This window comes from Trifolium pratense, linkage group LG7 (genome assembly GCF_020283565.1).
Source record: "Trifolium pratense cultivar HEN17-A07 linkage group LG7, ARS_RC_1.1, whole genome shotgun sequence".
NCBI classification, from domain to species: domain Eukaryota; kingdom Viridiplantae; phylum Streptophyta; class Magnoliopsida; order Fabales; family Fabaceae; genus Trifolium; species Trifolium pratense.
The window spans coordinates 37,696,381-37,768,469 of NC_060065.1; the positions used below are offsets into that span (position 1 = coordinate 37,696,381).

Here is a 72,089-nt window from a genome sequence, read left to right on the forward strand (position 1 = left end):
GTATATTATTTACAAATTTAATGCACAAACAAGTTTTCTTAATTTTTTGATAAAAATAATAATAATTTCTTAAAAAATTTTGTGCTTTCGTGAAAGGTCTTCTAAGTTTTAATTTTTTTAATTGATAAATCACACTCTTAAAATATCAAAACGAAAGTTAAATACTGCAGTTAAAAGACACTTAATTAAGAACGAAGAGAGTAATATTTTAAACCCAAAAATATTCCTATTAATTGAAATTAATCAATTCACAAAAATTAAAAACGAAAATCAGTGAGAATAATATTCTTACTACAATATTCTTATCATATTCACTTTTGTGATAAATTCAATTTTTTTTGGTACATTGTAATAAATTCAAGTTATATTTTTTTTGGATTAAGTTAAAATATAGGTTAAATTGCATTTTTGTCCCCTTAAGTTTTACACAGTTGTGATTTTGACCCCCTATGTTTCAAAATAGCAATTTTGGCCTCTTATGTTTGCCTCTTTTGCAAAAGGCCAATTTTGATCAAGTCAACGCTGATATGACAAATCACTTAAATGACTCAGTTGCCACCAATTTTTTTTGCCACCTAATACTTAACAGAAAAATAAAAAGAATGGAAAGAAGTCACCAAACTTCATCTTCTTCTACCTCTCAGCTCATTATAGTTGACAAGGTACGTAATAGATTTGATTAAGTTCTTCACCTCATTATAGTTGACAAAGTAATACTGCAAGAGTTGAGAAATTTAAGCAGTTCCTATATTGTTCCAAACGACTCAAAGACAGACATAATTCCACGCAACCAGAAACTAAAACCAATATACTCACAAGAAGATGCAAATAGTAATACCATGTTGACTCTTCCAAATTTACAAAAGTACATTTGTCTTCGCTTTGTTTGTTTTAAGAAGGTATATTTGCGGGTATTTTAGTAAATGACAGGAAATAAATGCATAAATTAAATAACTGAAAAGTAAAGGGTGTGTGTGACCACACGAAGGTGGTTAAGTGTGGTCGGATATCTCTCTTACTCCTGCTTGGTGGCTTAATTATTCCCCTCTTTAAGGATTTAGACTCTTGAAAATAGGTATGAAGTACGTTATGTCCTATTTCTATTACAAACTTTTACAGGGCCTAGTTTAAGGTTGACATATCTTTATTTAGACACCATGATCCAGAACTCCACTTTTTCGTTTAAACTTTGGTCTCATCGCCCTAGGGACCCATAAATTATAAGCTGTCACGTTTGCCCTAAACTAGTCACAAACCCTGCAAGGTAGAAATTAACGTTCTTTCCAATCTTATACTAAGACGACAAATACTGAATTTAATGATCTCATGTAGGCCTTAATATGTCATCCTTCGGTCGGGATTATTAGCTTCGTTTCCTATGTGATATCCACTAGGTCCTTAGATTTTATTCTAATGTGATCAATATTAAAATAACTAAAACTAGACAACAAAAGAGTTTGAAATATAAATAACTGAAATTTATAAATATTATAAATAATACAACCAAGCATTCGTAAGGGAGTTTCTCGACTCCACCTAACCTAGGAAAAATAAATTACAAGGACAGAAAGAAAAGAACCTTATTGGCCTTAGAGTTCCTTGGCCTCCTCCTTAGAGTTCTCCTACTCTAGAGTGAATATTGAACAAGTCTCAATATTTCTGAATGAATAATTGTGAAGGAGGAAGACTCTATTTATAGATTTACAACTGGGTTTGGGCTTTTTCTGCGCATCCATCGCACCCATCGTGCTCACGATGGCGTGTAATTTCGCCTCATCGTGGCCACGATGGAAGATTTGATCAGGATTTTCTGCTTATTTTTCAAGTCATCATCATGCCACGATGACAAGCCATCGTGCCATGATGGTAAAGATTTTTAGCAGATTTTCTTCAATTTTAACCGTCTTCTCATCGTGTCACGCCGAGGTTCATCGTGGGTACGATGGTGCACTGCTTTATTACATTTTTGCCCTTTTTTTACTACTTTTTAACTTTTCTTGCTTCTGGTCCTCGTGTCTTCACTTTTCCCGATATTTGCTTGTTTTTGGTCTTCAATTACTATACTATACTAATCTATAACTAAAAACATCATATAATTGACTATCATTAGTGCACAATAAAATAAAATTGAGAAGAAGAAATGGCTTATTGGATTGTTGACTGAGGCGTGCAAATGCACTGTACTTAAGAGTATTTCTCCACCACAGATAAGTTACCTGATACAGTTGGTCTCATAGCTAATATCCTCCAGGATACAACAGTCACTTCTTATTAGCACTGCAATAAATTAACAAGACCTCATAGAACTATTTTTGGATGCTCAAAGAAACTTCGTTTGTATTACTTATCATATATGTTTGTAAGTATATTATATCATTCTTGTATATATTTTCATATACGATCTTCCTTCTATGTTTGTAAGTATATAGCCCTCTGCTTCCTTAAAACATTCACACCTCAATATATTATTACCTAGGATCCCAAAAATATGAAGCATAACCGAAACCTTTATTAATTAAAATTATAGCCCAATAAATACGAACAATATATTGGCCGAGCATCAAATGGTTAATAATAATTATAATACTTTAAAGTAAACTATTATAATAAAAATTATAACATAGTTCACGTGGATTGTCCGTTAATTACCTCAATTTTTGTAAAATCAAACCAAATCAACTCTCAACAAAATCTATAATTTTTCTAACTAAACATAAAATATAGAAAAATCTATAATTTATGTGTTCGCAAGTCATCATGAGATTGATATTTTTGAATTACGATGATAGAAATTTTGCACATGTTAATTAAGTCGGTCAGTCTTTGGGAAAGAGTTCAGAGGCATGGTTGGTTCTCTACTATTATTTCTCTTTTTATATTTTTGTGTTGTCTATCATGAAAAGTTAAAAGAGAAATATAAAACAATATATATTGAAATTTTAATTAAAAAAGAAAAAAAAAACTGTGAAGATTGAACGAAAAAGATAAACATGACACATTGATATACCTTAGAGACATTTACTAATAATTCAAATTTTGTGAATGGCTCTTGAAACTCCTAAGGGTGAAAAATATTTCATTGAAGTTAACCAAGCACGAAATTGTTGCTTATAAATTCATCTAAAAACTTTCTATTTATTACACAAAAAGGAGAAAAATATGGGTCGAGTCCAAGGTGTTTATTTTACTCTAATCATCTTTCTTTCGCTATTTCTTGTCGCAACCAGTCAGAGTAAGTAATTTCTCGTATCATTTTAAAATTTCTAATTTATCATATATACACAATATTCTATCACCTTTAGTAACATTTTTTTTGTTCTTATTAGCCGAAGAAGTGTATCTTCCCTGCATGTTTACCATGGATTGTCCAAGTACTTTCACTTGTCCCCCGAAGTTCATTCCTAAGTGCATTAATCTAAAATGTCTATGTCATTTAGACAAAGAGCCAAAGGAAGATTTTTAATATGTTATACCTATAATAATCATAGAATGCTATTTGTAAGAATAATAATATTGCGAAGCTTTTATAATTGCCCGCACAATTTTATTTATGTTTCCTTGGGTTTTCAATTTTATTGACAATCTATCCTTGTACAGTATGTTATATCTTCATGCGCTCATGGAAGTAATTGGCTACTTCAATAAATAAAGAATTTTATAATTTTGTAGATGAAATTATTTATTTTAGATCTATATTTTATTTTTGGCCTACTATATATGGTCGTAGTACAACACTATATATGGGACGTAATTTGCTTGTCCGCGAGTAATTTTATACCTATTAATTAAATAAAAAACACGAAAACAAGTAAAATATTTGCTTGTCTCAAGTAATTCGAGTAATTGATACAAGGTGTATTCAGGGACGAAACTAGGTAGAAAGGAAAAGGGGCGGTCGCCACCCCTATAACCAAGAAATCATGGTATATATATCTAATATACAAGCTCGCCCCTGTTAAATAAACTGCCAACCCACATGATTTATCATAAACAAGCAGGACACCCGTGCGTCCGCACGGGAGTCGCGGCGTTGCCGCTCCTCACTTGGTAAGATAAAAGAATATAATATTTGATAAAAAAAAATAGAAAAAGAACAATGGTAAAACCATCACAAAAAAACTTTAGGTCTCTGTATTAATTTAGGAATATAAATATAGATAATGTAGAAATTATGAAGAAAAAAAATAGGCTACCTTATTAATATATTAGTAAAAACATAGGTGTTGAAAAATCACAAAAAAAACTTATGTCCATGTATTAATATATGAGTATAAATATAGTCCCGTAAAAATTATTAAAAAATAGGCAATCATATTAAAATGTTAGTGAAAATATAGGATAGGTCTCGCAACAGTCATCAAAATAATTAGGTCATCGTATTAAATATGAGTATAACCAGAAAAATTGTAAAAAAAAAAAGTAGTCAACTTAATTTTTATTTTATTTTTGTTTGAAACAACTTAATTAATATATAATTAAAAGTATAAGTCCCATAGAAACCACACAAACAAAAAAGTTTCCATATTAATATATGAGTTTAAATATAGGTCCCGCAGATGTTATAAAAGAATAGACAAACTTATTAATATGAGTAAAACACATAGGTCCCCATGTACCAAAAAAAAAACACATAGGTCCCCAGAAATCACACAAAAGATTAGGATATCGTATTAATATATAATTATAAATATAGGTCTAAAAAAATAGTAAAAAATTGAAAACTTCACTTGATAACATAAAATAGTAATTTATTGGGAAGTAGATTAAAAGATTAAAAAAATAGAAAGATATAATATTTGGTAAAAAAATAGAAAAAGAACAATGGTAAAACTATCACAAAAAAACCTTATGTCTCCGTATTAATATTTGAATATAAATGATAATGTAGAAATTATGGAAAAATAGGTTACCTTATTAATATATTAGTACAAATATAGGCCTTGTAAAAACCACCAAAAAATTAGGTTCCTGTATTAAATATATGAGTATAAATATATCCTTTTAAAATTATTAAAAAATAGGTAACCTTGTTAATATGTTAATGAAAATATAGGTCTCACAAAAATTATCAAAATAATTAGGTCACCGTATTAAATATGAGTATAACCCGTAAAATTGTAAAACAAAATAGGCAACTTGATTAATATATAAATAAAAGTATAAGCCCCGTAGAAATCACAAAAAAAAAAAAAGTTTCCATATTAATATATGAGTATTTTATAGGTTCCGTACTTGTTATAAAAGAACGGACAAACGTATTAATCGTATTAATATGAGTAAAAAACATAGGTCCCGTATAAACCACACAGAAGATCAGGTTATCGTATATTAATATATGAGTATAAATATAAGTTCACAAAAAATAGTTAAAAATTGTAAATTTTATTAATAAGAGTAAAAACATAGGCCCTGCGTATGTGTATGATATAAACTGTTGTTGTTTTGTTTGGCACACCTTGTGCCAATCAGGACTCATTATTAAATAATAAAATTCATTTTAGTTTGTTAAAAAAAAAACACAGGCACCGCAGAAATCACACAAAAGATTATATCCTTCTGTTAATGCGTGAGTATAAATATATGTCAAGAATGAGCAACCTTATTGATATATTAATAAAAAAAATATATGGCTCGTAAAAATGTACAAAATAATTAGGTCCTTGTATTAATATTTGATCTAGTATAACCCGTAAAATTATAAAAAAATAAACAACTTTATTAATATATGATTAAAATTATAAGTCTCGTACAAATAAAAAAAAAAGTTATCATATTAATTGATGAGTATAAATATATATAGTCCTACATAAATTATTAAAGAACATGAAATCTTATTAATAAGAGGAAAAACATATACCACTTTTTGCTTTTTCATAGCCGCCCCACAACAACAACATAGTAACCTCTACTTTTTGTTTTTTATTCCTGTTCATCTTTCAAAGAGGGGTGATTTTGGATCAATTTTGATCTAAAATCACCCCTTTTTGATTGTTTTATATTTTTTTTTATTTAAATAAGTGATTTTTCACACATTCTTATGTTTCATTTGAGTTTTCTTTTGTTGTTCTTGTCTGATGTTGTTTTAATCCCGTCTTAGTGCAGAGTTTTTTTGTCTTGAGTTTGCGTCTTGGTACGGTGTCCGGTTTAATTCCGTTGTAGTACAATGTTTGTTTTGTTCAGATTTGCAGATTTGCTCCGATTCAGATTCAGTGCAGATTCACACGTACTCTACTTACTTGAATAAATGAATATTGTTTGTTGTTAGTCTAAAAAAAAAGAAAAACATAGGTCCCGTAGAATTCACACGAAAGATTATGTCCCCATATTAATATATGACTATAACTCGTAAAATTATAAAAAAAAAAAACAACTTTACTAATATATGAGTAAAAATATAAGAACTGTAGATATATCCAAAAAAATAGGTTCCCGTATTAATTTGAATATAACCCGTAAAATTATTAAAAAAAAATATGCAACATAATATTTTAGTCCTTTTTTTTCTCCAATAATTTTCTTCCGCATAGAAAAATCTCATAAGAACGAAAGTCATATCTTTCTTATTATATCTTTCTTGTGTGATTTGTTTATAGTTTTGTTTCTCTGACTCTTTGTAAACTTTTGTAGTCTACCTCGGTACGTCTTGTGTTGGGGAGGTTTTCTATGTTAATATATCTCATTTTGGTTTGTTAAAAAAAATATTAGTCCTTATATCAAAATCAAAAAATCTTTAAAAAAAAAACTTCTAAAAAATGTCATTTATTTTTCAACTATTTTAAACTTTGTATTTAATTTTTACTGTTTTTTTTTTAAAACTAAATGTATCATTCACGCGCAACTGTAGAGAATAATCTTCTTGAGGTAACTAACAATTTTTATTGTTTTTGTCTCGCCATTTTTTTACGGGAGTTTTTCAGTTTTTCTCCCACCATATTCTTGTATTAAATTAATTAAATTTATTGAGTTGAACTACAAATTGAAAATTAACTTAATTAAATATTGGATTGAAGTCCATAAATCAAGTTGAGTGAATCTAAAATAACGAAACATAAACAATAAATGATAAAATTACACTAAAGAAAGGGTTGGACTCAAATAAAATATCATAAATAAATGGAAACAACACCATGTACCTCTATATTGTAAAAAAAAAACCATATATTTGTTGTCTTATTTGGTATAATGCATTTATGACGTTGAAATAAAGAATTTCATTGAATCTCTCCTTTTATTTGTACATGAATTTTACTCTCTTATTATAAAAAAGAAAAAATAAATTAACACTTATCCTTTCTTCTTTTAACTTAACTCATGTTGATTATATGTTGGTTCCAAAAATATAACAAATTAATTCATATGGCTTAGTGGTAAATCTAATAAGAAGTGTAATTAAAAGGTTAAGGGTTCGATTTCTACTAAGAAATTTTTTAGCATTTTTCTACTAACTTTTTTTAATAAAGACACAAAATAACCCTGAATTGCTTATGTGTCAAAAAATGAAAAAGGGGCAAATTAGGAATTTCATATGTACGTTCTTTTCTTATATAGTAGATAGATTTACATGGACATAGAGTATTAAAGTATTTCGTTAGCGCATGTTATAAGTGAATGGATTTTCATTCCTAATTTTAATGAATAATCAATGGTAGTTCTTAATAATTAGAGTAATTAGTCAATTTAGTCCCTAAACTATCACTCTCTCACCAACTTAGTCCCTAAACTATTAAAACTAATTAAAAGGTCCCTAAACTATATTCACATCATTCAATTTAGTCCCTAAACTATTAAAACCAACTAAAAGGTCCCTAAACTATATTCGCATCCTTCAATTTAGTCCCTCGGTTAACTTTTCCCTTAAGTGACTGTTAGTAGTCCCTAAACTATAAAAAATACTTCAATTTAGTCCCTAAACTATCTTAAAAAACAACAAAATAGTAACAACACTGCTAAATTATTACTGCTAAATCATACTGCTAAATCAAATTACTGCTAAAACAAATAGTCTCTAAACCATACTGTTAAATCAAATTCATTTTTAACATAATTCATTACTGCTAAATCATCCTTTGTCTCGTTCACTACCTAGTAACAACACAAATTCGTTCACTACCTAGTAACAACACAAATTCATTACTGCTAAACCAAATGAAACATTACTGCTAAATCAACAAAAACCAAAAAACAAACTTAACCATAATTTAAACCATAAACCATAATCTTCATTACATAAATCAACTAAACCATAATCCATCAAATTCATTACATAAGTCAACAAAATTGATGGATGGAAAATAGTTTAGGATTTTAAAGTAGCTTTTGAATTTTAGGGTTTTAAAGAACAGTTAACGGAAAAGATAACGGAGGACTAAATTGATGGATGAAAAATAGTTTAGGGACCCTAATTGATGGATGAAAAATAGTTTAGGGACCTTTTAGTTGGTTTTAATAGTTTAGGGACTGAGTTGGTGAGAGAGTGATAGTTTAGGGACTAAATTGACTGATTACTCTAATAATTACTATGTTTTTTTAGTAGTCTAATGAGTAGAAATTTTACCTTAAAGATGGATAAGTGAGATGTCAAGAAGTCGAACCCTGACTCCTGCATATATAATGTAATATCTCTACTAATGGAGCTAAGCTTACGGGGACAACCATTATGATTATTTTACTTGTGTTCGAAAGAAAAGAAAAATTGCTCCGAGAAGTTTAATATATTTGTTACTAATAAATGCTAGTCATTCTTTATTTACTTTAGGATTAAATTTGTATATAAGTCTCTGTTAGCATAACTCACTTAATAAGAGTATTATAATATGTAAAGGTCAAAATTCGAACTAGAAATTCTCCATTTATTTATTTAAAGAGTAAAATTTTGTCCACTTGACTCTTAGACAAAAATATTGTATATACAAATCACACCAAATAAATATTCGTAAAGATATAATAAAAACTAACGTATAAAAGTGGCGTGATGATGTGATTTATTTTATTGAAATATGTAAATTAGAAAAAATTTACATCGTTAATACTCTCATTTTAACATCGTATACATTTTCGCCACCCTTAATATTTTTTCCTGGTTCCGTCCCTGGGTGTATTATATAGATACAAACAGCCAAATCACCAATTAGTGTGATGGTAAGGAAATAAGCAAAACTTCCTAATATGTTACATTAATACAATGAATATATAGCAAATATTTTGACAGCAAGAGACACGACAAAAACAAGATTTTTTGTCTTTCACTGAACTACGGGACAACTTTTTGTCCACAATACAACTATAAAAAAATACGAAATTATCCATTTTATTTTCGAATATAAAAATATTATCGTCTTATATCTCTCCGGTACAGTTTTGTCTTGTCCTGTATTATCTAGTTATGTATTGTACTGTATTGTTCTAAAGTAATTTAAATCATCGCATAAGTGATAATAAAAGCAGCAAAATATTTTTTAGCCAAGAAAATCAACATAATTTAACTTTGAGGCAATATGCTTTTCTCACACATATTATATTTTAGTAAAAAAAGAAGTTATAAATGGAAACATATTATGTTTTAGTAAACATATATATATATATATATATATATATATATATATATATATATATATATATATATATATATATATAGTCAGTTATTTAGTAAACAATTATATGTTTAAGTCAAAAAAAAAAAATCTCATACAATTATGACTAATTTATTACTTTTTATTTCATAACGTTTTTGTCAAAAAACTAATAATAACAATTTATTTCATAGCGACTATAAATAGCCTATTGTAAGGTGTTACTTTAACAATCTGTAGAAAAAAATGGCAACTCGTACCAATCTTCTCGTTTTCACTATTGCAATTATGTGCTTTGCTTCGGTTATGTTTGGTGGTAATAAACTAATTTCTTAACTATATTAATCTTGTTATTTTGTTATTTTTTCCATGAAATGGCATGTAATTGTAGAATTTCCTATTGATTTTTTAATTGTCTATATTTATTTTTTTTGTTGTGTTTTAGAAACTAATACTAATATATATATTATGATTTTTTTTAATGTCACGAATGCACATAGATGGATCTCTAATGGTGTTTAATTGATTGCAGCTGTAGCTGATGTGAGAGATGTAGGAAATTGCCATCTTATGAATACATGTAACGTACCTGGATGCAAACAGTATTGTGCATCGTTAAGAGGAGGCTCCCCTAATGGTGGCAGTTGTCTTCCAGGCACGACTGTTTGTTGTTGTAACTCATAAGTTTTGAAAAATTTATATTTGAAATATCAATATTGTAATATCAATATTTTAATGAAAAATTATGAGTACCAACACTATGAAAGCAATTTTCATGACTAGTATTACAACACTTTGACATTGTTAGCTTTTTATATTTTTATATTCTTTTGGTGCATGTAATAGACACTTATACATTTTCATTACGTGTTTATTTTTGACTATGAATTTTTTGAAATTTGTATTGGTGTATATGTCGATTTATGAAAGTCTATCTCTTCATTTTGAATGAAAATCTTTATATATTTTATATATTATTTGAGATATTTTTTCGAAGACTTTTGTATTCGTGACATTATGAAAAATTTTCTCTTCTCATATGCTTTTAACATTTATTTCATATACGTTTAATTAACAAAAGAATCAGAAAATTTAAATTTTCATTACTATTATTAATGTACAATTAATACATTTATTTTTGGTCAAAGCTGTATAACATAACCATAAAAGAATTATCGGCATAAAAACTACTTTTGGCTTATCAATTCACTTCTATACTCTTGGTTTATCTGATCCAATTTGGTCTTTTACATTAAGTTTTAAATTCCGGTCACGGATCCGGTAACAGTTCGGTTGTTGCGATTGTGATCATTGCGGTTGTTGCGATTGTGGTCATTAGCGGTTGCTGCAACGCATAATGCGGTTGTTGTGGCGTGAAATCATCATTTTGAAATTTCACAACTCTATATAATGACACCACTATGTCACTACACTATTTATCTACCATCGTAGAGTTTTAGTTTATTCTTTAAACACTTATTCGAATGTGCTTAAAATACACCGTTGAAAGTTGTTAAAAGTAAGTTTTTTCATTATATTTGATGCAAATTAGCATTTGAGGTTCATAAATGTTATTTGGTTACGATCCAGCCATACATGTGAATTAAAATCACATCGCAATTGCGGTGCGATGCGGTGGCTACCGCATCAACAATACTACGACTGTAATTATGAATGCGAACTGCAATTTAAAACCTTTCGCCGCTTGCATATATGGAATCAAATAATTACCGCTGACAATGCTTTGTTATGTTATATTGCTATTTGTAAAGCACACAAGCTGAAGGAAAGAAATACTTGTAAAATTGCCTCACTAATAGTAGCACAATGCTGGTGATTAATATGGAATGGAATCGGTGTGCGTGATTCTCTTATAATTAGATGTGGATACTCTGATATGTATTAATAATATATGGAATGGAACAATATGTATTAATATGAAATTAGTGTGCGTGATTTATTCAAGGGCCAGAATGATACAGCAGGAACTGCAGCAGAAAGCACTGCAACTAAGGATCCAAGTCGATACCCCCTACCAAATTTATCATGATCATTAAACACTATTATTGCTCTTTTGATTTATGTAGCACCTCTTATATAACATGAAAGGCTAAAATAGAAATTGAAATAAAAAATAAAATAAAAAAACCAAAGTTAATAAGTTTAGTTTAGTGTTGAGATAGAAATCCTATGTTAGATCTTCAACTCCACTGTAAACCAAACAAAATAAAAATAAAAATGTAAATTAAAAAATCAACAATAAAGTGGGTCAAGTTATAAGAGTTTTTTTTAGGTCTGTTAAGTATATGGTTAGTAATTTAATTCCTAGCTCAACCTTGTGTGCTCTACTAAAAACTTTGTACTAATATCATAATAACAAAAAAAAAAATAGAAATAAAAAAATAATAAAAAGGTTTTCTTTCAATGGTGATCAATTGAGTAATAATAAAGAGATAACACAATATCAATATATTTAAGAATCATTTTATGACAATATTTCAAGTTTTGGAAAAGGTTTCTTGCAACTAAATTATTGCTAAAAACTTTTCATTAGTGTGTAAAGATCGTGGGATTGTTTTTTTTTTTTTTTGTGTCAAGTAGTAGTTTGTTGGTTAAAATTTTTCGATAAAGTAAATAGCTATATGCTAAGATAAACTTATATGAACAAATCATGTCATTTTTTTTTTGGTTTACAAATGCTGCCAATGAAGATTAAATTTTTATTACATTATAAAGTAGTTAAATTTTTTAGTTTTGTTTCTTACATACAAAATAGGAAACAATGTCTAAAACGCTTGTGTTTATTTCTGCTATTACTCTCGTCCTTTCTCTGTTTCTTGTATCCTACAACGGTAAATCATTCTCCTAATTCTTTACAAATTTTGTTTCTTCTTACCTTATAGTATTCAATATTTCACGCTCACAACAAACATTCATTTATTTGTTTGTCACAGATTCTGAGTCAAAAAACAATATGATAGACTCAACTCATATCTGCAATTTTGACTCTGATTGTCACAGTTTACCATGTGGCCCCGTTGCAACTGGGAGATGTATTGAGTATGGGTGTGAATGTGTGTTCTAATTTTCCAAAAAATAATTTTATGTTGATTTTAGATCTATAATTTGATCTTCAAAGTAGCCGTAATATTGTTACTTTATATTATGAGTCAGGATCCGTTAACACCTGGTATCAACAATTATTTTAACACCAAATCTAAACCGTATATTATTTTTAATTGGACGGTCCACAAATATTTATTAAACTTAATTTGTGTGATCTTTTCTCCCTCGATACACCCGATTAGCGCACTTATTTTCTGCTCCATGGAATCATCGAAACACAACAAAAAGGGAAAAGGCTAACGATGAAATCATTGTTTCTTTACGCCTATCTCAAATTATCAAGTACGTACATAACCACCTCCTTAACAATAAACTGCTCTTGATTTTTGTATACATCAGTGAATCACCAGTGAATTGGCTTACAAACTCAATTTAATTTATAGGATTTTCTATTTTTTTTAAAAGAAAGGATAAAATATAAACCTGATTTTTATACACGCCTATATAGAATTATATATATATATATATATATATATATATATATATATATATATATATATATATATATATATATATATATATATATATATATATATATATATATATATATATATATACTTGATTGAAGCAATTGTTCAATGATAACTGAAATACCAAAAATTAATTCTAACACTAAATAAAATCTCACCGATCTAGACAAACCTATCTAAATTCTAAATTCACCAATTGTTAATGAAGATGTAGAAAGAAAATTGGCGGTGGAAGTGCAGTATTAAAGGTTTAGAAAAATAATTTTTTTGGAAACAAAGAATGTGTAGTATTGTTCTTGACGTTAAGTTTTATGATCTCAAAACAATAAAGGTATAAGATTAGGGTGTTCACTACACTAAGTTAGTTACTTTAAAGAATTATTATTAACCTTTGATTAAAAATAGGGTCTTGCTAACGAGTGCCCCCGGGGCACTCTTTAAGCATTCCATTTAAAGAAACTTTTTATTCAAAAAGTTAAACACTACAATTTCCAATGCGTTGACTTTACGCATTCCGATAAAAATTCTATAAAAAACTTACTATTTAAGGGCTTAAAGAGTGTCCCGGGGGCACTATTTAGCATTTGCCTTTATATAATATTCTTATTTATATCTTGTAAGAAAAATATTATTTATATAAATACAAAACATTATATATATATATATATATATATATATATATATATGAGTTAGTCAACGATTACTTTGACACCAAATCTGAACCTTATATTATTTTTAAGGCAAATGCTAAATAGTGCCCCCGGGACACTCGTTAGCAAGACCCTTATATAAATAATAATTATTAAATATAAACAGGTCGGCCTATCAGGTTTTGTAGGCTTTTTTATAAGCTTGAGTCTGGCCTATTTATGTAAATAGGCTCTTTTCAAAGCCTGAGTCTGACATTTTTAATAAACAGACCAGACCAGGCTTCAACAGGTCAGGCCGAAGGCCCCTGTAGGTCGCTTGGCCTATTCCCAACCCTAGTGTCGGCCAACACAAATATGAAAACTGTTGATCTTAATAAAAATCTCACTGAGTTGGGACTTCGCATGATCAATGTATACAAAAAGTTTCAAAACCCTTTGTAATACCTTTATATGCGTTCAAAACCAAAGGACTGAAAAATGTTGGATGAATAATTGAAACCTTACTACTTCTTTGGATTTCTACAAGTATTTTCTTCTAAAGCTTTTGTTGGCATCTCGAAATAAATAAAAAATGTGATGAATTACTAAACATCGAGAAGAAAGTGGTAAAATAAAATACTACAAATCTCATATGAAAAAATATTAAAAAATTAATAAGAAAAAGTGGGTCATATAAAATTATTGTTCATGAATTTAGCCTAAGCTCTATATTATAATTTTCATGATTATTATTTATTATCTCCTGAATAAAATTTGGCTCGTTGTCATAGAATTTAAATTACCACTAAAATTTAATAGAGACTAAAACATATTTAACGATACTTTCAAACGTAAAAGATTATGACTAATAACTATTTTTCATCGTACACTCTTCAAAAAAATTCTCCTAAAAACCAAAAGTAAATTATCTATAAAAAGACAAATAAAATTTGTGCAACAAATAAATAGTAGACTAATATTAAGATGAAAAGTCCATTGAAAAAATCAGTATGAGCCTAGTAAACTGCTAATATCATTTATCTAGATGTTGAAGGTTAAGCATAAGTTCTACGACAATACTACTATGAGTTATCTAGATGTTAAATTAGAAACAGAAGTTGCAGAATTGGTTAGAGCAACATTTTGAGTATGATGTCCTCATTGATTTGTAGCAGCAATGCCGAAAGCCGAAAATCTCTATCAACAGAATTAGGATTTATTTGTATGATGCTTCCTACGGATAAGTTACTGTCCACATATGTTGTGTAGAATCCATTGAAAAATTAACTTCTGCAAAAAGAATTAAAATGAAGTGCTGCCTACACTAGGGAGATAGAGAAGCTAAAACATGATTCAATCATTAGAAATAATCGGGAGTTGCAACGGATCAGGCTCTTCCAATCCGCCAAAGTTACCAAACAAAGACAAATCATGGTTTGTAGAAGTAACAGCGCGTCTTCTGCGACGCTGCCTAGTACTCTCAACTCTAGGTGCCTGCGGTCGACCAGGAAATCTTAAACCAGATTCTTTCAATTCAAACTGACCACTATCATCGACCCTTCCGTTGCCATATACTGGTATGACATCGGTGTCAACGACTTCTCCTGCACACACAGGACACTCTTTGGCATTTGAATAAGCATATGGCAACTGATAGAAGCATTCCCAACAAAACAAGTGACCACAGCAAGTCAATACAGCATCATTCGCCGTGTCCAAACATATATTACAATCAAAGAAGTTTCTAGTGCGGCCTGCAACGCCGTCTGTGGATGTTTCCATCCCCAATGCCTTCGCAACTAAACAGGAAGCCTTCCTTTTACGTGTTTTCTCACATTCCGATTTCCCTCCTTCAACCTCTTCCTTGGTCACCTTGCTTTCATCATCTTGAACATTATCAGCTCTTGTTAACAATTCTCCTGCAAAATTAGTTATCTGAATTGGAGTGTAACATTTTTGCCGCTTCTGAGTCTGGTTTGCCTTGAAAATGGCTTCAAGCCGTTTCATTTGCTCTTTAATTTCAGGCTTCTCATTTAAATCAAGCTCCATTACAACTTCAGTTCTCTAATCAAACCTATCACATCAACAACATTTTCTAATGTTTCCATGTCCTAACATTAATTAAAACAAAGCAAAGAAAAGCTTCATTCATACACTTAAAATAAAATAAAATGAATGATGCAAAACACCAACAAGAACAACATCAGAATCACATTCTCAATCTTGCAAAGTTGCAATTGCATAATACGCGGCTAAATTTGAGATTCCACTTTCCCTACCTTGCTTGGAACAAACCAAATATCATACACATAATTTATATTTTCAACAAGACATTCTAAATGTGCTTTTGCCTCAAACTTCTAACTAACACTCCTCGGATTAGGAGTCGGTTTCTGACACTGACACATAATTATATTAAACTATGTTATTTTTTCAAATTATTATCGGTGTTGACGCCGATGAAAGAAAGTGCAAAACCCAACAAAATGAAAGAAAGTGCAATAAAATGCAAATCAATCTCATCCAAAACCCAACAAATTAATAAAAAAACAGAAACAAAACAAACAAAAAATTAAACCGAAAAGAAAATTTTCAAAAAATGCAAAAAAGGAATTAAATTACCAGGTTACAGTTGATAAATGAATTTGGGAGGCGATGATGAAAAGAGGTGAGGTTTATGAGTTGAACAGAGTTTTGATCTTTGAAAGCGATTTCAGAATCGAAATGTTTTTCAATCGAAAATCTGAATGCAATTTCAGAAACCGCTTCCATATTTCATGGTGACATGACAATGATCATCCTCTCAACACAAAACTCAGTGTGTTGTCATTTTTCGTGAAAACCTGCGTTTCATTCGTAACAAACAAAAGTAAAATAGAAACTAATAATTTATGTAAAATAGAAACTAATAATTTATGAAAGATAGTAGAGGACAATACAAAATCCTTAAAAAAAATAGAGTCACTTAAAATTATCACACAAAAAAGTTCCCTTATTTCTTAAAAAATATAAACAAATATTTATTCGAAAAAGAAATAAACAAATATATTCTCTCGTTTCCTTCATTTTAATGTGAAGTGAAGATTACTTGACAAAATATATATATAAAAACAAAAAATAAAGTGACACGCATTCCTCCTTCCGTCCCAAAATATAGGAACACATTGATAATCGCACGTACGCCAATATTTTTAACTAGAACTTCCGACCCGTGCACACGGGTCTGATTAAAATAAGGTATATGAAAAATTGGAGTAATATTAACCATAAATTTGGACAAATTTTCCTACAACGGAAATTATGATATATTACGAAATACTTCCTTGTAAACTACGATAGAAATTTTATTTGCATCTTCACCGTATTTGTTGATAATCAAAATTTTTAATCATTCTCTTGAAGTAACTCTTGAAGATGCACCATACAACTGACCATGTGAAAACACCGACGACGAAAGATATATCTTAACATGTTTAACAGATTGTCTTTACTCTTTATTTTAAATTTTGATTAAATATTAAAAGTTCACATTGTCATCTTAAATTGAATTATGATTTTTTTGGCATAAAAGAATAGTGGCAACGAAGAAAAAAAAATGAGACATGTTTTGTAAAAAAAAATATTTAAAAATTGAGTAAATATTTTTTTGTAATCAGACGTATAAAAATTATATACACATTTCGTCATATCCCAAACTTTTTTTATAATTGGTTTACAGTTAGCTTATGTTAGCAAGCTTATAATATAAGAGATAAGGGATGGTGCCGTTCAAATTTATTGAAAAACAGGGTTAACATATTAGAATTCCTAACTTTTATCACGATTGAAGCACATACTCCAGTGGTTGAAAGACTTTATTGTAAGCAAATGCAGATTCGATTTTTATTGTAGACAAATTTGTATTTTTTTTAAAATATAAAGCCACAATAAAAAAATAGGGAAAATGAGACGGAAAAAAAATTAGGTTTAGGGTTAGCTTGTGTTAGCAAGCTTATAATATATAACAGATATAACTCAAATCCAAATCTATAACGTATCTTGTTTAAATTAATTTGGAACTGAATATTGCAAAAATCAAATGGAAAACTAATTAATGTAAAAATCGGGAGAAAAAATGAGAGGAAAGAAATTAATTGAATTCTATTTAAACAAAAAAAAAGATTTGTATAAAAAGAAATTGAATGTGTATTACATAAAAAAAAAATTAGAGTTGTATAAAAAAAAACGGGGTTGATTTCTATTTAAACAAAATTAAGCATGAATTTCATATTTATCACACGTGGATTACCAAATTATATCAGATTGATTCATGTAGCATAGTGGCAAATTCACCAAGTAAATCTTAAAGGTCATGGGCTCGATTTTTGTAGAGGTATTTTTTAACATTTTATTTGAATTAAATTAGGGTTAAAATGAGAGGGAAAATGAGCGGGAAAAGAATTAGGTTTAGGATTAGCGTATTTAAACTGTGCAATGATAATTGATGGTGCTTAATTGTCGTATGAAATGTTTCCTATGAAAATTGATGGTGCTTAACACTTTGTGAACATAATTTTAATTACAATTGTCATAGTGGTTGAAGTGTTGTATTGTAATGAATGATTGCGGGTTCGAATCCTAGTCAAGACAAAATTGTATTTTTTTTAATAAAAAACTACAATATAAAAGTGGAGGGAAAACAAATTAGGTTTAGGATTTGCTTGTGTATACAAGCTTATAATATAAGAGATTGTTTATTAGTAAAAATTATTAAAAAATTGATATTTAAAAATATTAATCGAAACAAATCAAACAAGATCTTATATGATAATATTTACATTTTTATACTTATAGAAAAATACAGTCAAAACAAGACATATAAATAGTGTATTTATTCAAATTAAATCTTATAAAATGGAAGGAAAAAGAAGTACTTCAAAAAAAAAATGACACATTATTGAAACTTACACACATATGTGAAGTCCAGATTTGAATTTAGGTTAAAATGTTTAGGATGGTAATAATGAGATTGTTAGTTGAGTTAAAGATTTATGAATTTATTATTTTATGTGTTTGAGTATAGAAGTAGTTAAGTTAAAAGTCAATTTTTTTTTGCATGATATTAGTACTAAGTTTTTACTATTGTTAGAAATGATTATCTTCGTCGGAGAATTTATGGGGCACACAAGGTGAATTCTCTCATCCCAACCGAATTTTCTCCATACTACGCATGAGCTAGGAATCGAACGCCGATCACATGCTTAAGGTAGACCTGTCAAAATGGCCTTCATTTAAAAGGTATTATATATCTCCCTGTAAATCCGAATTGAGTGATTTTTGTTTCTATGGAAAGCTAACGAAATTCCCTTCGATTGGGTACCAAATTTATAATTTTTAGATAAATATTGAAGTCTCAGAAGGCTTCTGAAGTTGAGGGTCTGATATGGATTTTATGCAAAAAATTCTCTATATGGATTTGAAGTACCTTATATGCAAAACCTGCATTTTGGTGAGCTCCGAAGATGTTGATAGTGCGGTTCAACTTCAATTTCAGGTGGGTTTCTTTAAGTAGAGACATGGCAACCATAAGTCCAAAGCATAGGGTTTTGATTTCATTATGTATGTTTATAACATGATTAGTAATTTAGACAACTCATAAATGGATTAATAATGAAATTGAACTAAATTCCCCATTGTATGTTACTGTGTTGGTTGTATCTATGATGATTAGGGTGTTAGAAATGGTTAGAGACAACTAGGGTCTGTTTGGAGTATGATTCTACAGGTTTTCCACACTTTTTCACGATCTTGCATCAGTGCAAGATCTGGTTGAACGTGTTCAACCAGAAATGAGTACAATGGGCAGTCTGGGCATGTTGAGCCGGTGCATTATTATGATGAACCGGTGCAAGAGGTCACAGAGTGCAGATTGGAAAATTCTGGGTAAGTTGAACCGGTGCAAGCATGGCTTGAGTCGGTACAAGGTCTCCGGGAAAATCAAGATATTTTTAGTACTTTTGAATCGATGCATGAAAAACTCGGAATAGTCCCTAACTGCCCAGAAACACTAAAACAGTTTTAAAATACGAAGTACCTAATCATCTTGGATGGAACCGAAACGTACATGCTCTAAAATATGAGTATAAGTAGAAATCAAAACTAGAACTATGCATGTAAGCTCCCCCGGGAATGGGTTATTATGTTAAGTTAGTTAATTAGAATAGTTGATCAATAGTGGTTAATTCCCAAACCACTTATTAGTATAGCTTTATGCTATGACAGGTTTTTCGTACATCAGTGAAAATCCGTTAAGTAAATTAATGTGAGTAAGATCAACGTGACATAGCTATGTCACAACGGGTAGAGGAGAACATCCTAAGTGGAGGACATCCTGAGTGGAGAACATCCTAATAGGAGAACATCCTTAGTGGATCTTTCGAGACATACTCACATCGAAAGCTTCCTGTAAAATGAATAAGATTATAATTGTGTGATACACCTTTATTTATGTTATGTTATTCATTAATGAATATATGTTTATCAGTGATCAGCTATTTTCAGGACACCGGTGTTAGCACACCAAGTAGTGGGTAGTAAGAAATTCACTGAGGCTTAGTAGTCTCACCCCACGATTATTGATTATAGGTATCAGGTTGTTCGTTCAAGAAGCTGAGGACTGGACGAATCAGCGAGATTATAGAAGTCTGTTCATGATTACCTATTTTCAGTTTAAGAAACTATTATATAGGAATATGCCACATGTACATGTATTTATCAGTTACCATGGTTCTAATGTAAAGTTGTTAATAGTTACATTATCACAGTCTATTCAGTTTAGTTAAACCATGTAATGTTGGTATTTTCCTCAGACTATCTTGTGGAGAACCCAATTTATTCCGCAAATTTTAATGTATCCTAATTCAGTTATGTATGTTCCTATTGATATTCTAGATAAATCAATATGGGGTGTTATACCCAACACCTCTTAAAAAGTTCTAAAGGGGTCTCATCAATAACACATCTCACCAATAATTATACATCTTTATAAACGGGTCCCGCCAAAATAGGATAGGTATCAATGCTTATTTGAGAACTAGTACCTATTAGGTACTCATTTGCATTTTACTCCAATGTAAGTACCTATTAGGTACCAATTCTTAAAAAATAGTTACTCATCATTGGAGATGTTCTAACACCCTCAAATCTTTTCCTTTCACTTTATCTCTTGTCAATGATTCCACTTTTCCATTGCCAACCAACATACTTCTTCCTTCAACATACCATCTTATTTATGTAGTGTTGGCTCACCGCTGTTGCGAAAGCACATCGTCCGCCACGAGTCGCCCTCACTGTTTTTTATTCGTTAATTTTGTTTTGGTGTTATTTCAATCAAGATTTCAAAACAATGTACTGTGTTTCTTCGATTATTAATAGATCATAGATTCAAATCATGAAAACCCGTTTGATTCCTAGTGATAACATACTCATCAAAATCTCAGCAATAACGTTGCATAAAAGCTCAATTGCCAAACACTATTGAGAAAATGAAAGAAAAGATCTGTTATATGAGAAAAGAGAAGAGTAGATGGGAGGAGTGGAGGCACGGCGGTGATGCAACTAACAACAAGCGTTTGGGTTGTTCCTATGTGGTTTTGTTTTCTTTTTTTGTACATTAATCTGAACCATTGATTATTGTTTTTTCGGCGTGTCACTGATCTATCAAAAGAACCGGAAAACTGGAGCATAAGAGTACTGGAGCAGATCCGAACTCCATCCTCTAGGCAAGCAAAGACGGTGAAGAATGAAGTCGAAGTCAATGTTTATCCATCACCTGACAATCTTCCTTAGTAGACTCAAATATCTGTGTTCAGCCTTTTTATCTAAGAACTTGTTGCTGAGATATCTAAAATTCAAGAGATTATGCTATATATACATGCTAAGTAAATGAGCTAAGAAGTTAACTAACTAGTAACTTATCAACAAACCAATCAGTAAAATATTGACTTAAAGACATAATATCAACCTGTTAAATACTAATATAGTAACTAACATATAAACGATAAATATTAGAAAAGCTTGTTCAATTCATAGATTAGTGCCTTGCTATGCTAAAACAACTTGTAATACCACATGGGAACAAGTTGTACAACATTTACAAAATGGACTAGTTTGATGAATGTAAATATAATTATATACAAACACTCTAATGTCTTCCACTATCATCCAAACTATGTTTGTCACATTTAAATAAAATAAAGAATTTGATCAAGGTAACAACAACCTTTGGAATCAAACCCTTGTAATAATGTGACTGAATTTTAATAATGATAATAGATCAAAATGAAAAATCATGTACAACAGGCCATAAGTTATTGGTTTATAATCATTCTTTGTTGTTGGCGCGATCCCTTTTCTGTCCACCAAGAATACGAGAAATCTGTAAACCTCTACTGAAAGCTTGGTTGAAGAGCATTCTTGTTTGAAACTCTGAAACAAATGGGAACCATGCTAAGAAAGCTACTGGTGTGAAGAGAAGCAAGCCCATTATTACTTCATATCCACGTGCAAGTGCTCGAACCGAGCCCCATAATCCAGTTTTTGCAATGAGTGGCTTACAAGCTTGTGCAATCTTTATGAAATTAAGAGAAGAGGAAATGTAATCAGCACAAGCTAGAAATTTCTTAGTGACACTTATATAAAAAATAAAAAAGTAATAGAACTTTGCTTTTTATTAACACTTTTTTGTGTAGGTTGAAGCTCTGCATATCAAATTATTTTTTTATATGAAAAGTTTAGGCGAGTTGGATCCCGGAGGAGCACCAAAGCTAGGAAAAGCGTCAAGACTGAGAGCCCTAGTTAAGGTACATATATTTTACTACCAACAAGGTCCTCTCATCGGCAGCAGGATTCGAGCTCAGGTATTTGTGAGATCTGAGCTAAATCCTTACCAACTGGACCAACCTACGTTGGTTGTGTCACTTGTAAGTTATGGCGCAAATGGTTCATGCCAGACTATATCATAACGGCCATCTATCATAACTTACTCTGTGAACATCTATAAACTTATAAGGACATTTTTAGTTAGCGACGAACACTAAACTTATTTGACTGTAGTTATGAAGTTCTCATAAGTTAGAAGCTAATCTAAATTGGGCAAAAATGCTTAAGGTTTGAGACTAGAAATATTATGTTATCACTTTAATAGCTGCAGTGTGACTAAAATGTCACAAGTTCAAGTCGTGAAATCGCAATCTTGTAAATTCAAGGTAAGGTTGCCAACAATAGATCCGAAATGGATCCGAACTTTCCTTGTACCCTGAAGTTGCGTAAAACCAGGTTTCGCTTTTTAGAGGATTTGGTAGAAGACAGACACCACATAAAGAGAATGCAAGAAAAGAAGAAGAAAATTACTGACCTGCAGCATTCCCCAGCCTGTTGGCATGACTGCCAGAATACAGATTATTATGTCCTTAATTGTCATCTTAGCCACTACTATTAATATTATGAGGATGGCAAGGAATGTTATGAAAATAGAGCCCTCAATCAATCTAAATACAAGCTGGAAATCTGCACTGAGGCGGCGCCTGCCAACAGATATACCCTGCAAAAATGCAGCAGATAGCATAGAAATGGTTAATTTATTTCTAAACAATACAACTCAATTATAAAGTGATGTGTGAGTGGTGTAAGAAAAACAGAGAGCGAGGCTGTGTCACTTTACTTTTCATCTCTAGAAAGTAGCTAGGATAAATATGTCTAAACTATTATGATGCTCAATAGAACAGAGAATGATGCTGACATTAGATTAGAAGTTGTTGAATTGAAAAGATAGCTTTGTGAGTGGATATGAGCTTTCAGTACTCCCATTTAAAATTAAAAAACAGTTCAATAGAAACAACGGTTTAAAAATATTAAACCGGCTTGTAACTATGAACCGATTTCAAACTGGTTCTAAACTCGAACTGATTTAGAAAAGTTAACCAATTTTTATGAAAGTGGACTTTAAGAACTGAATCAAACTGTTAATGTTGTTCAATTCAGTTTATGAACCATGAACACCCCACTGCCAGTAAGTAGTAGTCCGCAGAACTCCCTGAATGAAGGATTATGCCAAATTTTAAAGATCCAAAATATAATAATTTGAATTCTCACCTTCATTAAACCCAATATTAGAAAGATTATCATCCAAGAAATACCATAAACCTGCAATCGAATAGCAACTTCAGTTAAATCATATCCTAATTGCTAGGGTTATGAATAGACAAAGGAGTATTCCTAATGAGAGCTATATGCGAAAAGCACTTACTAGAACACTTTTATGCGCATCAGTGATTGAGAGGTGATATACAAGTCCATATTGATATATGAAAAACCGGAGGGATAGTATTATCTCAGTAGCAATGCCACGCATTCCGGAATGCTCGAGATGCTCATGTTCATTTTCCCACCAGGATTCCCAACTTTTTTCAGGAGGTACACCGATACCTCCACGGTTGCTTATCCATTTATGCCAATCTGTCCAATCATCAAGTATCTTCTGCCACTCAAATCCCGATGGATTGAAAAGGAAAGGAGCAAAGAGCCATGTCCCTGCCATGAACCATATGGTTATGGTAATTAAAATATATGCGACCACTCCTCGGTATGCATGGCCAAATATATGGTAGACCACAAGAAGAATAACCAATTCAATTCCTTTAACAAAATGACTCCGAGAATAGAGCCTATAATTATCGGCAAACTTGGCATGGAACACCACGAAACCACGACCAGTGCCTCTGTACTGTGCACCTCCATGAAGCAACGTCCTTCCGTAATAGTGTGTTTTTGTTCCTAGAGAAAATGTGAAAAATACAGGAGCCAACTGTATTTGCATTAGTACAAATTCACTAAACGCCTCACGGAAACCCTTCTCCAAACCAATTTCCATCAACATAGGCAAGGCCAACAAAAATCCGATTTGCACAACAGATTGTGAAGCAAGAGCTACTTGAAGAGCTTTGTTGTCTCGAATAGCTCTTTGTTTGTTCAGCCCTTCTTCAAGTCCACTAAGGGAAAGATAGAGGCGGCCATAAAGGAATACATAAACTGTGAGGACTGTTAACTGTTAAAAGAAAAGTCAGTACTTTAAACAGATCATAATCATAAATATGACTAATAAGTAAGGAAGGTTCTGAGTATACCAGGGTACTGAAATAGAAGCCAATGGTGGTGAAATAAACAGACAACATTCGGAAGAAATCAAATCGGTGTCCAAGCCTGTATATGTCCCTACTCATTGTCTGCTCACCATTCCCATTAGCTATCTTTGCCTCAAACATCGATATCTGGTTAAGACCGACATCCCTTCCTTTACCAACTTGTATATACTCATGATGAGTAACATTTCCTTCACGTAAAGTAGAATTGAAACCTGCAACAAACTTATGCTATTGATACTTCTATAAAAGAAACAGAAACAAGTTATTCACACATACAGAAAGAGAACCTAAAGCACATGCCTGCAAATATATCTTCACTCAAGTTGATGACTTTAGAAGCCTTGCTAACACCGCCTCTTGTCAGGTGGAAAAGTCTATCAAACACATCTGGGTGGCCATAATGGAACCTCACTCTGAATGAAAACCAAGAAAAACATTACTGAGAACTTCAAATAATAATGAACTTATAAACACCTCTTATTATATACTCAGGAAGGCTTATAAACATAACTTTCAGTTTTATACTTATAAACATATTCATATACTTATAAACATAACTCGTTGAGAAATATAAAAAGCTTTCAGTTTTACATATTCATGTTAAAGAAAAATACCTAAAAAAGACGACTATGGGTTATGACTTATGACTATAGCCCTATTTGATTTTATAAATAATTAAATACTCATTCTTATTGTTTAAGAAGTCTTATTGTCCTTCTACTATTACTGTATTGAGTTGACTATTTGTTCTATAACATAGATATCAGTATGAATAGGAGTGTCTGGTTAAAAATTTGCATCACACATCAAACCAGTGTATTTCATACGAGTTTACCGAGTCATAACAGGATTTTGCCCGAGTCACTACAGAAATGTTTCTACATGCGTTTCAATTCAACTCATTTTGGCCACCTAGAATTGTGGAATCATATGTTTCCACGAGTTACCACATTAACAATATTGATTATGAGCATCCAAGTATGAAAAAACTGAGACTTACTTCAGCGGATTAGCCAACAATCTTTGTCCAATTGTCACAAAACTGGTTTCCTGATTGGACATAAACCATGCAAGCGATGAAACACTGCAAGAAACATAAGGTAGATTAAAATTAACAGTCTATCAGTATATTTTAGCTTATATCAGAAGTGACACCGCAAAACACAGAAATTGATACAACAGATCATACCTGCCAGTAAAAATATGCTCTCGGAGTCCAAGTATAGTTGGATATCTAGGATCACCATGTTTCTTAAGAAACTCTTGCAGCAAATTCCTCATTTTGAAAGCTTCTTCCATATAGTTATCCTGTTACACAAATGCTTAGCTATCATAATTTGTTCATATGCTAGATTTCTCTTCTTTCTTCAATATATAAATAATAATGTAAGACCTGATTCATATCTATTGTTTGCAAGCCTTCCCCTCGTGTGAAAATGATGGCATGGTTTTGATTTTCTGGCTTCCCCTCACCCAATATTGCAGACCCAGGAAGCTTTATTCTGTAAATTACCTACACCAAAATAAAAAAGACAAATTGGAAATCATCGCTTAAAGAATATAGGAAATACTACTTTCATTATCTTCTTCTTAAAAGAAAAGAAGCTCATAATGTTTATGATGCCAGATGATCGTGTTGATGAAATTGCGGATGCTTTTGTGTGTGCCTCAATGAATTAGCAATTTTTCTTTGGTATTGAGATTTAAAAAAGTGGGTTTTAAGTAAACCATCAATTTAGTTTCTAAAGCATCGCTCTCTTTCCAATTTAGTCCCAAAAGTATACAAATATAATACATAATCCCTAAAGTATATAAATCTGACATTTTAGCCCCTGCGGGACTAACATGATGAATTTTCATATACTTTAAGGACTAAATTGATGGATTTCATATACTTTAGGGACTAATTATTTTTATATACTTTATAGACTAAATTGTAGATAGATTGATACTTTAAGGATTAAATTGATGGTTTATTCGGTTTTAATTTATAATTATATGCATAATTTTCATCAAATTGAATTTACTGACTTCAGTTATCATAATTTCAGGAATGGTCGTTGGATAATACCTGGTCTAAATTTTGAACTGCTTCAGATGAATCAATTGATTTGGTTGGTAAAGCAGCTTTGGCTAGTGCTGAGTAATAAACCTTTTCAATTTTTCGGGAAGAATCTTTGCTAGCCTCTTCAACCTCATCAATATAAGCAACTCGAAGAGATGGATACCTGCAATTGTCACATTAGTACCAAATGTAACAGGACAGTGTTTTTGTAAGCAATAACAGGTAACAAGGTTGACTTGATTGAGACCGAGAGTTTTACTTAGTCATGAGCTTTAAAATTTCTTTGGCCCTAGGATCACCAGATCGCTTGTGAATACTATATTGTTGACATGACACAACATATGTGAACTTCATGTCGGCTAATGATTGACATTGTGTCCACAGCGACCGCTCACTTGTTGGATTTTCCTTACTCTCTAGTTCCGCAGCCTTGTACCCTTTCATTAATTCTGTTTATGAAATGAAATTACAACATTGTAAGGTAATGACCCCCCTTCACTCTCTCTTCAATGAATATTTCTGTACGTACCTTCATCCTTCGCCATATCAAGAAAAGCCTGTAGTTCCAATGCTTGTCGGAAATACATCATTCCTCGAACTTCACATGGTGAGAATCAAGTGAACATGCACAAACAACATATATAATTATACAATGCAAAATATAACATCAAATTACATATCTACCGTATAGAAATATTGTCAAAGGGCAGGAGGCGATTTGTACCAGTTTTAGTCAATGTCTGGCCTCTGTATGATGCCCATAAACGGAGTTCTTCTTCTAACTCTCCTTTGAGTTTCTCATCACTCTCTTCACTTTTACAATTGTGCCGTTGAAGAAAGTTTGTCCATTCATCTGAAGTAAATCATGATCAGAAGCAAGAATATATTAATAGCATTGTGCATATAGTAAGAGAGGAATACAGTACATTTGTGGGGAGGGACACAAGTTGTTGACAATGTAAGTATTATTGATCCCACCAAATATTAGAATTTTTCTATTTCCATATTAATATACAAAATCCTGTTTAGGGTTTACAGTTTTGTATACTCATAATTTCCTACTGTTCCAATAATATTTCAAATTTAGGCTCCAAAATGGGGATAGATGAGTAAATTTGAAAGAAAAACATGAATCCCGCTAATTTCTACAGTGGTTGTACTTTTAGGATTCAGTCTGTGCTTACAATAGTCTTCTAATTAAAATTTCAGTTAAAGCAGTATTTGATTTTAGTACAAGGTAATCTTTTACTGTCTCCTGACTGGAGGAACTTCCCACGAGGATAAATGCTACAGTTATATGTAGAGGAAACGCACATACCTGGATATATCTTTTGCAAGTAAAAAAGGATAGAGACCCCATCTTCATTTTGTTCTTGCAGATGTTCTTGGGAGAAAAGAACCGGTTCATCGAAGTATGGCGTCAAGACACTACAAAATAAATATATATAATTTCAAACTATTGACTTAACACCGTCAAGTATCTTAAAAATAAAAGAAAGTTAATACAATTATTATGACAACCACAGATTTTGTGGACATAATTTACAAGAAGTTAATGGTAGTCAGATTTTAAAATAAAATAAAAAATATTTAAAGTGAATTTAGTAGATTTGTTTTTAAATTTGCATATAAATTCCGCTCAATTAAGAAAATACCACTCAATTAAGATTCTAAGTAATGTGCGAGTTTGAAGAGAACTTTAAGCATAAAGAAATGACTTAGCTAGATTAATACCACTATAAAAAATATTTGAAGAGATTATCTAATTTACGAACAATTACATTTATTAGCTTAACTATACAATATTTTTTTCATATAGCCTTGCCCATTATGATAATAAGATCAATAACCATGTTGAAAAAAGTGTTTTAGAGAGTCTACCGCATCACAAATTGATGTTCAAGTACGTTAAGGTAAATGTAAATGATTTGAGCTTACGAGAAGGACAGCATATTCCGAACTTTGGGAGCAGACGGCATATTCATAAACAAGGAATTACTGAAGAAAGTAATACGCCTCTTAGCATCCAAGTTGGCTGGTACATCCATAGCAGACTCCTTGACAGTAAGCAGTAACTGAAGCCTTTTTATCTGTGAAGATCGAAAAAGAATATAAACCAAGAATTTATATCATGTAAATCAAACTGGTAACAGAGACATAAACACCTACAAGCCTATAAAACTTACTTTCTCTGACCAAGCTTCAGTATCTGTTGTGACAGGAAACTGAAGTCTACCAAGAAATTGATATTGTTGATCAAGGGGCGTCATCCTTTCATCTTTTCCCAAAGCCCCACCATGGCTTGAATCTTGCAAACTAACAAGTGGATGACAATGTGTTACTAGTCCAAAATAATCATCACAACAAATCAAAATAGCCAGGGACACAAATTTCCAAAGGACTTACCCCTCAACATCTCCATCCATTATGTCTCTTGTCACAATCTCTAGCATGTCAAGCAAGAGAATCACAATTTGATCCTTGTCCTCCTGTTTGTTTTTCAACTGAAGAAACCAAACAGGTTTGGTTAAACTTCAAATTCAATTAAACACAAAATGTAATATTTAAGTCTACAAAGTAATTACCAAACAATCAATCAGTTTAACAAAACGATCATATAGATCAGGGAGAGCACTCAGATCCAGATCCCTCAGCAGGTTTCCTCCTTCTATGAGCTCATCAACTTTTTGAAAAATATTCTGCATAACTCTGTTCATGAAACCATAACATACAAACGTCAGTATCTGAAACTTCGTCAAACTTCTCTTCTGATGTATACTCCCTCTAGACTCAATTATAAGCAAAAGTAACTGATTACACGCATTAAGAAAAGTGGCTAACCTCAGTTAATTTCCTGGATGCAGTCAAAAAGATAATTGGATTTCCTAAACTACCCTTTTGTTTCATTTAATTTTGCAGGATAACTTGTTTTGTTGGAGGAAATTTTGAGAACAATAGCATTAAATAGGGTTTTGCTTATATTTTTGTCCACCAAATATAACTACTTTTGCTTATATGTGAGTCCAGAGTATTATTTCACTAAACATGAACTTACATTTTCTCACGTTCTCCTAGAACCAAGAAGTTAATAATATTTCTAAAAGAAGAATAGCATTCTTGAACAGCAGATTTCATGTACTTGTCCCTTGACAATCTTTTTTCCAGCTCTTGGCCTTTCCCAAAACTGTCTTTGGCCATAGACACTGCTATTGGAATCTGCATAGCAAATTCAAGGATATGGATGAATTTAAGCAGGATACCGGTTATTCTTATACAAACTCACAGAACAGTTGGACAGAAATAGATGAACCTTGCTAGCAAGTAAGAAAGGAGGCCACTGGATGAGATTCAGGGAACGGTCAGCCCAATATGGTACAAGCATGAGGTCCATTTCCCTAAATAATTTATTGAAGTCAGATTTATTAGCAACAAAACATAAAGACCTTTCAAGAACATAAAAAATCTGAACATTGTAATTATTTACGGTTCACCGTGAACAAAGAATTACAATATTAAGAACTGTTCAGGCATAATAGTACCTGTTATCAATTAAGTCCTCCTCCCTCAAGCTAGTAATTATTTTGTTCCATAGTTGTGCAAATCTTGCTGCTTCCTTCTCTTTATCGGTAGAGACCTGAAACAACCGGTTCTCCTATAAGTTAATATATGTGGATAAAGGAAACATACATTAAAAAGGAAAAATAAATAAATCAGTAAATTTAACAGGAAAAGAAAATAATCAGTAGAGAAAACTGGTATCCTGGCACATATATCAAGGACATTTGAAACATTATGATTAACACTTAACGTAAGTGTTTCGATTCCTTCCATAATTGATGAGAGACTTATGATATCAATGCATGAGATGTGAACACTCCAAGGTCTTTAAATTAATTATTTTCTTTATAGAATATCACATTCATCTTATTACAAATACTTATCTTATTTTGAGATGAGTGTGCATCCCTTCACTATATTATCTCACCTCATAAACGAGAGACTAATACAATGAGGCACCAAAGGCAAGGACACCTTACGATATTGTTGAGTCCTAAATTAGATGTATGGGATATGCCAAAAAGAGTGATTGTAAGTGGAAGGCATCCCTCATCTTAAAAGCCAGTTTTGTAAAGTTGACTTAGGTACAATCTAAATTTAAGAGGAACTATCATTACAAAGTAAAGCAAATAAACGGAACATAAAGCTTATTCTCATACTGATTCTAATAATGAATAATTTCACAACCTGATCAAATTTACGAGAAAAAGTGGCCTTTAGTCCCTTTTTCTTTTTCTTCTCCGTCTGATCCAAGGGAATCAAGCGAGCATTAAATGCACCCGGAATTGAATCAAAGCGAGACCTTAGTAACTCCAATGTCCGAATCTGAAATTATAATGAAAACAATGACTAAGTATGATAAGATCCATTGATCTGCAGCCAATTCAACAGAAAAAACCTAGATGGCTTCCATTAGCTTATTTTAAATAACATAGTTTGTGGTTCAGTAGCATGCAGGTACAACAGAAATAACATAAGAAAATGAATTCAAAATCGAACATTAACCTGGATAATCTCCTAACTTCCAATTAAGTTATTACTAAGGTTCTAATTAAAAGATTCTATATCAAATTTGGAATTTCTTATCTCAACTGTCTCAACTCAACCCTATTTGCCAACACAATCAAGCCAGAATCATAACTAGTAGGGACAAGATTCAATTAAATTAAGAACTTTAAAAATGTTGATGAAAAATTAGTTAAAAACAGCTATCTATATTAGCGTAATAACTTATGTTAGGAAAATTCCTATTGAGAGAGTATAATAAAAAAATTGTGTTGTGAAATAACAAATTAAAGGAGAATTTAACACTAGAACAAGAAATACAACAACAAAAACTAAAGCCTTTCACCAAATAGGTAGTGTCACTAAGGTAAGGATAGTATTAGTAAGATTCAATTTGTAAAATAATGAACAAAATATGACAGAACAGAGAGAATGTACAAAAATGGAGAATGCAAAAGCTTTCAAGCTACAAGGACTCCTTGACAACACACACACACACACACACACACACACACACACAAAATATACAAACCTCTCCCAAACGACGAAATGCACCGTATATGCCTCCTACAATTGTAGCATAAATAGCATACCAAATCTGTGTATCCATAAAGTAGACCTGCAAAAGGGCACCTGATTGATTATCACAACTCTCTATAGAACACAGCTTTAATATGATTAGAAAGGCATGCCACAGAGAGATAGACTTACAAGCATGATAGGAGCCCATATAGCAATAACTACACCGATATTGTTTTTCGCTGCACATAGTAATAACATGATATCAGGAATTATCCCATATATAAACTGCATTCATTTTGATTTATTCACAAAGTTTTTACCATGAGGGAAGAACTCGTGCCAACTATAAACTGACACACGGGCATTCATGATGGCTTTTGTCGGGCCCACAAGAGGCTTAATCTGCAGTTCAGAGAAAATGAAGTGTATGAATTAACAAATACATGAATGCCAGACACATTTATTTCTGATTCATGTAGCATGCATGGAAAAAACAGTTAAGTGAATAGGAAGATGAATGAATCATGAGAAAGTAACTAACAAATGATAAGAAATATATTTTCCAACTATCAATCACTGGTGATTTAAATGCCATCAGCATTATACAAACTCCTATGCTGTAATCATTCCAAGTGCAAAAAAATAAAATGATATATTTCTGGATCAGGTATTTACCTCAAGGTAGTAACTGAATGCTAATTTAGATAGAATTAAGAGAACCCAGAAAGTAGAGTACCTATAAAGTTAAGAAAGTTACATTAATCAGTCAAAGATGACTGGTGAATGTGATTACTGATGATTCAAGAAATTAACTTGATTCTCTTACTTGATCAGTGAAATTGGACCCTCTTGCATTCCTCTTCCAACAAAGAGCCGAGGCTGCAAATTGTGGAGAAAGAAGATGAAATAAACAAGATATTAAAAAATATATAGAATAAAAACTAAATATAAGTTCTTTAAACTCATGCACCAATAGTTTCTAATCATCTTCAAGAAAACATAAAAAATTGAATTTCTTATAATTATTTCATAGGGATGATGAAAAGGTATTGGTTCTAGGGAAGAACCTATATCAATATAAAATACAGAAATATAAGTTCACAAACAAAATCTATATCAGCTTACCTGGGACCACCACATCATGAGCTTCACAGCACCATAGTTCGACCTCTCAAGATACCGGCGGATGAGTGGAAATAGAAATAACAGTGCAGAGAGAATGTTTGGAGATAAATAGATGAAGACAGCCAAAATGAACATAGAAGGGGAGCCTGAACCGTTGCCAAACCAATTCTTTATGGTTTGTCCAAAACCAGATGGATTTTTCCAACTAAAAGCGTAGGTGACTGGCAAAATTACGACCCACGCTGCAGCTGAAATAGCTTTAAATATATATCGCAGCTTGACATGAAGCGACATAACATTCCTTGCTTTCCAACTCAGGACTATGTCAAGAAGGGCTGAAAAATTATAAAAGGTATCTTAATTAAGTATCAACTTCATAAAGTAGAACAAATTATTGTTTGACCAGTGAACATCCAGATGAAAAAAGTTGAAGTAAAATCAGAGTCGCGTGAACAAAATGAAATGTACAGTTGAAGGAAAATCAAACATCAAAGAAGGGAAAAAGGAGACTCCAACGTCATGTGAATCTTTTGAATAAACATTCCATCATCTTATGTGATCTTGCATAATTCATTATATTTATACTAAGCCCTTAGTGTATCTCTCAAATTTGTTTATGTAACAAGTTCAGTGATCTTTGTAGTAGATGAAAATTTCCATTGCCGTCAAAGCATATTTTTCTTCCCTACCCCAGTCAACTCCTTTCTTGTTTTTTCATGGTGTATATCTCAAAAGTATCTCTGATTTCCATTTAGACGAACACACCCAGCAAAATAGACGGGCATTGATTTTATTTTATCTAACCTTGTGCAAGCTTCAATATTGCAGCAGTTATGAAGATGCTGAGAACTTTCTTGAAAACATCACCATCAAATATGTTGCTTAAACTGCCAGAGTCATTCCAAGCGATGATTACCATTGCCTTAAATTAAAGAGCATAATCAGTCCAATTTATTAAACAGAATTGATACATAATGAAGTCAGTGGAGGTTGTAAATCAAAAACCAAATCAGGAACTATTATTACCTGTAAACATAGTATATAAAAGCTCCACATTCTGTCAAAACTTCTAAATACATGCCAAAATGAGCGAATCTCAACAAAATTAACTTTTCCCATCCACCGTTCGTCATCATAAGATTTGTTTTCCTGTTTTCCAAAACCAAGCACAATTTTTTAGGGTAAAGATCATGGAGATAGATTGCTTCATTCATATTCAAGACAAACTTTGGTTGACCAAAAGAATCTCAGAAGGAAATAATTACAATGCATGTATGTGATAAATGTGACAATAAATAACAAGTTGTGGTCAGCTAGTTCAATGAAAAACATAGTGGAAAACAAATCTAATATGTGTGAAGTTGGCATATTTGAGGTTCAAGCCCTAAATATAAGTACCACAAAGAAACAAAAACGTGAACACCGCAATAACAATACCGTGTAAATATCAATTTCACAGTATTTAAATTTTATCATCTCCTTTTCCACCCTCTACTTAAATCCCTGTAATTTCAACAGTACACATTTCTTGATATTAAAAAATTTCACATTAATTATACGTCAAACGCTGTATGGGAAGGGTGCAATGCTGTTAAAAGAGTATACAATCATTTTCACGGGTGGTGTAGACCATTTTCTCATATAAATATTATGTTCTAAGGGTTGGTATCCTTTACTGTTTTCCTCTATGCTTTACTTCCACTCATTTGTTAATAAGAAGATAGCCTTTAAGCCATAATATGTCATACCTCTTCTTTGTTATTTACACGCTGCGCATGAGGCAGAGGCACAGAGAAGAACTCAGAATTAATACGCATAGGCCAACCTAGACGGAAGCAATCAACAGACCTGCAATTTGGAAATGAATTTATAATCTCTTTTATGATTAAAAAAAAAATATAAAGGAAATCAGGCAGAACAAAAAGAAAATAATACCAAAAAAATTCGTTTAAATCGTCATAGTTTCTCCAATGAGAATGCTTTGCTTTTCCTCCTTTACTCCTTAGAGCTTCCTGCAATACGAAAAATGTTATTAATAGAACACATAGAAAGCAAAATGTTGAAAGAAAACTAAAAGGTTCTTGAGCTCATAGATAAAGTAGAAGCACACCTTTTGTATTGTATCATATATTGGTTTTATTACTTTCTGCAGAAATGCCTCCTTTTCACCACCATATGCCGGCTTTACAGGTTCACCCGTCAATGGACTAACATTCCCAGCTAACATCCCATACAACTCAAATGCCATCTAGGAAGATAAAATGATGCTTAGTTTCAGTTAATAATTTTTACATTCATATCAGAGACATGCAAGTGCTCCGCGAACATTGAAAGTAATTAAAAATAATATCAGAAAGGGTTAATATTAGATCATTTTAAATATCTCTTCAGACTGAATACAGTATTTTATAATATTGTCGAATTTTAAATAATACTTACATGATGGTAAATATAACACAGGCATTCTGGCATAAATCTCAAATTTGCAGCTTCTCCCCATATAAGAAGATATAGACCCATGTATAACAATTTGCGCTGTTGCATTTCCTGCTGAATTGTTGGCAACCTAAACATCATCATAAAAATAACAAACTTTAAAAGAGCGTATTACGAATTTCTATAATATTCTCTTATGCCTAACTATAAAGTATCAATTTCAACTCAAAGCTTCACAAAACAACCATTTGACATGCAAATCTTACCAAAGACTACTTTTGCGACCTAAATACTTGCACCACTTTTTGTAGCTTCTAAAGAGTTTCTTCATCACTTCATTTAAAGCACGGTCGTCCAACTGAAAAGGAAAAAAGCAGTTTGTCAGAAACAATAAATTTTAGTATGACTAAATAGAGGGTCCAAGCCAGTCATTCACCAAAAGGGAAAAAACAAACCTTGGGTTGTTGCTCATGTTTTGGAAATTGTCTTATATGTACATTTGCAAGCAAAAGAATCAAGTGCTCTCTTTGGTTTTCCACATTATCCTTCTGCATAGGTACAAATAATTAATATTTGAGCGAAATATATGGAACCAAATGGTTGTCATAACTCAATCCAGTCTCTACCTGGAAACCAAACATCAGCAGAAGCCAATCCAGAATGTCTTTATTATCTTTCTTTAGAATGGCTTCATTTTCTTTAGTCACCATCGGCCATGGTAAACCCCTAGTATTGCGCAGTGCAGAGCAAGCAGCTTGAATCTGTAAATCAATAAATAAATATAAGCAATCTAGTCAACGCTCTGAAAGGAATTCTAACATAAGTTATTCATTAGATAAAAGTTGTAATGATAAGTTGATGCCGAACTCTGCAACCTGTCATACACATTAAGATGCAAACATACACTAATTCTCTCTCCTTAAGGGTAAACTTGTAAAATAATATCAATTGTCAACAAATTTAATACTACTACCAACTTTCTTAATTCCAGGTCGGCAGAGTCCTATATTTAGGAACAGAGGTAGTAACTTAAATGAAAATTGAATTTAAACATAGTAAAAGAGAACAAACCTCAGGATATCTCATGATAGCCTCTTTTCCACTTTCTGGATCAAGGGGCAAAATATTATAAGGTGCATATAATTGCTTCTTTTCCTCAACCCTGTTATGAGCTTCCATAATCTACAATGAAACATTGGAATGTGAAAATCAAAGTATAAAAACAAAAACAGTTGCAATTTTAATATCATTCTATTTATATTTATTTGTATACTCCATTTATAGTTACTAATATAGAAAGCAAAAATGCAGAGATCTGAAGCAGCATATCATTTAGTTTACCTCTTCAGATACTTCTACAGCCTCAGTTTGATTAACTGCTTTCAAAACCTCAAACAAAACAGCAGCAGTTTGATATGCTTTTGTGAGTTGGGCACTGGAAAAAGCATATGAAGTTAATGCCGATATTTTCTTTGTTATGGATAAAATATACAACTCATATTAACAGAAATTGGAATAATTCACAGTGAATGTCTAATATAAGGGAGGTAAAGTTGAGTCAATGACCAAATTAGAACAATTCACAGTTAATGTCACTCACCGATCCTTATCAGCAGCATTCTGTAACGCTTGAATATACTTTTGGTAGTAATGCCGATAAAAGCTCTGCATTTCACGAGCATCGCTCTTTGCTCTTCCTTCCAACGTGGTGTCATTTTCCTGTGAAGAATGGGAAAATACTTGCATGTATTCAGATTTCCAAAGAAAGACATTCCAATCTGAGCTATAACAACATGAGAAGTATTTGATCTTTCTTCTTTTGTTGGTACTTTAATATACTCAAATTAGAGAACAGTAAAGAAACCATCGATATTCATTCAGATTCGTATTCTCTTAATTGTCGAATTCATTGGTCAAGCAAAGGAAAGAAATATCATAAAACGATTGAAAACATAAGAGAACTATTAGAACAAATGTAGAAATTCTTAACAAATAAATTCAGAAGTTTACCCTTTCTAAACGTTGGAGAAGAGCTGTTTTGAATTGGCGAACACCACGCCCACTAGATGTGGGATCTAGTCTGTGAGCTTTTTCAAAGGCATAAAACCGACCTAATTACAAAACAAACTAGTGCATTAGACAGAGAATACACATATCAAAGCCCGTAAAGCATTTGATTGCTGTGCCGGGCATATAATGAGACTAACAAAATATCCAAATACAATAACCAAAAGAAAAAGTGTGTCGAAGTAAAATATAAAAAGATGAAAGTTACAACATGCAATAGATTGGTTTCAGATACAAACGAAGTAAACACATAGTGATTTTATAGAATTACCAAATTTTGAGCTCCATAAAGAGCTGTCACCTGATAATCTAGCCAATTAAAGGAAAAAAATAATGTAACGCATTGAACAAATAGTTTCATTTCACTATTTACCAGAACTTCCAACTTCTTTTAAAAGACAAATTAAGAAAATCTTAATGTGCTCATAACTGTGAGCATTAAGGCAAAGTTAGGTTAAAAACAACATTCAAAGAAATTTTCCAGTTCAAAACACTATTCAATACCATACAAACAATCATTTACAATACAATACAATCTTCAGCAACATTTCCAATCGATGAGAACATAAGATCAGATTTGGTTTCCTTTCCAGCAACTTAATTTTAGTGACATATTGTCAATTCTTCCAAAAGCGAAAGCTTGTAAACAATATTGGACTTTGAATTTTGAGCATAAAAAATGGAAAAAGAATTTACCCTACAGTTGTCATACCAAAAATATTAACATGCCAAATAACATACACCGCTATATTTATGCGTTTATTAAAGACAATATGAACATCAACTCACAGAGATAAGCAACTCTTTTATTGCTTGCTTCGACTTCATTAGCAACACGGAGAATAGGAGCTATCTCAACCAATGAGGAAGGCACAACTTCACTGTCCAAAATCGGGTCTGCTCCTAAATTCCCAGCAGTCTGAGTCCGCATTAACGGCCGCCTCTGCGGTTGCTGCTCAGACCCCCTTCTATAAGACATCTCGATACCTCAAACTAACAATCAATATCACGTCCACCTCTTATAACACCTACAAGAACTAACAACAACAAAAATATTTAAAAAAATCAAATATATTCAGTAATAACATAATAATACCAAAGTTTTAGGAACAATCATATTAAGCTCAGTAATTCCCCCAATTAGAGTTCCAAAATCAACCTCTAGCTGATAAGAATGGGCCTGTTTGGATAAACAGGTTATTTGAAGCTTATAGCATAAGAGCTTATTCAGATAAGCACTTAAGTATAAGCTTAAATAAGCTATTTCTATAGCAAAATATAAATTGAAGTTAAAATATTTTTGCATATGTTATAAGCTGTTTCCATAAGCTATCTTGAAGAACTTATGAAAATAAGCTAAAAAAAGCTTATGAAAAATATTATAAGCTATTTTCATAATTTCTCCCAAAACTTATGCCGGTAAATAAGCTCAAATAAGCCAATCCAAGCAGGCCCTAAGTTAAGATTGGAACAACCAAACAGAAAAGTGAGCATAACATGCAAAAATGAGTGTGATTATACTATGATTATAATCCAGAGCAAAAAGAAAATCACTTTCCCCAAAACCCTGATTTTATTTCCAATAAAAACCCAAAAAATGAAAGAAAAACCTAAATTCAGATTATATATTAAGAAAGTACCTTCAGTTCAAACAAACCTCAAAAAGGACATGGATGAATCAAGCCAGAAAATTTCTTCAGTTTTTCACTATCACTGAGCAACCCATTAAGCAAAACAGCAAAAAGGTTCAACTTTTACATGAATCAAGATAAGGGAATCTAAGTATATGTAAGATCAAGTTCAGCACTAAAAAAATATTATCTTTAGAAAAAAATCAAAAAAAGTGTCTTTCAAAAGTGCAAGTGAGAATAAAAAAGAAGAAAAAAAAAACTTTATATGAAATTGAGAAAGTGAAACAAAAATAGGAATGAAATTAAAGAAGAAACTTACTAGGTATTGTTAGAGAAATTGGAAATGAAAGAGTGAAGGTTGTTGTGGAATAGTGAGGTGAGATGAGTGTGTGAGTGAGTAAGTGATTCAACCAACAAATTCTTTCTCTCTCTCTCTCTCTGAATATCTCTCTTTGTTTTTCTAATGAATAAGTGAAGAAAGAGAGGAATAGTAACTGATGATGGATTGCATCATGTACATTCATGTTTGTTTTAACTTTTAAGTCATCTCAAGTCAATGGACTTTAGCGGGTAAATTTTCTTCCAATAGGAGAGTGCCACGTGTCATAGCTTTCCTCTTTACAAAGAAACATTTTAGGCTTAAATGCAGTTTTACCCCCCTATTTTGAAAAATGCGGAATTTTACCCCCCCTATTTTAAAATGCGGAATTTTACCCCCACTATTTTATAATTTGTTGGATTTTGCCCCCTACCAAAATTTTGCACAAAATCTGATTCTGAGCCTCAAGTTCAAGGCTACGCACAGAACTCAATTTGGATCAATAATTCACCAAACTGGTACCGAAACGACCGCAATCGAGTTAGTTTTCCACAGAATCAAACTCCACTAAATTTGGAGTTACAGAGAGAGATTAATTACTGTTTTAGTGAAGGTCTGTTCAAATTAATTATCGTATGAAACTACTACTAGTATTCTCGTCATTCCTCTCACCCTGTAGCTCATTTTTTAATACTATTTACATGTATGGAAATCTAACGAAATTACCCTTGTTGGCATTTCAATTTCGTCGAATTTGGAGTTACGATGTGTTCGGTAGACGATGTTGAATTTGAAGATCACAAGTAGATTTCTGCAGAATTAGTAATTGGACAGACCTTCACTAAAACGGTAATTAATCTCTCTCTGTAACTCCAAATTTAGTGGGGTTTGATTCTGTGGAAAGCTAACTCGATTACGGTCATTTCGGTAGCCATTTGGTGAATTATGGATCCAAATTGAGTTGTATGCGAAGCTTTGAAGTTGTGACCCGAAAGCAGATTTTTTGCAGAATTTTGGGGACATACCTTCACTAAAACGGTAATTAATCTCTCTTTGTAACTCCAAATTCAGTGGGGTTTGATTATGTGGAAAGATAACTCGATTACGGTCATTTCGGTAGCCGTTTGGTGAATTATGGATTCAAATTGAGTTGTATGCGAAGCTTTGAAGTTGTGACTCGAAAGCAAATTTTTTGCAGAATTTTGGGGGACATACCTTCACTAAAACGGTAATTAATCTCTCTTTGTAACTCCAAATTCAGTGGGGTTTGATTATGTGGAAAGATAACTCGATTACGGTCATTTCGGTATCCTTTTGGTAAATTATTGATCAAAATTGAGTTGTGTGCGAAGCTTTAAAGTTGTGACTCGAAAGCAGAATTTTAGGGGGGGCAAAATCCAACAAATTATAAAACAGGGGGGGTAAAAGTCCGCGTTTTAAAACCGGGGGGGGTAAAATTCCAATTTAATCAAAACAGGGGGGGCAAAACTGCATTTAAGCCAACATTTTATTAGTAGGCTATGCAACGATGTATCACCTTCACGAGTCTTCTTTTGTGGACAAAATGATCAATATTACTATAACGAATATAATTTTGCAAAATTTATCGTTTGGATTGAAATGTTATATGATATAGAACATCCATAAAAAAGTTTAGAAAATTGAAAATTCAATGGTGAATTTAAAATTTTATGGATGATCTATGATATAAATTTTTAATCCAACTGTGAATTTTGTGAAATTCGTGTTCGTTATAACGTTATTCATGATTGGTCCACCAGTAGTCCATATTAGAAGTTGTCTTTATAACTATCTTGATTTTTTTTTCTTTTACCACCAGTTTAATCTGGTTCGAGATTAGTTATGGCATTAAATAGTTCAAACCACCTCCCGATCACAGTTGTGGAGGATCGAACCATAATTCTCCCTACCACGTTCAGCTTCAATCATCATTGAACTAACTATTAATTTGGTATAACTAACTTAACTTATATTGGGTTAGACTAACACAACACAACACAATTAAGGTTATTTGTTGTGAATTAAATGAGAAATTTTGAGTTTAAATTCTTACTTCTTTTTTTTTTTTTACTTAAGTTTAAATTCTTACTTATGTATATTGTAATGTTTATATATCAATTGAGTTATCTTCAAATGAGTAAATACATTTTTTTTCCTCATAATTGTCACCATTTAAAAAAAATAAGTCTAATAAATTAATAATTGTCGTTTTTCATTTTCCAACTTATATTAATTATTTTTTCTCATTATATCCTTTATTAATTGGGTCTTGCTAACGAGTGTCTCCGGGGGCACACTTTAAGCATTCCATTAAAAGAAACTTTTTATTCAAAAAAATTAAGCACTCTAATTTCCAATGTGTTGACTTTACGCATTTTCATAAAAATTCTATAAAAAATTTACTATTTAATGGCTTAAAGAGTGCCCGGGGACACTATTTAGCATTTGCCTTATTAATATTATGTGTATTACTTTTAAAAAAATTTGACAACGTGTATTACTCTTATTAAATCTTAATTATAAATAAAATTTTTGTGAAATCTAAAAATTTCATATTTCTTTTTCATTTTCCAATCTTATATTAATTTTTTTTTTCTCATTATATCCTTGATTAATATTATGTGTATTACTTTCATTTTTTTTGACAACGTGTATTACTCTTATTTGTCAAAATACTTTTTTTTTTCATATTTAATCATGTTATTTGAAACCTATTTAAGCTGTCGCTCCTACAATAACAATTCTACTAATTATTAATCTCATAATTAAGTAGAAAAACTTTAATTAAATCCAGATATGCATGTTTTTATCTTATGTAGAATTTCTCCTATCAAAAAGAAAAGGAAATATCTATCTATCTATCTATCTATCTATCTATCTATCTATCTATCTATCTATCTATTAAAGATAAAAGGGAAAATCCAAAGTTGGGGACAAGCTAAGTTAGCCCTAATCTAAATTAAGCAATCGTGACGTGACAATGCATGTGTATATAAATACTACTCCCTCCGTTCTATAATGAGTGAGTCGGTTGACTGTGTCACGCATGTCAATGCATAACTTTGATGATTAATATTTTTAATTGTATAATAGTAAAAATTATAAAAATATGATATTTTGAAAATACTCATCAAGATGAATCCAACAATATCTTATATGCTAATATTTGTTTTTATTTATTAGTAAAAAAATAGGATCAAAATAAAATATGTGAATAGTCTATATAGTCAAAATAACTCACTCATTTTGGGAAAGAGAATAGAAAAATTAAATGGAAAAAATAAAGAAAACCAAGAGTCCAGGACATTTTAATTTTTTTTTTTTTTTTGATATAGAAGACATTTTAAATATTTATTAATAAATAGTATACACATAATTATGTAAGTATTATTGTACTAAGTACTAGTCAGTTAGTTGATAGTTATAGAGATTTTAATCTGGAGTGTCTAAATTTAAACTCTAAAAATTTCATATTTCTCACTAATAAATAGATAATGCTACTTCTACAAAAAAAAAAAAAAATAGATAATGCTATTAAAAAAATTATATTAACGTCGTAAGCTTAGTTAGTTAGTAGTGTAAGAATTGGTGTCCGAACCTCGGACATTCTACTTATTATGGACCGTCTGTGTAAATTTTTACGCGTAGTTCACATTCAAGTTCAAGGCGTCCTTTCTAAATTATTGAATAATACTAGTAAAACAACAAAAGACGAAGACATATATACCTATATACCACCTATTATTTTTATAAAAAAAATATACTACTACCTATTATTTCCCTTTTGCATTATACTTTTGTCAATAAATCTTACGGATCCTTATCAAAACAAACAAAAATTCTAGAAAATTATTTCATACATGGGTCATGAAACAAGTCGCAGTGGCTTTTGTCTATCTATATATATTCTATAGTATAGTCTATAATCCTTCGATCCGAGTCAAGACCCTCTCCATTTTATCTCTCTATTTATTCTTTCCATTACTACTATAATTTTAAGCATTTTAGAATATATATTTATATTTTAAGCATGTCGATGCATAACTTTAACTGTTATTAAAAATCTTTAAGCAAAAATCTATGCTTTCAAATTCAATAATTTATTTTGAATAATCTCCTTGTGCGCCAAAGTATCCGTTTGATGCGAATGAGATAAAAAATTGTAAACCGTTTTAACTATATACCCTTCATTAGGAGCCAAGATCTAAATTCATTTATCAAACCTGATTGTAGCAAAAAAAATTAAGAAACCGTTACTAAATGTTGAGCACATCAAAACTTAAGAAAATATCATTGTTTGGAACCTTCCCCACAAAAAATAATTTAAAATCAAATTAGGATAATATAATCAAATTACACAAAAAAAATTAATATAAAATTAAATATAAAAAAATACAACCAAAAGATATATTACTGTTAGGGTCGATCCCGAGTATTTGAAGAAAAAAAAAATACTCTTGGTAAAAAAAAAAAATAATAATAATAATACTCTTGTGTTGATAAAAATAAAATAATAATAATAGTTATTGGTTGGTTCATAGCGGTGAAGGAGGCAGTTGCAGAACGAAAGAGACGCATAGGAAGAAATCCCATGGCAGAGGAAGGGAAACCCGATGCTCAACTCTTTCAGCTTCTCTCCAATCTCCTCCTTGAGGTTCACTATTATTCAATTCAATTCTCTCTTTTTCATTCATCATTTATTTGTTTATTCGATCTTCTCAATCTGATTTTTCAATTTTCAACCACTTTGATTTATCTTGTATGTATCTCAATCTGGTTAATTAGGAGTATGTGTTAACAAGTCTCACATCGGATCGGATTTCAATTTTCAACCTGTTAGGAACTTGAGAGTGAGAGAACCAGGGTTTTCAAATAGCGGCACTATAAAAAATATTAACAAATCACTATTATTATTATTATTATGTGATATGCTATCTATCTAGTACAAAATGTTGTTAAATTGTAGGTATAGCTGTAGCATTCCAGAATTTGAATGAACCTCTATTTTCCGCTGTTGACGATAAGCAAAATTAAGTAAGTAAGTAAGGAAGGAAATATTTTTACTGCCATGGAGCTATGTTCTTAAGTTATTTTGAACATGTCATATTTATTGATCATTTATCTTGTGGTTCATAATAAGATTTCATTTCAAATTAAAAAAAAAAAATAGGTCTTCTGATCCATGATTTCAATCTCAATTTGATAACCATGATTAAGTGTAGTATAATCCTCTTTGGGGAAACAACGGTTGTAGAGCCAAACTCATGGTTAATTTAATTTACACACTTCTTTGGGCTCTCCGTGTACTAAAAAAATCAATTTATCCAGTTATCAGTCAGTGATATACATTTGTAAGATAAATTGTAGTCGTAAGATGAATATTTGGAAAATCAATGGATAATTCATCTCGGTAACATGCTGAAAGATGTTAATCCTTTGGTTTGAGTAACCCCGTAAGAAAAATTACAAACAAAAACTTGATATGCATTGATGTGTTTTAAGTGTGAATTAGTGTTAAGATGCCATTATAAGGTTCCTTTATGCATTTGTCTTTTCCCTATAGAGAACTGTTTCTTCGTCTATCCCTCGTTTCTTGGCAGCATTCACTTGTATATAGAATGGCTCCATTTCTAAGAATCCTATAGTTTGGCTATGTAGTGAACTGCAATACTATAGTTTATTGCTGTGCCATCATGCTGCAGTATGGTACTTTCTAAAGGTCAAATGCTGTTATCTGGACCTTGCAATATTACTTTGCATGTATTTTCAACAGATGGTTGCATGTTTTATCATGAAGTTGTTGTTAATGTTTTTATTATGATGATTACTTTAGGACCACAATACATTAAACGGAACAATAAAGTATGCAAATCTTCCTCTTAACTGTATCGTTTTGGACTGAATTATTGATTGATTAAATATCAGTTGTGTTTGGTTTCTGAAGATTGGAGATGAATGAGCATAAAACTATAAAAGAGGATATCCTATAACAACAAACAATGTGCTTTCCTAGTAGAAATAGAAGTCACTTTAATGACGTAATTTACTTTAGAACTAAGTTTTTTTTTTCTTAGACTGTCTAATTATCGGTTATCCTTCATTAGTCAGCTTTTCTTACTGAAACTTTTATTTGTCTTCTTCTTAAATATAAAATAATAAAAAATCCACAACATCTTTGTTGAAACTATGGATTTTTGGATTCTCCATTGGGACTCTGTATTGTGAATTGATCAAATTGTTTGCAGTATAGTGAACTGAGTTTCTTGTGTTAAAGGCCTAAGATAGGGCAGGATTAATGTTTTCCAGCTCAGAACTCAGAAGAACACATTCCTAGGATTCTACGATCTTTATGTCATTTAACTATCATTCTAGATTACCTAATTTATATACTAACTTCAAATTTGGTTCCACTGCTCATGTAAACAGAAGAAAATATAACCACTTTGTATCCCTTGATGCCCCTGATTCTGTAAGTAATTCTAGTAATTATTGCTATATATATATATTCATAAATATCTTATGATGAACCCGTGTAGGTAGAAGCATTGACGAACCAAGAAGAAGTTGAACTGCGTTCTAAAATTGAAACTCTTGGATTAGAGGTCACAAAAGTTCCTTCAAAGTCAACCAAACAGCTTGACGAGGTCGTTTTCACTCTATAGTTTAGCCATCACTTGATAAACAATTCTCTGCATCTCTCTGATGGAATGAAATATCATTATCTTCCTTTCCTTTTTTGATTACTTGTTTTGTCTACACAGTTGGAAATAGCTAAGGAGTTGGATAGATTATCAGCAAAATTGGACGATGTTGATGAGATGATATCATCCACCATGGCTGCAGATCCTCAAGTAAGGTCTCTCTTGAGCTGTACAGCTGATGTGTGGATGCCAGTTATCACTGCTACCTCTGAAGAAAGGCGTAGTTTTACAGCATCTCCCGGAGACAACAAAACCACCCAGACAGATGCAGAAAGCTCTAAATAAATTCCTATTTTATTGTCAATGAATATGGATAAAATGTTAGTGCTTTGTATTATTTTCATTATAAACTGACATGCATAAAGAAAGTGTTTCACTATACTGTTCTTTTTACTGGCAAGATATAAAAAGGAGGATGTGTATTCTACTTCGCAGCTTACTCTGTAGCTTTTTAGTTTGGCTTGTACCAATATGTTCATTTTTTGCTTTGAAATTTTGAAATGGACTTGATTATGCTGTGGACATTTACATGATAAAAGTCACGATAATGTATTATAAAATTTCATTTTAGCCACTAGACTATTTGAAAAAAAAAAAGTTATCCAACAATATCTTCACTTAGTTCATACCATTATTAAGTCATGCATTTAGTAATGAATCAATTATATCTATTCCTATATCTATATCTATTCTATATATATCTTTATCTTTGTATCTTTATCTTTATCTTTATATATATAAAAGTTACTAAGTCTCCAGCTAAACTTAATTTAACCCTAATCCTAACCCTAAATATTCATGTAGTAATGTTAAAAAAATACTCAACAAGATTTGAACTCATGACCTTTTCGTTACTCTTTTTTTTAGACTTACGACCGACCCATATCAATTAATTTGATATAATTTTGTAATTAACATCATTTAAATGCACCATATTTAACCTTAACACATTTAATTTTTCTTTTTATATACAAAAACCACTTTAATATGTATGTTACAGCATTTTTTTATACAAATTCAATATTTTTTTTGTTTATATAGAAATCAATTATTAAGATATGCTATGCAAATATTTAATTTGTTTAAATAATTAAAATATTGAAACTTAACTTGCGCTACGTTGTTTAAGAGGTTTTTATTGTTTTTTTTATTATTATTATTATTTTTTCTTTTATATACTCTAACTATTCATTCTCGCCGCATTTTATATTTTTTTACTTTTTTTTAACAAACAACATCATTGTATCCAAATCCAATAATTGACTTAGAGAAGTACGTCAATCATTGTTGGATCAAATATCAAAGTTATTATGTTGAATTTCATCTTGGTAAAGTAAGTATACCTATTATTTCAAATAAATGTATTTGAATATTTTTATTTTTTTTATCAGATGTCCCTGAAGGGGACTGGAATATATTTCTTTTTATGTAATACACGCTTTTATGCAAATCCAATTTTTATTTTTACACAAATAAACTTAATTCATTTTATTCATAATGATAGTTTCAAACTTTCAATATATGGAATAATCAATTATAGAAATTTGTGTAAAAAAAAATCAATAATAGAAATTTGTGCGGGTTTGAATTTCTACAATTTTGTTTCTAAATTCAAAATTAATGACTATTAATGTACAACATTTTTTTTGAACGCTATTAATGTACAATATTATTTTTCGGTTACTACAAACATGAATTAAGGGAATGATTATTTTGATTACTCAATAATTTTGACTATAAATATAGGTTTTGACTTAGACACTTTTCACACCACTTTTAATTCACAATTTATGTTATTGAAATTGAAATTATCTATAAACCTCTATCAATTGATTCATTTCTATTTGTAGCATCTTACCGTCAAAATTTTGGAACATACTTACATTCTCTTCTCATGGTTATTGTATTATTTTTTTATTTAAGTTAGAACTGTCAATGTTTTCTATTTTATTATAGGCCTTACTATTCTACAATTTCTCTACTAGCATCATAGAATTAACTTTGTTAGTATTCTTTTTCTCGGGTTTGAGATCACAGACCCATGGTACTTAGTAGTCAAAATTCTTCGTGGTTCATACGAGGTTTGTCCTGCTTTCAAATTTTGATTTTTTTTTTTATCTATTTTTGTTTTCCCTTGATTCAAGCAAGTGAAGCTAAAAGAACAAAATTATATTTGTGTGAAGTGTACATCTTTATCCAATTTTTTTTTTTTATATTTATATAGATTACTATGTTAGGTTTTTTCTCCTTATAAGTGTTAATTGGCAGGTGTATATACTTTAGCAGCTAACCCTAATGAACCCTACAGCCAACAAAAAAAAGTATTTTGACTTCTTTTTCATATGGTTATAGTGATATTTTTCTCTGGCTGAGTGATTTAGACGGTCTGAATTAGACCTTCAAATTCTATCTTTGCCTAATCTTTTGATTTTACTCAATTATTTCAGGACTTTTGGAATAAATTTATTTCTTTTATTTCTAATGGACAATTTGATATTTTGAATGGCAAATCATCAATTCGACATGTGAATTCATTGATATCATCATATATATGAAGTGAACATGTATGTCCTTTTGATATTGGAAGCAACATTGAATAAACATGATCCCATATATATTTTGAAGAATGTAAGATTGAGAAAGTCTAATATAATACTCTTAATTTTTGTAACTGATGATTGTGTTTTTATTTATTTTCCATTCAATTTTTCCTTTTCAATTTTTAGAATATTGTTAAGTTTCAATAAATTAGTTTGTTTGATATATATGGTATATATGGCAACCGCGAATGCTAATTTTGATCAAGTCAATACACAAGTGAATAGTCATTTAAGTGATCATTACACAGATTTTTAATGAAACTATTTTTAGAACTTATTAATCATATTATAGTAAGTCAACTATTTGTATTATGTCATAATTTTAATTTATCTTTTCCTTTAATGATTTATGTACAAGTGGTAGCTAATGATCCAAATAAATTTGATATTCATGAGTAATAACGTCACGTGATAATCATTTTGTTTCAATTACTTCTACAACGATTTTCTCCTATAAATATAATCATGAAAGATTTTATAAATTAATTTAAACAAAATTCAATGATAAGATCTTCTTTTCATTTAAAAAATTTCTACCATTTTTTTTTCTAACAATAGAGTTGAGAATCGAACATAAATAATGTAATAATATATTAATAATAAAATAAAAACTTCGGGCGTTAGCCCTTTTTTATCACCAAAAAAACAAAAAAAACTTCTTATCATCACTTTAAATAAAAACAGTGTGTCTTAAATAACAAAAAAAAAAGGTTGGATTATCGCTTAAAAAAAACATAGTCTTAAAAGAATATTCCTTTTCTTTTTGATTTAAAAATGGCAATTGAGAATTATTAATAAAGGGTTTTGTTTTCAACTGGACTAAAACATAATTACACTAAAGGCTCAGCACACCTTAAAGACTAAGATAACTCTCCATAATACACGTCAGACACAACACATAGTTTAGATTTGAATTTGGAATTGGTATTGGTAATGCGAGTTGTAATTATACCAAACACATATAGTTAAGATTGGGTGGATTCTAAGGTGAGGGAGCAATTAAGTCCCTCATCGGTGTACCATTAAAATTAACCATTAGATTAAATTAAGTTACATGATAACATTTTTTACTATCACACATAATTATTAATCATTAGTCATTCAACCTCCTTGTTGATTGGTTTCTTCCCAAACATCGAACCCAATTATTTTCTTGTCACGGTGGTTCTCCACCACCATCTCCCACCCTCAAAAACATCTAACTGCCACCCCAACCAAGGAAATAATAAAAACAAGAAAAAACAACTCTAAGAAAAAGAAGGATTATTCAAACCTTCTCTCATTCCCTTTTTAATATTAACATACAACCATTAACACCAAGTTTCAAGTTCACTAATTCATCATCGATGTCCAATCTCCATGGTTGAAAAGTCCAATTACTTTTCTCATTTGTGTTCATTTCCACTCAAAGACAAATACAATACTTTTATAAATTTCCTTCGCATATATTAACGTTTACTATTTCAAATCCAAATCCTTTTTCTTTTCTTTTTTTCACAGAAATTATGGGGGGGTTTGGCCTTCTATATTCTTTTTTATTGATGTGCATATTGAGGAGCAATATACTTATGCCGTGATGGAAAATTCTGAGAAAAAAGAATGGATGGTTGCAGCAGTTTTGCAAAGAGGAGATACAAGATTTTATTTTTGTTTATTTTTTTGGAAGAAGGTTATATAAGATCTGGTGTGGTAACAAAAAATGGACCATTTAATCTAACGGTGAAATAGTATGGTACACCGGTGAGGGACTTAATTGCCCCCTCACCTTAGAATCCACCGTTAAGATTGTGACAATTTTTCTCCTATAATTTAGACAATTTTTTTTGGAACTAATGTAAATTTTGATTTTGATTAATGAACACAACTTTTTCTTAATGTCTTAGAGAAACGTTTATTAATAAATGTTATCCGGACAATTATATCAACTAATGAACTTAATATGTTCAATAAAATCATAATCACGTTCTATATAATCCATTTAATAATGGTGAAAAATAATAATATAACCAATTTGATACTTATATATTAAACTCTAAAAACCCGTGCATCGCATGGGTTAGAGTCTAGTATATATATATATATATATATATATATATATATATATATATATATATATATATATATATAGTTAGATCTGTTGACAGCAGGTGTCAAACTTTATTTTGACACCAAATTTAATCCGTTCATTTTATTTAATCTAATGGTTATGATCAATTTACTTAAAATATAATGTGATTGTGTCTTTAGTGAATTAATTCCTAATTACCTATTTTTTCTCAACAAAGTGAATTGGTTTTTTTTTTAATTTATGAGGACGGTGAATTAGGAAGTAGGTTTTTTTTAGAGTAATCAGTCAATTTAGTCCCTAAACTATCACTCTCTCACCAACTTAGTCCCTAAACTATTAAAATCAACTAAAAGGTCCCTAAACTATTATTCATCCATCAATTAGGTCCCTAAACTATTTTTCATCCATCAATTTAGTCCTCCATTATCTTTTCCGTTAATTGCTCTTTAAAACCCTAAAACCCAAAAGCTACCAGTCACCAGAGCATAATTTGTGCACGTGTCCTCAACCTGGAGCTGACATTCAAAATCAACCAGTTGAGATCAACTCGTCTCAATCTGCACCTGCACCTGCATAATTTGCGCACCTGCACCTTAGGTGATTAACTATGGATTTTGATTTAGTTAGTTCTTTTGATGGATAATGGATTTGTTGACTTATGTAATGAATTTGATGGATTATTGTTTAGATGATTTATGTAATGAAGATTATGGTTTATGGTTTAAATTATGGTTAAGTTTGTTTTTTGGTTTATTTTGATTTAGCAGTAATGTTTCATTTGGTTTAAATTTGATTTAGCAGTAATGATTTAACAGTGTTGTTACTATTTTGTTGTTTTTTAAGATAGTTTAGGGACTAAATTGAAGTATTTTTTTATAGTTTAGGGACTACTAACGGTCACTTAACGGAAAAGTTAACTGAGGGACTAAATTGAAGGATGTGAATATAGTTTAGGGACATTTTAGTTGGTTTTAATAGTTTAGGGACTAAGTTAGTGAGAGAATGATAGTTTAGGGACTAAATTGACCGATTACTCTTTTTTTTATGAGGAGAGTGAATTAGAGATTTGGTTGAGAAAAAATAGGTAATTAGGAATTAATTCACTAAAGACACAATCATATGGGTCTGGTTATGGTGCATAAGCCCAAGCTTATGCACCGTGCATAATTGCTATGCGCGCCCCCCATATTGCTACGCGCGCCCCCAACTGCTACGCCCTCCCTCAATTGCTACGTGCCCCCCCATTTTCTAGCCCCCCAATTTCTAGCGTGCCCCCCATATTGCTACGCGCGCCCCCCAACTGCTACGCCCTCCCCCCAATTGCTACGCGCCCCCCCATTTTCTAGCCCCCCCAATTTCTAGCGCACCCCCCCCAAGTTTTTTTTTTTTTTAGATTTCTAGCGCACCCCTCAGATTTTTTTTATCACGCTTTTAATTTTGATTGATTGAATTTTATTTTATTGATTAGGGATAAATTTCAGAGTATTATGTATGGTTAATTATTTTAGTAGTTAGTTTTAAACTAAAATCATGCCAAAACCATTTCTGCTGTAGAATGGTTTCAAAGATGTGTACTCCAAAACCATTTGTCCTGTGGAATGGTTTCAGAGATCTGTACTCCAAAACTATTTAATGTACTTAATTATGTCAAAATCATTTTAATTTAAAATGATTTTAACCGAAACCATAAGTATAACTTAATGGTGTCACTATTGTTGTATCTGAAAACCAAAGTAGCTCTTTTATGGTTTCAAATAAAACATTTATATTTAATTTAAAATAAATATTATAACTGAAACCATAAGTGTGACTTAATGGTTTCATTAGTTTTGTATCTGAAACCAAAATAGCCCTCTTATGGTTTCTAATAAAATATCCATATTTAATTTAAAATAAATATTTTAACCGAAACCATAAGTATAACTTAATGGTGTCACTAGTGTTGTATCTGAAAACCAAAGTAGCTCTCTTATGGTTTCAAATAAAATATTTATATTTAATTTAAAATAAATATTATAACTAAAACCATATTTTATTCATAATGATTTTCAAAATAACATTGCATAAATAACCAATGATTTTGTAACAAAATTAGGGGAGAAAAAGAATAAAATATGGGGGTGTAAAACTGGGTAAACAACAAAACGAACAAAAAAACAAAAAAGGAACTGGACTTTCAGGTCTAGTAGGCTAAAAATAAAAACAAAACGTGTGCATCAGCAGAAAGGGGGTGGGGATAGCGAGCCTTTGGGGGGGGCTGGGGGGCGCGCGCGAGAAACTTCTGGGGGGCGCGCGAGTAATTCTGGGCTTATGCACCATGCATAAACATCCCCTTATGCATAATAACCTTTGCCCAATCACATGATATTTTAAGTGAATTGATCATAACCGTTAGATTAAATAAAATGAACGGATTAGATTTGATGTCAAAATAGAGTTTGACACCTGGTGTCAACCATTCATAACTCAAAATATAATAATAATGAAAAATCCAAAATAGTCATTCTCTTTCTCTATTTCAATGTCTCCATTGAAGCTTTTTTTCATCTTCATCAAATTGTGGTATTTTAATTTATTTTTTCCATCTCTATTGAAGGTTTTTAGACTTCAGATCTAACCCAAATAACCCATCAAATTATTTGAGGGTTTTCGTTTTTCTTGCTAATTTGAATGAAATTAATGGGAGGTTAAATCAATAGATTTGTGTATAATAATTAGTTAGAAAGTAATTAAAAAGGAAGTGACTGTGAGGTATAAGAAAGGAATGATAGACACAGCTAAGAAACAAAACACAGCAGCAATGAGATAGATGATGGAAATGATGGAAAAAGAGAGAAAGAGAAAAAAAATAATATAAAACACATCGGTACATCATAACATCTATCATCTAACGGTTCACATGCCTTTCCCATGATGGGAGACCTACCTAGCTTTCCCACCCTAGCCTCCGCCTTGCTTTGAAAGCATTCACAATGCATTTTCCTCAAAGGTCATTGAAGCATCCATCCATTACAAAACTTATCAAACATCAGGGACAAAGGTCGTTAGGTTAATAAAAAACTTTTAATTGCAGTTATATAAATGCATTTAGGAATTAACGATCATCAGAGCAGAATATATATATCCATTCAAGTATCATTATGAATAAATATTCATATTTTTTTTAATAGCAAAGAGGACACCGATATAAACAATTGATTGTGTAACAATTAAGGCAACAACTAGCTTTTTCACATTCAGGGACTAGAGTCATTAGGTAATTTATACAACATTTTTTGGGCATCAAGAAAGCATTCATAATGCATTTTCCTCAAAAGCATCCATCCCTTACAAAGCATATGAAACATTAGGGACAAGAGTCATTAAATTCTTAATGCAAAACCACTTTTCCTTTCAGTTGCAGAATACAATTTTGAGACTAAGGCTCATCAAAGCAGAATATATAACCATTCATATATTAGGCTTAATTAGTAAAATGGTCCCTTAAAAACATTTTTGGTTTCATATTGGTACCTTAAAGAAAAAAAGATCTGAATTGGTCCCTTAAAGATTTATCCGTTAAACATTTTGGTCCTTTCCGTCCATTTTTACCATAAACCGTTAAATTGTGTACAGGTGGCACTATTGCTGTGTATGGTGAGTCAATATACTTAGTGGTACACCATAAACCTTAATAATATTTTAGTTTTATCCGTTTGATATTTTTGACAAAACTAAAACCATTAGATCTTATTGGTCTATTATATCTAATAGTGAACCACCAACATATGATATTTTTTCCTTTTATTCATCTTCTTCCTCAAACCCAGATCTTGCATCTTTCTTTTTCTTTTCTTTTTCCATCGATTAAAGGAAAAAAAGGTACTGTCAGTTTCATCTTCGTGTTTGCGTTTTTGTGTTTTGTTTTGTGGGATTTGTGGATCTGTGTTTGCGAATCTGGGATCTGTGGTGGTGGTGGTGGTGTTGAAGAATATGAAATTGGGTGTTGATTTTGAGATTGAGTGTTGAAGAATATGAAATTGGGTGTTGATTTTGAGATTGGGTGTTGAAAAATATGAAATTGGGTGTTGATTTTGAGATTGAGTGTTGAAGAATATGAAATTGGGTGTTGATTTTGAGATTGGGTGTTAAAGTTATGAAGAACATGAAGAAGGAATGGAGGAAGAAGATGAAGGAATGATGAAGGATGAAGAACACGATGGTGCACTGTTATATCCGGTGGACATTCAAAATCTAATGGTTTATTTTTCTTCAAAAATATCTGATGGTTAAGATTAAAAAATGTATTGAGGTATATGGTGGACCACCGACCACCTACAATGTTGGTACACCTAATATATTTGGTGTTAATAAATTAACGGTAGGGATCAATGTGACAAATGGTAATATTAATAAGGGACCAATCTGGACCATATTTTCTTTAAGGGACCATTATGAAACTTAAAATGTCTTTAAGGGACCAAAAGAATAATTAAGCCCATATATTATTATGAATAAAAATTCATAATTTTTTTGGATAGAAAAGCGGACACCAATAGAGACAATTGCTTGAGTAGCAATTAAGGCAACAACTAGCTTTTTCACCTTCAAGGACTAGTGTGTTTCATTAAGTAATTTATACAACATTTTTTGGGCATCAAGAAAACAAACATTCATAATGCATTTTCTTCAACAGTCAATAAAGCATCAATCCCTTACAAAACATATGAAACATTAGGGACAAGGGTTATTAAGTTTTTAATGCAAAATCACTTTTCCTTTCGGTTGCAGATTTGAATTTTGGGACTAAGGGTTATCAAAGCAGAATATATATCCATTCATGCATTATTATGAATAAAAATTCATAGTTTTTTAATAGAAAAGATGACATTGATAGAGACAATTGATTGAGTAGCAATTTAGGCAACAACTAGCTTTTTCACATTCAGGGACTAGAGTCATTAAGTAATTTATATAGGAGCATTTTTTGGGCATCAAGAAAGCATTCATACTACATTTTCCTCAAAGGTCGTCATTAGAGCATCCACCCCTTACAATACATAAGGAACATTAGGAACAAGAGTCATTAAATTCTGAATGCAAAATCACTTTTCCTTTCGATTGCAGAATTCAATTTTGGGACTAAGGGTTATCAAAGCAGAGTATATATCCATTCAAGTATTATTATGAATAAAAATTCATACTTTTTTGAATAGAAGAGAGGACACTGATAGAAACAATTGCTTGAGTAGCAATTAAGGCAACAACTAGTTTTTTCACATTCAGGGACTACAATCATTAAGTAATTTATACACCAATTTTTGGGCATCAAGAAAGCATTAATAAGTCCCATAAGTCCTAGCTCAGACAAAAAATGCCAAAACTGTTAGGTTGGACGTCGTGACCCGGGTTCGAACCCGGGATCTCACAATTATGTGACTTTAATTTCAGTGGATTACCACTCATCTAAGACAAAAAATAGAAAGCATTAATAATGCATTTTCCTCAAAGGTCGTCATTAAAGCATCCATCCCTTACAAAACATATGAAAAATTAGGGATAAGAGTCATTAAATTCTTAATGCAAAATCACTTTTCCTTTCAATTGCAGAATTCAATTTTGGGACCAAGGGCCATCAAAGCAGAATATATATCCATTCATGTATTATTATGAATAAAAATTCATAATTTTTTTGAATAGAAAAGAGGACGCCGATAGAGACAATTGCTTGAGTAGCAAATAAGGCAACAACTAACTTTTTCACATTCAGGGACTAGAGTCATTAAGTAATTTATATAGGAGCATTTTTTGGGCATCAAGAAAGCATTCATACTACATTTTCCTCAAAGGTCGTCATTAGAGCATCCACCCCTTACAATACATAAGGAACATTAGGGACAAGGGTCATTAAATTCTTAATGCATAATCACTTTTTCTTTCAGTTGCAGAATTGAATTTTGGGACCAAGGGTCATCGAAGCAGAGTATATATCCATTCATGCATTATTACGAATAAAAATTCATAATTTTTTTGAATAGAAAAGAGGACACCAAAAGAGACAATTGCTTGAGTAGCAATTAAGGCAACAAACTAGCTTTTTCACATTCAGGAACTAGAGTCATTAAGTAATTTATCCAGCATTTTTTGGGCGTCAAGAAATCCAATCCCTTAAAAAATTTGAAGGTTCCGTTTTTTCGAAGATTAAAGATTTTTGAATAATCAAAAAGCCCGTCGTCGTTCCCAGCATTAAGTAAATTCATAGGCAATCTGTGCCCACCCTCAAAAAAGAAAAGTATGTACCTTAATATTGTATATGCCTATTTTTCCATCAAAGGAAGATGCCGATATTACTCCAGGTATCTTAGAATACCAATGCACATCAAAGTTCCAGTTAGTTCCGACTGGCAATTCATAGGCAATCTGTGCCCACCCCCAACCAAAAAAATAATTTAAGATTGGTTTAAATGAGTAACCTAATTTTTTATTATAAACCGGTTATAAATTGGTTCCGAACTGGTTATGAACCATATCCAAATTAATTTTGCAAAATAACCAATTTTTCATTAAAAGGTTTTGGATTTAAACCAAAACCATAAATATGGTTTGGTGTGGTGTGGTTTTTAAACCATGCACACCCCTATTTGTCACTATTGGAAAAATGTCCTATAAGTACGAAATCTAGCTAAATTTGGCAATTTTGAAAGTCTTTAAAAAAATAATAATATGTGAAAGCGATAAAAGAAGGCCAAACACCACCTCTCCAAAAATAGTGTCCCAGCATATGGTTCGGCTATCTTTGCCACAGGTAAGCAAATAAGAGCTATCATTGGGACACCATGACATTGCAATTATGCCTGATATCAGAAATTTAGACAATAAAATAAAGTCAGATAAAATTAAAACAGTGTTAACACAGTAAAAGCTAAAAGAACTATAAAATTAAGATCCATCCAGGAAGCCTATAAATCATTTAAAAACAGCTACTATCCATCTTCACATTAATTTGATAGGAACAATCAATAATCTTGCAGTACATCATACTTGATCAAAAAGCAAGTAGCGGAAAATACAGCACTAAGGAAGAGAACACCATAGGTAAGAATAATATAATTAAAGTAACTGCTAAACACCATAAGAGAAATATTATATCGCATACTCATTACCATGCCCAAGCTATGTTACGTTCTAAAATATCTAGATTTTGCTAAACCCCCATGCCCATGTAAAATACACATGTTCTATATATTGTATTTTTGCTTCCTAGCACTCTCTATCACTTGTCATATACAATCCACACATAATTGGGATCTACAGCCGTCAGACTTCAATTATTTTTTACTAATTACTCGTTTGTTTCCCATATGTTTTTTTCAATGGATTCGTGGAAAGGGAATAAGAATATAACAAAAAGAAAAGGTAGCATTGATAATGACAACTAGGCTGACACAGAATACAATATATCATAAATAAATCAATGGCTGACTTTACCTCTAGTGTGCCCCATAAACTCCTTAATCGGTGTCATTATATTCCTCATATCCCAAAGCTGTGCCAACATGCTCATTTATAGTCAACACACATACACATTACCTTTAAAATAAAGACAATCTGAAGAGACTATACCCTTATAGAAGGATATTCGTCTTCATCTGATGCAACAAGAAGTTGTGTAGCAACATCAGGATTCCATTGCAAAGCCGAGCACCGTCGTCTAACTGAGTCTGCAAAGCTGCCATTTCAAATAGGACATACAAGGTTACAGTGAGTTCTTTTCAAAACCGAAAGGCAAGACATGATCGAGTTACCTTATCACTGGCTTTTGCTTCTTTAGGTCCCAAACCACTGGAGAATAAAACCAAAAATTTTAAAAATAAACAAAAAAAATAATTATCATCCCAACGAACAATACGACAATGAGAACAAAATATAAAGGTTGAATTTAATCGCTTCCTCACCAGTGGTCCCATTATATGAAGTGGATGCTACTTTAATATTCCAAGATAAGAATGACACTTCCCCCGGGAAGCAGAGCCACTACCATGCACAGTGATCATAAACAATTCCCCCGGGAAGCAGAGCCACTATTTCATTATGAATAAAGAATTCATAGCATTTTCCTCAACGGTCATTGAGCCATCCATCCCTCACAAAACTTATATAACATTAGGGACAAGGGTAATTAAGTTTGTAATGAAAAATCACTTCTAATTGCAGTGCAAAATTGAATTTAGGAACTAAGGGTCACCAAAGCAAAATATATATCCATTCATGCATTATTATCATGAATAAAAATTCATAACTTTTTCTAATGGAAAAGAGGACACCGATAGAGACAATTTATTGAGTAGCAATTAAGGCAACAACTAGCTTTCGCATTTAAGGACTAGGGTCATTAAGTTCTTCCAACATTTTACTCTATGGTCATGGAGGCATCTATGATCCATCCATTAAAATTTATAAAACAAAGTATATTCATCGATTCCAACGGTCAAATTTGGGGTTACTAGAGCAATATAGTCCACCCCATTTTTAGATAATGAAAAAAGATTCTGTCACACCACCATAGTAAGCTTATAGGCTGAATAAGTTCTCAAAAATGAAATTAGACTGCATTAAACACCAATCTCCCAAATACATAACATAGTAAGAAAGGTCCTCTTGTTAAGATAATTATAGAGTTGTAGTTATATAGCAGCATCATAAATTGCACGACGCGTAGGTAATTGACAGCAAGTGTTAATTGCATAAAGAATAACACATCAGTATAGTCATTATACCGTATGAGAAACATATAAAATGGTTGAATCACTTGCTTTTCCTTCATTCCGAAGCGCACTTACATCTATATCTGATTCTACACCATACATATAGGGGGGAAAGACAACTCAAATCATAGAATTACCATATTAAGAAAACTTGTTCCCACATTTACTTCCGACATAAAATGCCTGTTCACAGCACCTGTTATTCTTCCCTAGTTTCTATCTTGTAACCAAAGCTTCAGTCATCTCTCTAGAGTCTCTCCACATCTATGAGACAGTAGTCTCATAATGAATCTAAAAGGATGACAGCCTGTTATTACAGATTTTGGTTCAGCAATAAAAGGTTTTGCATTTATCAAGCAGAAGATTGAATCTTATTAAATGATAAAGAATAATAAAAATGGGTAAGGTTCTGCTTTTTTTCAGTTACAAAATCCAAGACTTACATTTATATCAACACAAATCTTATACCAGTGGCATAACACCCACCACATTTTTTCAAATTTTATCAGATAAACAACCTCATTATGGATTCCTCCATTAATCATAATGCCATATTATAGGAAATAGTTTAGACTCCAAAGAGTTGGTTTCTTTGTACTTTGCTACAGTTGATTCGTTTCTTTCTTAGAGAATTCCTTTGAAACCCTTATCAGCGGGCCAATCAAACACAAGGAAAAACTTTCTTTTGCATTTGCAAAATCACTTCATACTATAGTTGCAAAATTGCATTTAGGGACTAAGGGTCCACCAAAGCACAATAGATAATAGCATTTAGGGACTAGGGTCAACAACTAGCTTTAACATTAAGGCATCAACCAACATTTCTGGGTCAGCCTTACAAATATCGTGGAACAAAGTCTATCCATCCACATTTTGAATAAATTTCATAATGAAATTACTTTGCTTTGAAAACCACCATCCAACTTTTCCATTATGAATAAAGAATTCATAATGCATTTTCCTCAAAGTCATTGGGGCATCTATCCCTTACAAAGCATATGTAACATTAGAGACAAGGGTCATTAAGTTCATAATGCAAAATCACTTTTAATTGCAGTGCAGAATTGAATTTAGGGACTATACGGTCATCAAAGCAGAATATATATCCATTCATGCATTATTATGAATAAAAATTCATAATTTTTTTAATAGAAAAGCAGACACCAATAGAGACAATTGCTTGAGTAGCAATTACGGCAACAACGCTTTCACATTCACATTCAAGGACATTTAATCTCTTACAAAAATTAAAGGTTCATTTTTTTCGAAGCAGGGGATTGAAAATACGTTCTTGAATAGAATACTCAAGAATGAAAAAATTGAAAACCCATCATCTACCAATAGGTATTTATTATAAACCAACCGGGTCAAATATGTTGGAATGAAGCTTCCAATAAGCAGAAGATTGAAAGTTCTTGGGACAAAACATGTTTCCTCAATTAAAGTTTTGTGTTTTCAAGCAGAAGATTGAGTGTTCTTGAAATATCAAGAATTAAAAAAACCGGTATCACAACACAGAAATGCATTTTTGCATGATTAAGGTTTTTTTGTTTTTGTTTTTCTCATGCAGAAGATTGAATGTTCTTGAATGATCAAGAATGATAAAAATGGGTAAAGTTATACCTTTTATTAAGCAGAAGATTGAATGTTCTTGATTTAGGGTTTATACCCTCAAAGCACAATAGATAATAGCATTTAGGCACTAGGGTCAACAACTAGCTTTCACATTAAGGCATCATCCAACATTTTTGGGTCAGCCTTACAAATATCGTGGAACAAAGTCTATCCATCCACATTTTGAATAAATTTCATAATAAAATTACTTTGCTTTGAAAGCCACCATCCAACTTTTCCATTATGAATAAAGAATTCATAATGCATTTTCCTCAAAGGTCATGTAACATTAGAGACAAGCGTATTAAGTTCATAATGCAAAATCACTTTTAATTGTAGTTGCAAAATTGAAGTTAGGGACTAAGGGTCATCGAAGCAGATTATATATCCATTCATGCATTATTATGAATAAAAATTCATAATTTTTTTTAAATAGAAAAGCAGACACCGATATAGACAAGCAATTACGGCAACAACTAGCTTTCACATTCAGTGACATTTAGTCTCTTCCAAAAATGAAAGTTCGTTTTTTTCCAAAGCAGAAGAGTGAAAGTTCTTGAATACTCAAGAATTAAAAAATTGAAAACCCATCATCGTTACCAATAGGTATTAATTATAAACCAAACGGGGCAAATATGTTGGAATGAAGTTTCCAATAAGCAGAAGATTGAAAGTTATTGGGACAAAACACGTTTCCTCAATTAAAGTTTCGTGTTTTCAAGCAGAAATTGAACGTCAGGTGCTAGTTTTTAAAACAAGGCTTGACTCTATTCAATTACTATTTGTTTTACTGTCTAATGCTAATTTTATCATTTTCGTACATTCTCATTGTCCAAAAACCATAGCTTCTAGGTCTAATTCACCAAGGGACAACTCTACTAATTAAATAAGTCAGCGGCCGCAACTATATTGAATAAGATAATGTACATCTCCACTCTTTCACAACCATGCCACTCAGTATATTACATTTCCTCAAAAAATGAACAAAAGAGTATGTACTCTATTTTTCTGCTCACAGCATGATAAAGAATAATGCGGTGCAAAAAGCTTTAAGACAAGATTTTGGAAATGATATCGCTATCGAAGTAACGATGAAGTATTTCCAAAACATAAGTCAATAATTTTCTTTTGAAATATATAAAATTTAGAGAGAACTCGGAGCATATTTTGAGGAATATGGTAGGCATATTGGTATCAGATACAGGTATTCTACCGATGCTTTAGCAATTTTTAAGTATCTAGGCTCCATATCACATAACTAATAAAATCCAGGTTCCAATGCGACAATTGAAGGAAATAACGTGATACAACACTTAGGAAGAGGGTTTTGAAATCATAACTCACCCGTAATGCTGTATTCCCAGCAACTTCCATGGCAGTATCACCAGCATTCGCAAACCTATTAACCCAACCTGTCATGAAATAATGTTGTATTCCCAGCAACTTCCATGGCAGTATCACCAGCATTCGCAAACCTATTAACCCAACCTGTCATGAAATGAAAGCTGTAGGAATACACAGGTGAAGCCAAAAAGTAATGTACACAAGCGATAACTCAAAAATGGATATTGCATCAAAAACTTTAGTCACTTGCCATATAAATTTAAAATGGGTACCGACACATATCATTACTCTCCACATCCAAGCATTCAACAATATAATCAAAACATAAAAAACTGAGACAGGAATCATATACCTTTTGATCTGACTTTTCATTTTTTTGGGATAGAAAGTTGCTCTAATTGGGCATGAAGCCACATTAACACCAACACTTGAACCATCAACCTTCCCCTTAACCACCAAGATGCTTTTAACTTCAGTTACAATCCTCCACTAACAGTTCCATGAGATTTTGGTTTCCAAATCACCGTTGAACCTGAACACCGCTATGTACAACAATAAAAGATTTTGTATTTATCAAGCAGAAGATTGAATCTTATTGAATGATCAAGAATAATAATAAATATGGGTAAGGTTCTTCCTTTTTTCAGTTACTAAATCCAAGACTTGCATTTATAATTATCAGCACAAATCTTATACTATACCGGTGGTAGAGCACCCACCATATTTTATCAACTTTTATCAGAAATACAACCTCCTTATGGATTCCTCCATTAATCATAATGCCATATTATAAGAAATAGTTTCTTTGTACTTTGCTTCAGTTGATTCGTTTCTTCCTTAGAGAATTCCTTTGAAACCTTTATCATTGGGCCAATCAAACACAAGGAAACACCTTCTTTTGCATTTACAAAATTGCATTTGGCGACTAAGGGTCAATCAAAGCACAATAGATAATAGCATTTAGGTACTAGGGTCAACAACTAGCTTTCACATTAAACAATCATCCAACTTTTCAAAAATCATGGAGCAGAGTCTATCCATCCACATTTTGAATAAATTTCATATTAAAATTACTTTGCTTTACAATCCACCATCCAACTTTTCCATTATGAATAAAGAATTCATAATGCATTTTCCTCAAAGGTCATTGAGTTATCCATCCCTTCTAAAACTTAAGTAACATTAGGGACAAGGGTCTTCAAGTTCATAATGCAAAATCACTTTTAATTGCAGTTGCATAATTGAATTTAGGGACTATTAAGGGTCATCCAAGCAGAATATATATATATATATATATATCCATTCATGCATTATTATGAATAAAAATTCATATATTCTGTTTAATAGAAGAGCGGACACCGATAGGGACAATTGCTTGAGTAGCAATTAGGCAACAACCAGCTTTCACATTCACATTAAGTGACATTTAATCTCTTAAAAAAATTGAAGATTCATTTTTTTCCGAAGCAGAAAATTGAAAGTATGTTCTTGAATACTCAAGAATGAAAAAATCGACAACCCATCATCTTTACCAATAGGTATTAATATAAACCAAACGGGGCAAATATGTTGGAATGAAGTTTCCAATTAGCAGAAGATTGGAAGTTCTCGGGACATAACATGTTTCCTCAATTAAAGATTTGTGTTTTCATCAAGCAGAAATTGAATGTTCTTGAAATATCAAGAATTATAAAATCAGTATCATAACAGTATCAATCGAAAACATGATCTTAGCACATAAAACATTTTTTCACGATTAAGGGTTTATGATTTGTTTTTCTCAAGCAGAAGATTGATGTTCTTGAATGATCAAGAATGAGAAAGATGGGTAAAGTTATACCTTTTATCAAGCAGAAATTGAATGTTCTTGATTTAGGGTTTATACCCTTATTTTCAACAAAAAAGGAAAACGGGTTTTGATTTTATGATGCAGAAGATTGAATGTTGTCGTTTAATAATCAAATCAAAATGCAAATATTTGAAAAATTACCATAGCAAACGGAAGAGATTATCGGCACAAATCGAGCATACCCGTTTTGTGATCTTTGAGCGACACAGCCAACACCACCATTTGTGCATGTTTCTTGTTTCTTGAAGAAGAAAGAACGAGTTTTTCTTTTCTTTTCACAAACTAGCGTAAGACTGAAGCACACACATGACGCATGATATTTCACAATGTGTTTCTTTAATGTGGCGTTTAGGGTTAAATACATTTTTTTTATACAAAAAAGGGCTTGAAGCCTTTGGTTAAATAATTTTTTTTCCTCTGTGTCGGTCTCGAACCGACTACCTCTCGGTTGAAGAATAAATTCTCAATCAAGTGACCTTTTAGGAAACAGGTGGGTTAAATATATTTTTAATTCTTATAATATTATTAAATTTTATTTTTTATCTCTAAAAAAAATGTGTCATAATTTTGTCTCTAGAAAAATTATTATGCATGTACCGTAAGTTCCTAATGTTAAGTTGATATGTATTTCTGAATCATTACTTTGCTAAAAAGTTTCTCTGAAATAGAAAAAAAAAGGAGGAAACAAGGGTTTAAAACCGAAGAGTTTATCAAATTTCAAAAATGTTTATGCAAATTCGAGATAAGGGGCAAAGTGTGTGTATATATATATATATATATATATATATATGATTCAGATCCGTTGACATAAACTATTTTGACATCAAATATTATCGTTAGATTGAAAATTTATATCACATGAATCATTTGTGTAAAATTTTAAATAAATCCAAAATCATTTGATATGTTATTGAAATACATCAAAATTAACGGTTTTTTATTTTATTTTTAAAAATGTTGTTAATCTTTATGTATCTCACAATAGCATATCAAATGATTTTGAATTTGTATGTAACCATTCATCTATTGCAAGATTGGAGTTTAGATAATGAAAAGTAAACATGAAAATGTTACATAAAAAGTAAAAGATCATTAAAATAACATCTACCGAACTTGTACTTGTTAGGATTTTTGGGTCACAATAGTAATATTACATGTGTTAGGGCCATTATGTAATTAGCCAAAGCATCAGTGGTCTAATTAATAATATATAAGTCTATGGCTAAAAGCATAAATATCATGAAAGACAATTTATTGTGTAGATACCATAAGTCAATATCTAATTTGATGAGGGACCAAATTAGAAAATTGAAAAATAGGAAATAACCCTAAGGTTATTTATAAGGGTTATGGTCCCCAATTGCAGAATAACGTGAAAACGGCGCTCAGTCAAAAAGTTCTCTCTTCATCCCCATCAGAAGAGGTTTCAGGAGCCAATAAGGAATTCTGCGGTTGGAAGATCACACATACCCATGACCTTTGATCATCACATATAGCGAACTCAAACTCAGGTACGCTTCCGCTTATGGCTAAAGTATTTTCTTGATGATTAACAGGGTTTATGAATCAATTTGAATTTAACAAGTGGTATCAGAGCCACTCATGTTTGATCATTAAGAAAATAACGTTTTCATGCCTATTTGGTTTTATCGACATGTATTTTGTTCGGTATCTGTATACAGTTTTGGTTTTCTATTTTATTCCGGTTACGAATTCAGCGTTTGGTCTATTGGCTTTAATCGGCATGTGATTGTTTTTCCGGATATTTTTTATCGCTCAGTTTGGATATACAGCTTTCGTTTCATGATTAAAAATTGTATGAATTGGCATATTGGTTTTTTGGGTTTTGATTGCTCTTTGCAACGTGGCTTTTGGATTCATATGATATATTTGGATTTTGGTTGTACTTTGTATGTATGTGCTGTGTATTCATGTTTCGGTTTAATACTGCTGGTAGTTCCTTTTTTTTTTTTTTTTTTTTTTGAAACGCAATTCACTAATCAGGCAAATTTAAGGCTTCCAGTATTAGGCATATTGTACGGCATAATACTAATCAGGCACAATGAAACCTTTTTTCTCAGTTATGTTTCGGTTCCTTTATTTCATACAATGACACTATGATTTAATTGAATCATGATTTAATAGTTTTTTCCCTTAGTTTCGGTTGCAAATAGCTAGTTTCTTGTGCTGTTTGAATTCAGTTTGGCATTGTCAATCCATGCTTTTGGTTTAAAATTGCTATAGAATTTTTGGTTCCATTCCAAAGTCTGGTCTATGGACAATTTTAGTTTGGTCTCAAATTCAGTTTTGCAGAATGAAACAAATTGATTTTTTTTTAAGTTAAAGCATTCTTTTGGTTTTGTTTTTGCAATTTCAGTTTTGTATTTATTTTTGTGGGATTCAATTGTTCTTTTGAATCATGAATTGAATGTATCTGGTAAATAAAAATAAATATGCACTCTTTTGGAAAATTGCAAGTTCTACTTGCAAACTTGGTTACGATTTTGGTAAGTATTTTAAATTCAAATATTGGACAGTTTAAGGATATGTATTTTAAAATAAGTTGATTGAAACATAACGTTGCCAAAGTAACCTCTTTTGTGGAGATTAATTTATTTTGAAATACAAAAGGTTGTGTGCTTGTAACTTATGTGAATATTTAACCGGCCCAAAGGAAGGTAACTATTTTACAGAATTATAAGTGCAACTGTGGTGATAAACGTGTGATAATTATTCGGTTTTTACGTGTGAATAATAAATTGGCCCAAAGGAAAATTTGTTATTTGACATGTTTTTATTATCAGTGTTTGATTACTACGCCAAGGTATCACTGAAAAGTTAATATTTTGTCCAAAGATAGAATGTTAATGGATTCCCGATATCTTGTAATGGGATTTACCTTTATTTGAATTTAAAAATACTTTTATTTTAAGGCTTATTTGAGCATATTTTGCTTGATTTTTGTTCTCTCTTCAGTTATGAATGACATGTTGAAGTTTACTTTCAACGTCAATTTAGTTAAATGGCTCAAACTTCAAGTTCTAGAAAGTAAATCTTGTGATAGTTCTTGAAGTATGTATCTCGACGTTGCGTTAAGGACTGATCCTCCCTCACCTCGTACGGATGAGAGTACCTCTAAACAAAAGAGGGAAATTGGAAAGAGGGAGAGGTCAAATTGCATATGTTCGATGATCATAAGAAATGCCACCATGGGAACATTCTAGGGCAGACTATCTGAAAAGATAAATACGGTAACAGTTTTCATTAAGAAAATTTGAAAAGAGGTTTTTCAATAACGAAAAGTTTGATATACCTATGTTTTTATTTGGGAAACCTTAATTCAATAAAGTATAAGGATAAACTACAGATAAAGTGTCTCAAAAGGAACAACAACATAAATAATTTAAATCAGGTAACGATAGTTGTTTCTTTTTGTGGAACTAAAGGGAAAAGAAATATTACTTTAACTGTCAAACATGACATGTTAAGGGAAGGTATATTTCTTATCTGGTTTGTTTTAAGGTTGATTTAACTTTGGTATGTAGACACACATGTTGGATAGATTCGGGTGTCACAACTAACAACAGTGTGCCTAAGTAAGGTTTTATGAATTGTCGGCAACTAAGTGATGGTGAAAGATACATCTATATGTGGTTGACGACAAAACAGTTCAAGTTGAGGCAATTGAAAAAAAAAAATTTAGATTATTGATAAAGACTAAATTGTATTTGGATTTTGATGAAACTATTTTTGCACTGTCTTTCAAACAAAAATTAAGTTCTATTTTTATTTTGAACCTATTTGGTTTTTCTTGTTTATTTGGGAATGAAAACTTAAATTATTTCAAAATTTTAAATTAGTTGGTTTTGGTTCTTTGTCAGGTTACAATAATCTCTATTCAATTTAACACAATTGCTTCATTTAATTAACCAATGAGAATTCAGGTACATTTGACACAAGATATTGGGTGACATCTCCAAATGGAGAATAAAGAGACTTATGTCAAGTGAAATCTCAGACTCAGGTTTTCCAGAAAAGGGAAAATAAACCAATAAAGGAGATATGAGGCCAATGAGACTTTGGATGTCTTTGAACTTATAAATATTGATATTTGTGTGTCATTCTTTCCGGCTGTTTGGAATGGTAAACAATATTCATAATGTTCAAAGACGATTTTCTATATGGCTTCATTTATCTCATTCATGAAACAAGAAAGTCATTGGACGTGTTCAATTTTTATCCAGACTGATGTTGAGAATCAACTCGACTAAAGAAACAAAAGAGTTAAGTTTAACCGTGGTAGTGAATACTATGGTAAATTTAACAATTCAGATGAACAACGTCCAATAATTTTTATTTTTATTTTTCAATTAAAACTGCAGCATATGCCCTTAATGTCCGGTTAAAGCAAGACCTTAGAATACAAATGAGAAGAAGGTACATGTTTTATGATCCCACAATTAAATTTCATTTTTTTTATTTGCAAATTCTTTGAGGATGTCGAGTTTGCAGGGGGAGATATGGTTATGGAGGAATATATTGATATTTCCACAGGTGTTTAACTCTCCATACAAAAAATTGTTCCATATGAACAAACTCTTACACCTCAAGAACATATGTCATTCAGAAGATCCACGAGAGAAAATAGAAATACAATAGATGATTATATTGTATTTATCCAGGGACATAAGGTTAACATTGGAATGATGGATGATGATCTGATCAGATTTCATCAAGCAATGGAAAGTTCTAACTCTCAAAGGTGGATCGATGCCCTAAATAAAGTGATAAATTCCATAAATGACAATGACATTTGGGATTTTCTCATTGCCATAAGGTGCGAAACTCATTGGTCTTAAATAAAAATTTAAGACCAAGAGGGATTCGATAGGCGATGTGGAGAGGTAAAAAGCTCGTCTTGTCACAAAAGGATTTACACATAAAGAAGACATTGATTATAAAAGGTCTTTCTTTTTGGTTTTTTCGAAAGACTCTTTTAGGACCATAATGACATTGGTGACACATTTAGAACTTGAGCTACATATGATGGATGTAAAGACAACGTTTCTAAATGGTACATTGATGAAACAGTGTATATGGTGCAGCCGGAAAATTTTGTTTCAAAAGACTCAAAATATATGGTTTGCAAATTTAAGAAATCCATATATGAACTCAAGCAAGCATCTCAATTATGGTATTTCAAAATTCATCAAGTGATCATCTCATTCGGTTTTGAGGTGAATTTGGTTGATGATTGTATATATCATGAGTTGTGTGGGAGCAAATATATTTTCTTGGTTTTGTTTGTCGATGACAAGATGGTAAACCATGTGGCTAAGGGAGACAAGTTTAGTCTCAAACAGTGCCCTATGAATAACTTTAAAGAAAAGTAAATGCAGAAAATTCCTTATGATAAGTAGTAGGGAGTCTAATGTATATTCAGTTTTGTATGCGTTCAGGTATTGCGTACAATTTTTGGGATGTTGGGCAGATATTTAAGAAATTTAAGATTAGACCATTTGAAGCAGCCAAATGGGTAATACAGTATTTAAAGAGAACAAAAGACTGCATGCTCATGTATTGGAGGTCAGATTTTTTTTTTTGAGATCATTTGGTGTACTGACTCCGATTTTGTTGGATGCAAAGATAACATATCATGAGGCATCTGATTATAGAACTTTGTCACGGGGCTGCACATAGTGGATAAGGAATTGAAACACCACTAAAGTTATTTGTGACAATAAATTATTAGTTCTATTTTCAATAACAATGAACTCGACAAATTCAAGAATATAGAGATCAAGTTCTTGTTATTAAAGAATATTTTCAATAACAATGAACTCGACAAATTCAAGAATATAGAGATCAAGTTCTTGTTATTAAAGATTAAGTTCAGAGTGAACGGTTGTCTATAAAGCATATCGGTACAAACTCCATATTTGCGGATCCGCTTACTAAAGTTTTTCACCCAAAAAGCATATTGCTCGTATGGGTGTCAAGTCATTAAGTGATATTAAGATTTAGTGGGAGTTTGTTATTTTTAATGCTTTTATAATATAGACACACTTCAGTTCAAATAAGGCTTAAGAATATTTTCTGCAGAAATAAAGTTTTGGTAATTTTATACTCTGACTTTGGTTAAGGTTTGATCTCACTAAGGATTAAAGAGGACCAGTTGAAAATCGACATATACAGACCAATTTCATGTGATTTTCATGCTACACATTTCATGATGGATCTATGTCATTTAGTTGTGTCACTATTGGTGATCATTGATGGGTTTAGTTATGATTAATGTAACGAAAATCACCTTGGTTCTATATATTGGCATGACTAATGGACGAGATAATTTGGATATGCTTAAGGAATATAATGGCAAATTTTGAGCTCATAAAGTCTAACACATGTGTATAATTACATATGTGACCAGTGGGAGATTGTTAGGATTTTTGGGTCACAATAGTAATATTACATGTGTTAGGGCCATTATGTAATTAGCCAAAGCATCAGTGGTCTAATTAATAATATATAAGTCTATGGCTAAAAGCATAAATATCATGAAAGACAATTTATTGTGTAGATACCATAAGTCAATATCTAATTTAATGAGGGACCAAATTAGAAAATTGAAAAATAGGAAATAACCCTAAGGTTATTTATAGGGGTTATGGTCCCCAATTGCAGAATAACGTGAAAACGGCGCTCAGTCAAAAAGTTCTCTCTTCATCCCCATCAGAAGAGGTTTCAGGAGCCAATAAGGAATTCTGCGGTTGGAAGATCACACATACCCATGACCTTTGATCATCACATATGGCGAACTCAAACTCAGGTACGCTTCCGCTTATGGCTAAAGTATTTTCTTGATGATTAACATGATCAACTCTAGGGTTTATGAATCAATTTGAATCTAACAGTACTTTGAAAACAAAGTTTAATCTTAAAATCTAACCTCAAACTTTGAAAAATATGTTATGAAGTCAAGGGTTAAAAAAAATGTATAATCTTTTAAAATAAAATAAAACTTTAATTAAAAGTCTAGTTCATGATGGATCTCAACATCACAAAAGAAATTTACCTTTTGTATCTCAGTTTCCATCGAAGAAGTAGCTCCATTTAGCTTTGTCACTCGTATACTGATTTTGTGGAGGTGTTTTGTTGAATTGAAAGCAATGGCATCTTGTTCCTCCTTTTTGAATTCAGCTTCAACCAATCACCAGCGTCTCCTTTCAATGACAAAGCTAATAACATCACACGTAAACCAATCTCGTCACAAACAAGCTTTATCAATCTTCCACAACATGCACTCCACTTTATACATGTCCCTTGACCCACACGTCTTCACTCTTGTCCTCAAATCCTGCACCACCCTCCACCTTCCCCATCTCGCCACTTCCATTCACTCTCACCTCATCAAATCTTCATTCCTCGAAAACAACCCATTCCTTT

General features: G+C 31.5%; 5 protein-coding genes and 2 long non-coding RNA genes across 18 annotated transcripts in view; 4 read left to right on the top strand and 3 right to left on the bottom strand.

Annotated features, from left to right (window-relative positions):
- Window positions 1-9,674: 9,674 nt before the first annotated feature.
- On the top strand, window positions 9,675-10,362 carry LOC123899500. The gene is made up of 2 exons (XR_006805645.1): window positions 9,675-9,885; window positions 10,102-10,362. It is a non-coding gene; the product is annotated as an uncharacterized LOC123899500 (long non-coding RNA).
- Window positions 10,363-12,004: 1,642 nt separating this feature from the next.
- LOC123899056 lies at window positions 12,005-12,656 on the top strand. Its single transcript, XR_006805496.1, has 2 exons — window positions 12,005-12,421; window positions 12,524-12,656. It is a non-coding gene; the product is annotated as an uncharacterized LOC123899056 (long non-coding RNA).
- A 2,090-nt stretch (window positions 12,657-14,746) lies between these two features.
- On the bottom strand, window positions 14,747-16,692 carry LOC123898220. The gene is made up of 2 exons (XM_045949120.1): window positions 16,417-16,692; window positions 14,747-15,868 (listed from the first exon to the last, which is right to left on the bottom strand). The coding sequence occupies exon 2, from the start codon at window positions 15,841-15,843 to the stop codon at window positions 15,148-15,150; it is 696 nt and encodes a 231-aa protein (XP_045805076.1). The 5' UTR covers window positions 15,844-15,868; window positions 16,417-16,692; the 3' UTR covers window positions 14,747-15,147.
- A 5,107-nt stretch (window positions 16,693-21,799) lies between these two features.
- LOC123895520 (callose synthase 1-like) lies at window positions 21,800-39,916 on the bottom strand. 6 transcript variants are annotated; one of them, XM_045945894.1, is made up of 44 exons: window positions 39,703-39,905; window positions 39,393-39,465; window positions 38,542-38,789; window positions 37,696-37,796; window positions 37,286-37,404; window positions 37,027-37,120; window positions 36,757-36,867; window positions 36,312-36,446; window positions 36,141-36,233; window positions 35,952-36,043; window positions 35,689-35,815; window positions 35,360-35,497; window positions 35,185-35,261; window positions 34,998-35,097; window positions 34,276-34,398; window positions 34,054-34,171; window positions 33,250-33,584; window positions 32,951-33,003; window positions 32,800-32,860; window positions 32,445-32,526; window positions 32,314-32,363; window positions 32,135-32,221; window positions 31,285-31,422; window positions 30,579-30,673; window positions 30,350-30,434; window positions 30,095-30,255; window positions 29,625-29,748; window positions 29,446-29,543; window positions 29,226-29,355; window positions 28,978-29,129; window positions 28,358-28,467; window positions 27,764-27,892; window positions 27,569-27,637; window positions 27,299-27,488; window positions 27,046-27,202; window positions 26,368-26,487; window positions 26,164-26,282; window positions 25,975-26,058; window positions 25,275-25,387; window positions 24,957-25,186; window positions 24,080-24,877; window positions 23,926-23,976; window positions 23,189-23,374; window positions 21,800-22,402 (listed from the first exon to the last, which is right to left on the bottom strand). In XM_045945894.1, exons 3-44 carry the CDS (start codon window positions 38,729-38,731, stop codon window positions 22,157-22,159), a joined length of 5,871 nt encoding a protein of 1,956 aa, XP_045801850.1. In that variant the 5' UTR covers window positions 38,732-38,789; window positions 39,393-39,465; window positions 39,703-39,905; the 3' UTR covers window positions 21,800-22,156. The 6 variants fall into 6 exon arrangements, with proteins under 6 accessions (XP_045801850.1, XP_045801851.1, XP_045801852.1 ...); XM_045945895.1 differs by having other exon boundaries at window positions 38,542-38,780; window positions 39,703-39,901; XM_045945896.1 differs by having other exon boundaries at window positions 39,393-39,503; window positions 39,703-39,895.
- A 4,308-nt stretch (window positions 39,917-44,224) lies between these two features.
- On the top strand, window positions 44,225-46,851 carry LOC123899566. Its single transcript, XM_045950732.1, has 3 exons — window positions 44,225-44,377; window positions 46,260-46,367; window positions 46,485-46,851. The coding sequence occupies exons 1-3, from the start codon at window positions 44,315-44,317 to the stop codon at window positions 46,707-46,709; spliced, it is 396 nt and encodes a 131-aa protein (XP_045806688.1). The 5' UTR covers window positions 44,225-44,314; the 3' UTR covers window positions 46,710-46,851.
- A 7,819-nt stretch (window positions 46,852-54,670) lies between these two features.
- LOC123899075 (protein transport protein SEC31 homolog B-like) lies at window positions 54,671-64,941 on the bottom strand. Of its 7 annotated transcripts, none has more exons than XR_006805500.1 (6): window positions 63,147-64,941; window positions 59,027-62,938; window positions 58,877-58,913; window positions 58,695-58,800; window positions 58,560-58,617; window positions 54,671-57,925 (listed from the first exon to the last, which is right to left on the bottom strand). XR_006805500.1 is itself a non-coding variant. In XM_045950130.1 (3 exons), exons 1-3 carry the CDS (start codon window positions 58,633-58,635, stop codon window positions 57,351-57,353), a joined length of 315 nt encoding a protein of 104 aa, XP_045806086.1. In that variant the 5' UTR covers window positions 58,636-58,866; the 3' UTR covers window positions 56,589-57,350. The 7 variants fall into 7 exon arrangements, 1 of the variants encoding a protein (XP_045806086.1); XR_006805499.1 differs by having other exon boundaries at window positions 57,579-57,925; window positions 58,560-58,800; window positions 63,147-63,336; window positions 64,785-64,941; XR_006805501.1 differs by having other exon boundaries at window positions 54,671-58,800; window positions 63,147-63,336; window positions 64,826-64,941.
- A 6,621-nt stretch (window positions 64,942-71,562) lies between these two features.
- LOC123899499 (putative pentatricopeptide repeat-containing protein At1g03510) overlaps window positions 71,563-72,089 on the top strand; it is a 1,760-nt gene continuing 1,233 nt past the window's right edge. Inside the window, exon 1 of the mRNA XM_045950646.1 lies at window positions 71,563-72,089. This exon is cut by the window's right edge and continues 1,233 nt beyond it. Within this exon, the coding sequence (XP_045806602.1) occupies window positions 71,813-72,089 (277 nt within the window). The 5' untranslated portion in view covers window positions 71,563-71,812.

Excerpts from the sequence above, each read along its gene's own strand:
- LOC123898220 (XM_045949120.1), bottom strand. The coding sequence starts at position 15,843 with ATGGAGCTTGATTTAAATGAGAAGCCTGAAATTAAAGAGCAAATGAAA.
- LOC123895520 (XM_045945897.1), bottom strand. The coding sequence starts at position 38,731 with ATGTCTTATAGAAGGGGGTCTGAGCAGCAACCGCAGAGGCGGCCGTTA. Across the intron at positions 27,203-27,298 it reads ATTTTAAAGCTCATGACTAA|GTATCCATCTCTTCGAGTTG; the intron begins GTAAAACTCTCG and ends TGACAATTGCAG. Across the intron at positions 24,878-24,956 it reads GCTTCTATTTCAGTACCCTG|TTAACAGTCCTCACAGTTTA; the intron begins GTATACTCAGAA and ends TTCTTTTAACAG.
- LOC123899566 (XM_045950732.1), top strand. The coding sequence starts at position 44,315 with ATGGCAGAGGAAGGGAAACCCGATGCTCAACTCTTTCAGCTTCTCTCC. Across the intron at positions 44,378-46,259 it reads TCTCCAATCTCCTCCTTGAG|GTAGAAGCATTGACGAACCA; the intron begins GTTCACTATTAT and ends GAACCCGTGTAG. Across the intron at positions 46,368-46,484 it reads CAACCAAACAGCTTGACGAG|TTGGAAATAGCTAAGGAGTT; the intron begins GTCGTTTTCACT and ends TTGTCTACACAG.
- LOC123899075 (XM_045950130.1), bottom strand. The coding sequence starts at position 58,635 with ATGAGCATGTTGGCACAGCTTTGGGATATGAGGAATATAATGACACCG. Across the intron at positions 57,926-58,559 it reads GTTTATGGGGCACACTAGAG|GCATAATTGCAATGTCATGG; the intron begins GTAAAGTCAGCC and ends TTCTGATATCAG. Across the intron at positions 57,492-57,827 it reads GGGACACTATTTTTGGAGAG|ATTGCCTATGAATTGCCAGT; the intron begins GTGGTGTTTGGC and ends GGGTGGGCACAG.